Genomic DNA, 72,089 nt, shown 5'->3' on the forward strand with positions numbered 1-72,089 from the left:
CTGATGTGGGAGCGCACCATTTTGAAATCAAGGCCAGTATCATTCAAATGCTACCATCATTTTCTGGCCTTGGCAACGAAGACCCATTTCGTCATCTCGATGAATTCCTTGAGATCTGCTCTATAATGCAGATCAATAACTTTGGAGATGACGTGATGATGTTGGATAAAGCCAAGCACTGACTGAAGGCCCTAGATACAATTCAAATTACTACTTGGGAACATATGCAAAGGGAGTTCCTAAAGAAATATTTCTCAATTGGTAAGACGAATCAGTATAAAAAATCCATCACCAGCTTTTCACAAATCGAGGGAGAAATGTTCCATGAAACTTGGAAGATGATGAAAGATCTTCTCCGCAAGTGTCCCCACCACCAAATGCCTTATTGGCAATTGGTGCAATATTTTTATAACGGTTTTACTGAGAAGAATCGTCAAATGGTTGATGCTGCCAATGGGTGCACTTTTATGCTCAAAAGTGAAGATGAAGCATGAACCCTCTTTGAGACTCTGAGTGAAAACTCTATGCACCATGTTGCCACTTCATGATTTGAGAGGGCCACACTAGCGCAAGATGGCGCAAAGAAAGCAGGTATTTTCGAGATAGGGATGCACCTTGAGTTGAGTAACACGGCTGACCAACTGTCCCAAAAATTGGACTAGCTTTTGTCGGTTCTCTCTCCTGCTATGCAGGTGTGTGCGTTGTGTGCTAGCCCTGTACACCATGTTGTTAAATGTCCAGTCGCGTCACAGTACCCTGAGTTTGTCCAAGAGCAAGCTCAGATGATACAAAATTTTGCTAGGCCCACACCCAATCCATATGCCAACACATATAACCCGGGCTGGCGAAACCATCCCAACTTCTCATGGCGAAACCCACAAACCCAACCCTTCCCAAAACCAACCCAGGCAAGGCGGTTATGCGCCTGGATTTCATAGATCTAGTTACCTCCAGCCCAAACTGCCTATAGTCAGCCCCAGTCCCAGGAGCCTTCGACTAGACAATCCTTTGAGAACAAGATGTTGCAAGCCTTCTCAGATATTAAGGCAAATTTGAGCTCCTATACTCACTCCATTACAAAACTTGAGACACAAATAGGATAACTCGTCGAGGCACTTAGCAGGCGAAGTGAAGGGGCATTACCTAGCCAGCCAGTGGTGAACCCTAGGGGGTAAGGAGCAAACACATGGCCTGCATATGACAAATGCCCAACAAGAGTAGGCTCAAGCGGTGATCACCCTTAGAAGTGGGAAGCAATACCAAGCGAGAGAGGCTGCAGAAGAAAGAAAGAAGATAAGTGAGAAGCAGCTTGCCCCTATTGCCTCACCTCAGGAAAGTGAGAGAGCTCTACTATCTGAGCCTTCGACAACCTACATTCCTAAAGCCCCTTTTCCTGAGGCGCTAGAGAGACCGAGGTCATTAGGCAAGTTGAGAGTGAATATGCAAGAGATGCTTGAGATATTCAAGCATGTTCAGATAAACCTCCCCTTGCTTGATGTTATCCAGTAAGTCTCTGCATACTTAAAGTTCCTCAAGGAGCTTTGTACGCAAAAAAAGAAGTTGAGGTCCCACATTTCAAAGAAGATATATTTGACCGAGCAGGTGAGTATGGTATTGCAGCACCAAACCCCACCAAAGCTCAAGGACCCAGGGACTCTGATCATTTCATGTGTCATAGAAAACATCACTGTTGAGCGTGCATTGCTCGACCTTGAGGCAAGTGTCAACATCTTGCCGAGTTTCTTTTATGATAAATTTGGATTAAAGGAGATGAAGCCAACACCTATGACTTTGCAACTCGCAGATAGATCAATCAAGGTCCTGCGAGGGATTCTTGAAGACATTCTAGTCAAGATGGAGGATTGCTACTTCCCTGTTGACTTTGTTATTTAGAATATGGAGGGAGTAGAGAACATGCGACAGACTCCCATTATTCTTGGACGCCCCTTCCTGGTCACAGCCAATGCATGCATTAACTGTCGCATAGGCATGATGGATGTCTCATTTGGTAACAGAAAGATAAGGTTGAACATTTTTCACACAGCAATGGGGTCTGCCAGTGATGAGGCTTCTTTCGAGGTCGATTTCATTCAGGACCTAATAGAAGCAGAGCATGTTTGGTTGTTGAGTGATCCACCTCAGGAGGATGATGATGAATCACTCAGAGAGGATCGCCTAGGATCAATAGGGAGTCAGACAGGTGATCTGAGTTGGATCTGGCACTTCGAGCCACTTCCTAAATTGGCGAAAAAGCCGGCCCGACCATCCATAGAGAGTTCGCCTGAGCTTGAGTTGAATCCCTTACCGGCCTCACTCAAGTATGCCTTTCTAGGCAAGGATTGGACTCTCTCCGTCATCATTTCTATAGACCTGACTGACACCCAGGAGTGTCAACTTTTACAGGTCCTGCACGAGCATAAAGAGGCGATTGGATGGTCGGTGGCCGATTTGAAGGGGATAGATCCCTCCTTTTGCATGCATTAGATTATCCTGGATGAGGGTGTTAAACCCTCCAGAGAGGCGCAAAGGAGACTAAATCCCCATATGAAGGAGGTGGTGAAGAAGAAAGTAGTCAAATGGTTGAACGCCAGGATCATTTATCCCATCTCCGACAGTCAGTGGGTGAGCCCTACCCAGGTTGTCCCCAAAAAGTCTGGGCTCATCGTGGAAATAAATGAAAAAGGAGAAAGCGTTCCCATGAGGACTACGATGGGATGACAAGTATGTATAGACTATAGGAAGTTTAACAGTGCAACACAGAAGGATCATTTCCTGTTGCCGTTCATCGACCAGATCTTTAAGAGACTCGTAGGCCAACAATATTTCTTTTTCTTGGATGGGTACTCAGGATACAATCAGGTGGCCGTTCATCCCGAAGACCAATCAAGTGTCCGTTCATCCCGAAGACCAAAAGAAGATGACATTCACTTGTCCTTATGGCACCTTTGCTTATAGGAGAATGTCATTCGGGCTCTGCAATGCCCCGACAACATTTCAGCTGTGCATGATGGTGATTTTCTCACATATGATGGATGACGTCCTTGAGATTTTTATGTATAATTTTTTTGTCTATAGCTCTTTCTTTGATGATTGTCTCCAGAAGCTATCTCGTATACTTCAGCGTTGTAGGGAGACAAATCTTGTACTCAGTTGGGAGAAGAGCCATTTCATGGTAAAACAAGGGATTGTTCTTGGGCATATTATGTTTGAGAAAGGGATTGAGGTCGATAAGGCCAAAGTGGAGACCATTGCTAGATTATCTCCACCGACCTCTGTGCGGCAAGTGCGTTTATTCTTAGGGCACGCAGGTTTATATCAACTGTTCATCAAGGATTTTAGTAGGATTTCCCGACCGTTATGCAACCTGCTGTCAAAAGAGCAACCGTTTATTTTTTATGATGCCTGTCTGAAGTCTTTTCTGTCTCTGAAGGAGGTCCTCACCACAACTCCTATTCTTTGATCACCTGAGTGGTTAGTGCCTTTTGAGATCATGTGTGACGCTTCTGATTACGTGGTTGGAGCTATTCTTGGCCAAAAGATAGAACAATGATCTCACACCATTCACTACGCTAGTAGGACCCTTTTTGATGCGTAGATGCATTATACCACCACAGAAAAGAAATTGCTAGCCGTAGTTTTTACTCTTGAGAAGTTTCGTTCTTATTTTTTAGGCTTCAAGGTCATCATTTACTCAAACCATGCTGCATTGCGATATCTGTTAAGTAAAAAGGATGCCAAATTGTGCCTCATCTGGTGGATCCTTCTGCTATAAGAATTCGATCTCGAGATTCAAGACAAGAGTGAATGTGAGAACCTTGTAGCAGATCATCTGTCCAAACTAACAATAGAGACATCCACTGATCAGGGACAAATTACTGATTTATTTTTGGATGAGAAGCTCTTCCATGTCAAGCATTTACCTTGGTTCGCGCATATCATTAACTTTTTGGTGACCGGAGAGTACCCTGTGCATTGGAATCACAATGAGAAAGATCAATTTTTTGTGCAGATGAAGCACTACTTCTGGAAGGAACTAGAGTTGTTTCGTTTATACCCGGATCAGATGATTCAAAGATGTGTATCCGAGGAGGAGCATAATTCCATTATATCCTTTTGTCATTCATTGGCTTGTGGAGGCCATTTTTCTAGCCAAAAGACTGCCGCAAAGGTCCTCCAGTCGGGGTTTTGGTGGCCAACACTTTATAGAGATGCTCATGAGTTTTGTAGAAGGTGTTTGCGATGTCAGCAGACAAGACACATCACCAAATGTGATATGATGCCTCTTCTTCCTATTTTGATTGTTGAGATTTTTGATGTATGGGGCATTGCTTTTATGAGTCCTTTCTCGCTGTCGTTCGGATTTGTGTTTATTTTAGTGGTGGTTGATTATGTCTCCAAATGGGTTGAGGTCATGACCACCCAGACCAATGATCATAAAGAGGTGCTTCGATTTATCAAGCACAACATCTTTAGTCGGTTAGAAGTCCCGAGAGCAATAATTAGTGATGGTGGTACGCACTTTCAAAATGTGCAAGTAGCTTCCCTACTTAGGAAATACTCTGTTCATCATCGGATTGCCACACCATACCACCCACAGACTAGTGGCCAGGTTGAGGTCTCCAATAGGGAGATCAAATAGATTATTGAAAAAACAGTCTGGCCAGACTGCAAGGACTGGTCCCAACGCCTCAATGATGCCCTTTGGGCTTATAGGACTACTTCAAGACTTTGATTGGCATGTCCTCATACCGATTGGTTTTTGGGAAACCATGCCACCTCCCTGTTGAGTTGGAGCAGAGGGCATATTGGGCTATCAAGAAGTTCAATTTTGATATGGCTCAAGCTGGCACTAAGAGAAAACTATAATTGAGTGAGCTTAAGGAGATGCGCAATGAGGCTTACGAGAGTCCCAAGATTTACAAGGCTCAAACCAAGCAGTTCTATGATCAACACATTATGAGGAAGCAATTTTAGTTTGGCCAAAAAGTGTGGCTTTATCATTCGCGCCTCCATCTTTTTCCAGGAAAATTGCATTCTAGATGGGATGGTCCGTTTATTGTTCATAAAGTTTTCCCACATGAAGCAATAGATCTTTTGGACCCTCGAACTAGCAGCATTTTCAAGGTCAATGGGCAGTGACTGAAGCCCTACATTTCTGATATTGTGGTGAGTCAAGACATCGAGGATGTTGACCTTGTGAATGTGTAAGGCACACACAAGTTTGTATGTTGTATCATTAATAGAACCTCGTAGATGTTCATAGATAGTACCTTTCTTATTTTGTTTTGCTTTCTTGTATTTCATGAGCATATTGTTAGATCATGTATGCATTTTTGTGTAATCGTAGGCATGCATTCATATGTCATATTAGGTAACTTCTCTTCCTGTTCCCCTTTTTATCTTCATCTCATGTGCATTCACTTAGTGCCATTCAAGCATAGGGGAGTGCTACTGAGACAATGTCATTTAAGCATGAAGGAGGGTGTAGTTGCACACTCTGATATTTCTGTCTACGTACTTGCACATTATTACACATTATTTACAAAAAGTAGGTTTTTAAAGGAGTTTGAACTTATATGAATGTTGTGCAAAATCTAATGTTTTTAGAGGATTTTTAAGCCCCACAATTTTTTTTTCTAACATGAATCTAGAAAATCATGGTTGTTTATGTGGATTTCAAAGAAATGATGATAGATGCATGTTAGAGTTTATTTTGAATCACAAATATGAATAAGCACAGTGTTATTTTTGAAAAACTAAGCAAACGCACAAAATAAAAAATATGAGCTCAAAAGAGAAAAAGAGCATACGTTTGGTTGTTTGGATGTGTTTTGCAATCCCTAGTAGTTGGGCTCAGACACAAGTTGAAGTGTTTGAGTTGCATATCGAAAAGGAGAGCGAAAGTCTTCGTAATCCTTAATAATTGGGATCAGACACAAGTTGAAGTGTTTGAGTCCCATGTCGAACAAAAGAATGAAGAAAATCACTTTTTGTCCTAGTCGATATCTGTGACCTATATTGTTCGAGCAATAAAACTTGTTACAAGGACCTTATAGAAAGCCTAAGAGATATTGTCATTGCACAGGATAGAAAAGCAGACCATACGTAAGCCATAAAATAAAATAGTGCTCAAAAAGAAAAAAGTTGAAAATCAAGAAAAAGAAAAGAGCATAAAAAGAAAAAGTTCACTGCTTAGAAGCAAGATTGAGAAAACCTATCCAAAAAACATATGCGTGAGGATTAATAGATAATAACATGTGCTTATTTGATTTTTCGAGAATAGAACATAACTAATCATGATATTTAGAAAAGTAAAAGAAATACTTTATTTTGTGGTGGAATATAAAAAATTCTAATTATATTTTGATTATGTAATGACAGGAAATATTTGCGAAAACAAAATCTTTAATTACCTACTACTCGTGAAGTTGAGTACTTTTATGCATACATGGCAGAGATGTTTGTGGGTAGCATCACTGCAAACCCTCACGAGACCTTACTCGTCCATTGGGGTAACCCAGGGGTTGAAAGAGCTTGTCGCATGTGCTAAATGCAACCATGATTCCTACGAAAGTGAGTTAGTTGGAGTAGTTTCTTATTCTTACATTTGGCTTCACTTTACTCAAGGACTAGCAAACGATAAGCATGAGGGTATTTGATCATGCATACATTTTGCGTTTAATTTACATTAATTTATGCATGATCTAGTAGAAAATCACATTGAATCCCCAATTTTATTGTTAGTTTCAAGAAATTGCTCGAAAATGGGAAATATCAAAAAATCATAAATTCCAAGTCATATCTTGCGCTTTAGGGTTTTTAGTAGTTTAGATTTGTAAAATCACACTCATGTTTCTTTTTCTTTTAGAAGTCTAAGTAGTTTAGAATAAAACATTGTAGGAATTGCACTTTAGTGAAAACATTTTTTAGCAAAACCCTCTTTTGAAATTTCTAAGAACTAGTGATGTGTTTGACAAAAAATAAATAAACCTAAAGTTCTCTTTTAAATTCCCGTATTGAGAAGAGAGGGGGTCCTCCCATGCAAGAGATGCCTCCCTCTCTTTTCTCAACCCTTCTCTTCTCTCTCTCTCACCGGTTCCTCTCTTCTTCCCTTTTTTCCTTTCTCTTCTCTTCTCAATCCCTCCATCACGCCAATGGCCATCTATCCCCTCTTCTACAATAGGGCAATGTCAATTTTAGGGAGAGATCATTCTTCTCTAAATCCTTCCACAGTCTGATAAGTCCCTCTCCTTCCCTTTCGTTTCACGATTTAGGTTAGCGAGTAGATCAAAGAAAACAATTTTTTTTATGTTGTGTGTGTTTCATCTGCGTTTTCATTTCATATGTGCATCCATAATGTCTTAATTCTGCAATTCGTTTATTTCTTCATTTCATTTGTTTCTTTTCAATTTCTTTTTGCAATTTGTTTGTTTCAATTTCATTTCATTTCTTCATTTCAATTCATGTGTTTTTTTCTGCAATAATTTGCATTTGCATTTTTGCATCGCATTTCACTGCTGCTGCATCTGAAATGCATTTCCTCCTGTTATCCTGTTCATCGCATATCCTGTTCATTGCATTTTCTATTCACCACAATCATTTGCATCTTTGCATTTTAGGATTCAACATCTGCATGGCCTCCCTGTCACGCACTTTTGCAACATATCACATTTTATTTTTGCTGTAAATGTGAATTTCATTGCAATGCATTTCCTCTATTGCATCTATGAATTCCATCCGTGAATTGCATTGTATCACATTTCATATCTGCGTGCTCTTGCGTTTTAGATTTTAGTTTCATTGCATTTTCTCATTTCTAGTTCATCTGTGTGTTGTTTCATTCCTGTTCCATTTGTATTTGGTTTCATCGTATTCTTCAATCTCTGTTTCATCTGCATTTGCATCCTCAACTTAGCGTATTATTCTGCATTCATAAGCATCTGCATTTTATCTTCTGCGTGTTCTATTTCCTTTGGCATTTACCATTTTTATTTCCTGTGTTTTTATATTTCTTGCATTTGTGTGTGTTCATTTTCAGCATTTACCTTGCCAATCCACCGTGTTTTTCACTTCAGCATATTTCCATTTTAGCATTTCATTAGTTCTTGCGTTTTTATCTCTTGCATTGCATTTTTTGTTTTTTTTCTTGCATCTTACTTTTTTGTTGCATTTTATTTTCCATTAGCTTTCCTACTTCCTTCATTTTATATTCACATTTCGCATTTCATTTCGCATTTTGTTTTGTCATTTACGCACAAATTTCATTTCCGCATTTTCATTTCTATAGTGTAGTGCTATTCGTTGCTGCTGCTGTGTGTTATTTCATGTTTTGCAGGGAAGCGTGGAGACAAGCAAGTGATACTTTCAAGCACGCCTTCATGACAGGACAAGAAGACACAAGCACTGAAGATGTGTTCTTTTCTTTTAGAATAGGAAGTTTTTAATTTCATTTAAATTTGGGGTTTGTAATAAAACCATTTTAATAATTGTTTAAGCCCTCTGCGTAGGGCCGTACTACTTTTGTTAATCGATTAGATAACTACTTTTTTTTTCATACTTTTTGAAAATAAAGCATAGATTAGCTTGTGTGTTTGAATACGAAGTATCCCCGTTCCCTGAGATCGACCTGGACTCCACCACTCGTGCGAGCCGGTTTTTATTTTTGGTGTCTGACTTTGACATTGTTTTTACATAAAAATTATCATTTCTATACTCATTTCATAAAATTGACACCAGGAGTCGACCTTTATGGTGCAAAAGTCGACCCCTGTTACTTTACTGGGTGCTGGACAAACCTAAGGGTCCACTCTTGTTCTTATGAGTTGACTCTTGGCAGTCTTGAGGGTTGACCTTTGTTGTAACAGAGTCGATCATAAAATCATGTGAGTCAACCCTTGCTGAACATAACATGTTTCTATTCAGGAAGAGTCAACCCCTGTAATTGGAGAGTCGACCCTTTTTGAACAAAATGATATTATGTTCCATAAAGATTTGACCCTTGTAATATTTGAGTTGACCCTTATAATGTTTTGAGTTGACCCTTGCTAAACCGAATAAATTTTTTTTCTGGAAGAGTCAACTTCTAAGTTGATAGAGTTAACTCTTTCATACCAGATTTCACGATTTTGGTATTTTGAACCGGGATGGATGTTGTTTAGCTTGGGTAATGCATGTATTAAACTTGGAGCAGGTTAAGTAACATGTGTGTAATGTGATTTAGTGTTGTATGCATCAATTTGAGTTCAGTAGTCCAAGGAAGGACCTGACTTACCTTGAGATGTGATGCTTATACCTGAATGTATGATTCTTATTTTGCTTAAGCATGATGTATATTTTTCGTATGGCAAAGTGAATATTCAGTTTTGTTGTGAATATGATTATGTGAAAAAGAACATATATACATGTATATATATGTACAAACATGTATGTGATTAAGTTAGGTCAATATGCATACATATAGTTATTATAAAATGATGACGATATGTATATGAATATAATGAACTGATGCTGAATTATGTTATATCACTCGTTAATGGGATTAAGTTCACTTATTTAGATGGTTAGAATCATGTAGGTTTATGAAGACTATGTTTTAGTTGTAGAACTTCGTAAAAGATTATTTTAAGACTTTACCCTTTTAATAAATAGATTAGTCCTTGGGAGATGAAATATACCCAAGTGCGAGCTTATTGTAGTTGACAGTAATGCTTAAGAATGACATGATGTTGTTGGGACACGATGGTGGCCCAAGTGTGCAATTTGGTGTTGGCACAAGAAATTAAGAATCTCTTAAGAACTTAATGTAGCTTGTTGGGAAAGAACCTGTGTAACTAAGGGATATTATGAGAATTAAATTAACAATGCATATTAAGTAAAGATGAAACAAGTTACACAGAAATTGAGTCACTTTCTGAAAGATGGGGTAACAATTCATGTGTTTTTTTCTGCAATAATTTGCATTTGCATTTTTGCATCGCATTTCACTGCTGCTGCATCTGAAATGCATTTCCTTCTGTTATCCTGTTCATCGCATATCCTGTTCATTGCATTTTCTATTCACCACAATCATTTGCATCTTTGCATTTTAGGATTCAACATCTGCATCGCCTCCCTGTCATGCACTTTTGTAACATATCGCATTTTATTTTTGCTGTAAATGTGAATTTCATTGCAATGCATTTCCTCTATTGCATCTATGAATTCCATCCGTGAATTGCATTGTATCGCATTTCATATCTGCGTGCTCTTGCGTTTTAGATTTTAGTTTCATTGCATTTTCTCATTTCTAGTTCATCTGTGTGTTGTTTCATTCCTGTTCCATTTGTATTTGGTTTCATCGTATTCTTCAATCTCTGTTTCATCTGCATTTGCATCCTCAGCTTAGCGTATCATTCTGCATTCATAAGCATCTGCATTTTATCTTCTGCGTGTTCTATTTCCTTTGGCATTTACCATTTTTATTTCCTGTGTTTTTATATTTCCCGCATTTGTGTGTGTTCATTTTCAGCATTTACCTTGCCAATCCACCATGTTTTTCACTTCAGCATATTTCCATTTTAGCATTTCATTAGTTCTTGCGTTTTTATCTCTTGCATTGCATTTTTTGTTTTTTTTTCTTGCATCTTACTTTTTTGTTGCATTTTATTTTCCATTAGCTTTCCTACTTCCTTCATTTTATATTCACATTTCGCATTTCATTTCGCATTTTGTTTTGTCATTTACGCACAAATTTCATTTCCGCATTTTCATTTCTATAGTGTAGTGCTATTCGTTGCTGCTGCTGTGTGTTATTTCATGTTTTGCAGGGAAGCGTGGAGACAAGCAAGTGATACTTTCAAGCACGCCTTCATGACAGGACAAGAAGACACAAGCACTGAAGATGTGTTCTTTTCTTTTAGAATAGGAAGTTTTTAATTTCATTTAAATTTGGGGTTTGTAATAAAACCATTTTAATAATTGTTTAAGCCCTCTGCGTAGGGCCGTACTACTTTTGTTAATCGATTAGATAACTACTTTTTTTTCATACTTTTTGAAAATAAAGCATAGATTAGCTTGTGTGTTTGAATACGAAGTATCCCCGTTCCCTGAGATCGACCTGGACTCCACCACTCGTGCGAGCCGGTTTTTATTTTTGGTGTCTGACTTTGACATTGTTTTTACATAAAAATATCATTTCTATACTCATTTCATAAAATTGACACCAGGAGTCGACCTTTATGGTGCAGAAGTCGACCCCTGTTACTTTACTGGGTGCTGGACAAACCTAAGGGTCCACTCTTGTTCTTATGAGTTGACTCTTGGCAGTCTTGAGGGTTGACCTTTGTTGTAACAGAGTCGATCATAAAATCACGTGAGTCAACCCTTGCTGAACATAACAAGTTTCTGTTCAGGAAGAGTCAACCCCTGTAATTGGAGAGTCGACCCTTTTTGAACAAAATGATATTATGTTCCAGAAAGATTTGACCCTTGTAATGTTTGAGTTGACCCTTATAATGTTTTGAGTTGACCCTTGCTAAACCATATAAATTTTTGTTCTGGAAGAGTCGACTTCTTAGTTGATAGAGTTAACTCTTTCATACCAGATTTCACGATTTTGGTATTTTGAACCGGGATGGATGTTGTTTAGCTTGGGTAATGCATGTATTAAACTTGGAGCAGGTTAAGTAACATGTGTGTAATGTGATTTAGTGTTGTATGCATCAATTTGAGTTCAGTAGTCCAAGGAAGGACCTGACTTACCTTGAGATGTGATGCTTATACCTAAATGTATGATTCTTATTTTGCTTAAGCATGATGTATATTTTTCGTATGGCAAAGTGAATATTCAGTTTTGTTGTGAATATGATTATGTGAAAAAGAACATATATACATGTATATATATGTACAAACATGTATGTGATTAAGTTAGGTCAATATGCATACATATAGTTATTATAAAATGATGACGATATGTATATGAATATAATGAACTGATGCTGAATTATGTTATATCACTCGTTAATGTGATTAAGTTCACTTATTTAGATGGTTAGAATCACGTAGGTTTATGAAGACTATGTATTAGTTGTAGAACTTCGTAAAAGATTATTTTAAGACTTTACCCTTTTAATAAATAGATTAGTCCTTGGGAGATGAAATATACCCAAGTGCGAGCTTATTGTAGTTGACAGTAATGCTTAAGAATGACATGATGTTGTTGGGACACGATGGTGGCCCAAGTGTGCAATTTGGTGTTGGCACAAGAAATTAAGAATCTCTTAAGAACTTAATGTAACTTGTTGGGCAAGAACCTGTGTAACCAAGGGATATTATGAGAATTAAATTAACAATGCATATTAAGTAAAGATGAAACAAGTTACACAGAAATTGAGTCACTTTCTGAAAGATGGGGTGACCTTTGAATGGACTCAGCTCGTTAAGCGAGTTAGCACCAACCTTGTGGCTGTTGTATTAGAGGCGGTGACAGCCCTGTTAGGGCCCATCCTCGTCACTGAGGGTGGACCGGTCCTCAAACACAGTGGCTTAGGGAATGATGACTCATTTTTAGTTAAAAGTTTTGGTTACGTACGCTAGCGGTAGTGCACTACAACTTTTCAAGGGAAGAAGCACCTTGATGAAGGGTTCTAGACTCTTGGTCCTAGTAAATCTGGATTTTTCTTGGGGGATAATAATAAAACATGATAAAAATATAAGTGTGTGAAAATACACCCCCAGTAGATCGGTGAGCTTAGAGCGGCCCGGGTAGTAGTGCCCCCATGGAGAAGATTATAAGAAAGCAAAATAGTAAATTTAATGCATCATGTATAGAGCAAAATAAAAAGCTAATTGAAAGATCAGTAAAATATGTTAATGCATTTAGGGCATGCATGATGGTTTCAATCTCTTAGTTAGAGGTTGAGACAAGTCTTTTCCGTAGGAAGTCAGGAATTTGGACTCGTGTTAAGCCACAAACTTAAGTTAAGTACGGTTAGGCTAGTGACCTATCCATGTTCGCTATTGCAGGGCGGGTGGTCTTGTTCCTACTGAGACATGTAGTTAGTCTCACCCCTGCTTCTTTTCCCTTTTTCAAGTACTCATGAAAAAGTGCACATCAAGGATGATGAATGCTAAGGACTCAGTCACCCCCTGGAGCCGACTCTAGACTGTTCTATTTTTGGCACCACATTTGCTATTTTTTATACATTTTTGTATATTGGGTCAATTATGTATGGGGGCTGTTGTTCTTTTTATACTGTTACCCCATGTTGGGTGCATTCTTTTTGCAAACAATATTGGTTGTTCACCATGTTTTGTTCATGTGAATATTATATTTTGAAAAGATAAATTTTGTGTATAACCTTTACTTCATTGAACTTTTGTGGAATATTCAATGAATGAAATTATTTTATATTTTTCATTATGTAAAGAATTCTCTTGTTAAGAATGAGTTTTTTTTTCTCATCTAGTTTGGTTTTAAAGAAAACCCCTTTTTAATAGTATTCCTTCTGCTGTGCTTCAAAATGGCCAAATCTTTTTACATATTAAAAACAATGGCCTATTTTTTAGAGCGTTACACTTATCCTCAATCTGCTACAGACCCATAAGTTTTTCCTAGACTCATATCTCAGCCTGAGCCTAGCCTTTTCATATTTTTCGTGATAGAAAATCTGAAACCGCATCCTAGTGTTAGACTGACCTACCTGATTAAACAATTTGGTAACCCTGGATTGCCTGTAACCTTTCTCATAGTCCTTCATTTGTCCCACACCTCTTTACATATCCCTAGACCTTCCTAGACCCCTTGGACCAAGTCCTACAAGTTCTGCACCTAGACCTTTACCTGAACAACTCACCAAACCCAAACCACACCTATTTGGTTAGCCATTTTACCTAATCCTTTCATTTCCCATTGTTTGCAACAACAAGAAACCTTCGACCACTCCCCCACCATGTTAGCAAGGGTTCTAACCATAGGACACATAACCCAAAAACATAAGTCCAACAGGTTCAATCTGCTTGAGACGCCAGACTCCATTTGACATACTTGTTCACCGCAAGTCTCGATCTTCCAACTGGGACCTCTTTTGATTCCAACTCTGGTTTGATCAACACAAACCCGTAAAATTTAGAGGGTACAATAAATGAATTTGCAATCTCCACCAACGATATTTCCAAAGAATATTGAGATGACGACGACTCTACATTAGCAATTTTCTAGCATGATCAACAACTAAATCTACTGGAGAAGGCTTACATTAAAGAGTGAGGTGAAGATCTTCAAGGGAACAAGATTTAAGGCTATCTTTGTTAAGAATGATTGTTCATATAGGACTCTCAACTAGACTCATCTAGAAGAGGTCAATTCTAATGGAAGTCGACCAAATGAGATGCCATCTCAAGGAACTATTGTTGAACATTATCCTAATAAGTTACAATTGCATAGAACTCTTTAAGTGTTGAAACCGTCTAGAGAAACTCCTAACCCATTTCAATCTTATCAATGTAATCCAAATAAACATTATAGAGTCTGGATATGCTTGTATGTTGTAAGGATAAGTTACATTCTTAAAGGACCACAAACCATGTATCTTCTTATAATAAGGAAGAAAACCTCTCTCCTCTAATCATCTAGAGAGAGAGAAACTCATGGATGTAGGTCATGTTGATCGAACCACATAAAAATCACTGTGTTCATTATGTTCTTTGTATGTGTAGACCTCTTCTATCGTGAGAGTCTATTGTTTTTATGGTATCAGAACCAAGCTGCCTCAATACTCATGCTAGTGTATATAGATTTCTTTGGATGCTAGTCGTGTTCCTCATCACATCCAATCCTTCGTTATCATCATTGTTTGTTGCATCTCTTATGCCAAATTCCTCCATTTAGTAGAATGCTTTTTCATTCTTAGTGATAGACACAATTATCTGTTATGAAAGTCTCAAATTGAAGCTGTTATGTTCTTCTAGGATGTGTTCAAATATGCCGATGGATCATTCCTTGCACCAAGTCAATCTATTCAAGAAGGGAATGATATAAAACCAAATCTTGAGTATTTGATATAGAAGAGAGCATATCAACTTGCTGTAGGTTGGATTCATGCAATTGTTACTAAGCCTATGTTAGGCAAAATTGTTCAAATCTCTACTACTCACGAGGCATGGACTACTTTAGAACAAACATATTCATCTCAATCTAGTGTCTGAATCCTCTAATTAAAGAAGGAGCTCCAAAACATCAAGAAAGAAGATAAGAGGATGGTAGAGTACCTTAATCGCATAAAATTCACTTCAAATTCTTTATATGTAATTTGTGAACTTGTCTCTGATGAGAACCTTGTTCATTATACTTTGAATGAGCTCTTGAGGGACTGAGAGTTTTGTCACCTCAGTTACCACTCAAGATGGTCTCCCCTTATTTATGGATATTTATAAAACGTTGATCAATCAAGAAAAGAGGTTACAAATAACAAGGAGAAACCTCCTATACTGCATTTTTCTCTTTAAGAGGACATGGCAAAGGAGGATCTTTTGGAAGAGGTAGAGGTCGATCCAGAGGGGCTGATCAATCCTTTGGAAATTTTTAAAATTCCAGTAATCGGGGTGGTCAGTTTTGCCCCACACGTCCTAAAAAAAATTAGTCTCAAAATCAAAGAGAGGGACAAGTTATTTGCCAGTTTCGTGGTCACCATAATCACACCGTCTGCACCTGTTATGACATCTCGAAAGCCTTTGCTACTCTGACACTCAACAACATGCAAGATTCTGCCCGGTACCTAGATTTTGCCTTTGTATACTTGTTTCAATAATTTTCCTTTCTTTTGTTATTTCTTCTTTTTCATCTTGTTCTTTTTGTGATTTTGATTTAGTTTTACTTGTTTGGTTTGGCTTGCTAGCATGAAACACAAGATTATATCCTTTACTTTTCAACTAATGAATTGGTAGGTTTGGTGAGCCGAAACACCAAACATTTCCTCATTGTTTTATGCTTGTTTTTTGAAAGATCTACATATCTTGTGTCTGGTACTACCTCGTTGCAAGAACTTCAAATCATTCTCTTGAAGTTCATCTCTTTATGATAAATGATTAGTTGGTCCTGAAATGACCTAATTCAAATAGGGAAATCCTAATTTCTTGAGCATTTTGATACAATCGAATAGATTGCCACAAGATCACCACAGTGATGGAGCCCTTCCTATATGATGGAAGAAAATCTAAGATCAATCTTAGGAGATTCACATCCAAGGATCTTTGGCTTGACCCCTCGATCAGGCTAGAAATACATGGTTTTGAAATTAGGGAATATGGGGGATGTCATCCTCGGATCTAAAATCTCCTTCTTGCATGCCCCTCAGACTATCATGGGCCCCACACCAGATCTGACCTTGAACACAAAAACAAGAACATTCAAACATGCCTTAAGAAATACCAAAATCATAGTATGATAAATGGTAGAAACATGTATATTAGGAACATGGTGATATTTCATGTCATGTCAAACATATACTCTTGGATATTAAAGTTCTAAAGTATGAACAAAACAATTAAAAATTTGAGACTTAGCTTTGTTCGGGCATGAAAGATACAGTTATACCAATTGGCAGACTGTTCTAAAATGTACAAACTTGGTTGATGGCAAACTACTATTTGTTACTGGAATTTAATGAAACCTGTTGCTGAAAATTAACATTCTTTAGTTCACTGTATGTCCCTTTTTGTTGTCATAACAAACACATCATTAGAAAACTTGTGGGGCAACATACACTTAAACTATTTTCCATGGCTATTATCTTTTGCACTAAAATGGGGTCAACTTTTGCTCTCCAAGTGTGAAACATTTTAGAATTTAGAAATATATATATATATATATATATATATATATATATATATATATAGAGAGAGAGAGAGAGAGAGAGAGAGAGAGAGAGAGTTTGTGTTAATTTGTCACATATTTTCTAAAAAAAACTAATTTATTGTCACATGATGTGGGTAAACAAAGTTTATTTTAATTTGTAACATCCTTCATATACATTATCATTTTATGAATATTCTAGTAGAAATATGCTTTTTTTTGTTTAAGTACTAAAACTTAGATGTATATATCATTTTATCATGCGATTAATGTGTGATTTTAATATACAACCACACACACACACACACACACACACACACATATATATATATATATATATATATATATATATATATATATATATATATATATAGAGAGAGAGAGAGAGAGAGAGAGAGAGAGAGAGAGAGAGAGAGAGAGAGAGTAATGGGTTGGTGCTAAATGAAACATGCTAAATGAGTTTTTATTTGTAAATATCATTGATCAAAGATGGTCTTGTTGAATATAATGAGGTCGCCATCTGTAAATATAGATCAATCATGGATACACAATCACAACAAAAGTTTTGAACCGTATAAATCTAGAACTGATCGATTCATTGAAGCATCACATGCTCATGTCAATTCTGCTGGTAGAATGTGATGCCCATATCAGCACTACAAGAATAAAAAATTTCAACTTCTACTACTGATTAAATTTTTGAATGTGGTTCTACCATGAAATATATTCAGTCCCATGTGAGTGTGGTCCAAACCTACATAAATGTAGTGTATGTAAATTGTGATAAGAGCAAGGATACGACAAAGGTTCATGATCAGGTCAAAGAAATGCTAAACAATGCTATTATGAGGACAACATTGGATCCAACTCCAAACCATGATGCCGAATGCAAGCCCCTTCAAGAATTAATGGGTGATGTTTAGAGAAATTTATATCAAGGTTGTACAAAGTTAACAAAACTAGCTTTCATTCTTAAGCTGTTACATATCAAATCAATGAACAATTGAGGTAACAAATTGTTCAACATGCTGATTCATTTGTTGAATAAGGCATTGCTTGAGTGAAAAAGATTGCCAAACTCTTACTACGAGATAAATAAATTTGTGAATGACACCGACTTTGATTACGTGAAGATAGATGCATGCGTGAATAACTGTATACTTTTATGAGAGGAGCATAAAAAGAAAGAAACTTACTCAAAGTGCAATGCTTGAAGATGAAAACCACATAAAGGCAAATGAATAAAAGTTTCTCAAAAGGTATCACAATATTTTTTCGTAAAGCTGAGGTTGCAATACTTATTCATGAATGCAGAAACAATATCAAATATGAGGTGGCACAAGACCTGATGTGCAAGCAATGAGAGCATACTAATTCATCAATCAGATTCTGTAGTGTGAAAGGAGTATGATAGAGAACATATATCATTCATGACAAAACTTTAAAATATTCATCTCAGCTTGGCAAACGATGATTTCAATCCATTTAAAAATATGAGTCTGTCATACAACATGTGACCCGTAGTATTATTCTCATATATTATGCCTCCATGGATGTGTATGAAAGATCCTTTCATACAACTTTTTCTACTTATCTTTAGACCAAAAATACTAAAAAATGAAATAGATGTTTACATGCAACTGTGAATCAAAGATTTACAAGAGTTATGGGATGAAGGCACTAACATGTTGAGAAGAGATGCTTTAACGAAGATAAAGGAAAATAGTCCAGTAATTTTATGCGCTTTGGAAAAGATATTATACTTTCAGATTTAGAACCTACGAGTGCTCATCGATATGTACTAGACAACTGCATTGAATGTGAGCCGTAACCAAGATAACATATTCATATAATCCACAACTTGTATAACAATATTCAGGAAGTTACAATACGACATGACCAGGAGTTCTCAAGTTGGTTTCTACAGAATCAAAAGGATGCTTCTCCAAAATTATGAATTATCGTAAGAGAACTTGAGCGCGAATAACAATCTTATCAAACTTGTGATGTAAATGTAATCAGGTTTCATACACAATCTCACAATAAAGACCATATTTCTCAGAATAGTGGGGTAATGAATTTAAGTATTGTTCTAAAAGATACTTAATGGTGTTCTAAAAGATATTAGCAGTGTTCTAGGAGACAGGAGAACCTGATATTAACGGTGTTCTAAAAGATATTAACGGTGTTCTAAAAGATACTTAACAGTGAAGGCGATCTAGGAGAACCTGATATAGACTATTACGATGTTCTAAAAGATATTAACGAATTTAAGTATATAGAAGAAAATTTGATGTATACATTTAGATGTAATTGGTTTGATAATATGTATATACATAAGGAGAAATACTTTAATGTGCCAAAATGTCTCACACAACATACCAGGAGGACCCCTTTATTGTAGCCTCTCAAGCTATGCAAGTATTTTATATTAGAGATCCCCAAAAATATGAAATGCATATAGCGCATATGATAATACCAAAAAATATGTATGAGACTTTACCATTTTTATCTAAACAAAATGAAGAATAGGACAACGATGCGTATCAGGAGGATGATTGCAGAGGGGTTGATTCATTACCCCCTACACCATCAACGAAGATCCCATGTCGTTACACCGAGATGATTTAGAGGATAATTGATAAATATTCTGATGGATAATTTCATGAAAGATGAAGGTTGTAACTGGATTCAAATATTATCAACATAACCAGACTGATGTTCGTGTATCAAAAGCAAATCAAGCAACGAAAGATTTTAGTAACTATCAAGCCTGGTATAACGAAAGGCTTCACACCTTCAGAGCTATCATACGAGAGTAAGTTTCTTATTTTCTAAGTTTATTTTATTCATATAGTATAGTGCAAAATATGTTGATCTAATAGATTCTTAATTTGTTGTTTGCCTAAGTTTATTTATTTTTAGAAAGTATAGTGCTAAATATTACTGGTGTATGTTTATATTTGAATTGATGTTTGAATGTACGTATGTTTGAGGAGGTTGAAGATGATGAATATTTGAGGAGGCTGCAGAAGTGTATGTTTGATAAGAGATGTTTTGTTAATGTTATCTTTATGCTTTTTCAGATTCTCATGAAAGTACAGGAAAAGGCTAAAACATTATCGAGCCTTCAATCTTAATATGATTAAAATAATTATAAGTTATCAGACTGATTTCTAATACTGCTATCATCATCATTAACATTGGTATAATTATTATTTTTTTTTATATTTTTTTTAATTGTCATCTTGAAGTGTATTTGTTATAGGTTTGGAGAGGATTTAGGGGAGGGGGTTGAAGATAATGTATATTTATTTTTTGAAGTGTGTTTGTTGTAGGTTTGAAGAGGATGTAGGGAAGAGGATTTAAGATGATGCATGTTTGTTTTTTGAAGTGTGTTTGTTACAGGTTTGGAGATGATGTAGGGGAGGGGGTTGGAGAAGATGTATGTTTATTTTTTGAGGTGTATTTGTTGTAGGTTTGGAGATGATATAGGGGAGGGGGTTGGAGATGATGTATGTTTATTTTTTGAAGTATATGCTTATTGAATGTATGTTTGAAGTTGAATGTTTGAGAGGGTTGAAGAGGATGAATGTTTGAGCAGGTTGGAGAAGTGCATGCTTATATTTGAATGTATGCTATGTTTGATGATGTTTGAAGTGTATATTTGAATTGTATTTGCCATTTTGTTTAATGTAATATATTTTTTTTGTAAAACTAATATAAAAAATTTATTTTTGCTGGTTTAAGGCCTATAACGATGACATTGCTATGTCGTTGTTAGAACCTATAACGACAACTTAATTATCATCGTAATAGCCTATACCAATGACTTACTTCTCACCTCTATAAACTATAATGACGACAAAAAAATGTCATCGTTATAGGCTATAACGATGACATAAATATCATCGTTATAAGGTGGGTCACCTTTATTAGCGTACATAGTTCCAGTGAAATTCTTCGCCGGTGTTGAGTAACACATTAACGATGACCTATAAATGCCGCTGTTATTACTCAACTAAGGCAAAAAATGTGCATTTGTTTTTCGTCGCCGTTAGAGATTTATAGCAGCGATAAATAGGGCAATAGCTGCAAGAAAAGTCGCTGCACCCTCATCCTTGTAGTGTATGTGTGTACAGTTGTGTCCCCTTGTCCTAATTGTTGAAAATCCTCGTATCTTACTAAGTGTAGCTGCATTGTGTCCCATTCCCACATCCATATCTGTGTGGCATGGTATAAAAGTGACAACTATATATCAGGATATTACCATGACAATATCACGATAATATCAATATATATTTAGCTCAAAGATTGAGAATGTCATGGTATTTTACCTTTTAAATCATTATTGCAAAAAAAGATATTTATAAAGCTGATATTTTCACAATACCACCAATATCTGTGACTATGGTCTACACTAAATAACGCAGAGATTTCACGTTGCATATTTTTACAGGACTGATTGCTAAGGAAAGAATCCTTGTAAACAACAGTTGCTATTCTATCATACATATGATGGTGTGTACATGGACAATGGTTATAACTGGTAGGTAGGTCACGAGCACGTACAAACTAAACCACCCCAATATAGAGCCTCATCCACGTTTTACTAGGATGCTAACCAGGCTATTGCATATCGCTTCAGTTATTGTTTCTAGGATGCTAAAAATATACGAAGAGCATTATTCATCACTTTGTATACTTTGACACACATGAAATGTTCACTATCTACAATAACCACAATCGTGCCTTGAAAATAATCTGATTGTCTTATTCATCAATTCACAACACATGAAATGTTTAAAGGAATTTAGAAACCTAAAGATCAACGGCCCACTTGGCACCCCAAAAAGAAAAAAATAAAAGTTTTTTAGTAAAAAAGAAAAGATCCAAAGCATGTTTATTAGTGAACAAACCATGTTTTAACACATCACCCATGGTATGTTTACTAAAGAATACCAGCAACTATGACTTGCTACTACTACATTGCCCTATTTAACATTACCATCAGCACAAAGATATAGTGGAGTATGTTTCAACCAAGTCAGGTGGTGCTCAACTCATCCGAGCTAAGTCCGAAGCTACAAAATGAGCAAGCCTGCCTGCCTGTATAATACACGTTCCACTCATGCGGACAACTTGGGTGACCACAGTTGCCAGTGAATTACTAACTGAGGCAGTGTGCCAACACCTCCAGAAAACACAAAAGATTTAACAAAATTATCTCTTAACCCCCTCAAATTCTGGTCCACAAAAATGATGGAAACCGCAATTCTGGTCTTCAAAACGAAAACCTAACCATAACTCTCTCTCTAGAGAGAGAGAGAGAGTGGGTAAAGCGTTTTCCATTTGTATTTATATTTTTAAAATAAAAGCCCAAAAATAAAATCAAAGAAGAAAGTTACAAAAATAAAACTCGAAGAAAGAAACCAAAAAGACAAACAAATAGAGTAATTTCAAAATGATGTCAAGAATGGGATTCGAACCCATGCCCTTTCGGACCAGTACCTGAAACTGGCGCCTTAGACCAACTCGGCCATCTTGACGTTATTGGATCATTTGCACAGTATTATTGTTCATAACGTCATTTCACCGGGCCTTGCACAACCCCCACCAAGCCATGAAGATCTATTGAATTGTCCCAGCCGACGTTCTTAGAAGGCATGAACAGCAAAGCCTTTCAAGTGCAAGTGTGGTAGACTGAACAACTGGGGAAACAGATGCACTCTTTTGCTGTCAAGGGTTGATCTGTTCTTCATGTCTTTGTGAGTAGTTCAATTTTTCACAATGTACACCAAATTAGGGAAGTTTGGACGAAACACTCCAGTTGCTTGATGGGATGGTTGAGCGCAGGGGCGTAGCTAGGATTCATGTGAGGGGGGGGGGGGGCAAACAGGGGTGTAGGAAAAAAAATTATTTCTGCGATAGTCGGGTGTTCGGGGGCAGCGCCCCCGAATTTTTTTTGTTGAGATAAAATAAAAAATGGCTACAATTATTAATAAAAATCTATTTCATATGGACAAATCAAACTATTTGCTGCTGCCAGGGCTGGGCTAGGACTGGACTGAGCTACAAAAATGGATAAAAATATATTTCATATGGAATCAGGGCTGAGCTAGGACTGGGCTTTTAAAAAACAAAACAAAAAAAATTAACTGTTTCGGGAGGCAGGACTGGGCTACAGCCCAGTCCTGCCCCCCCTAGCTACGCCCTTGGTTGAGCGGTGGCTGGTTTGGCAGACTATGGTATGACCCAGAGAAGGCATTTGAATTGTTTGGAAAAGATGCAGCTTGAAGAGCTGAACCTCAAGAAAGAAATGGAGAGCAGAGAAAGAACACAAGAATCATATAAACATAGTTCGGTCAGTGTGACCTACGACCACGGATCAAAAAACTCCTTTCTACTTTGATTTATAACAGAGTTCATTCATGCGTTTTATACAAAGAGTGCTGAGCAAGATCAGAAAGAAATTTTGTACAAGGCATATACACATTTCTCCTTAATTGACATTTTTTCTTGACTGAGAAGATCAATCCCACATGCATTTGCCTCCTTGGAAGTGTGATTGATTTCCAAACAGGGATGCACAATGCGACTCGTTTAAGCTAGGTTTGAGCTCGTCCATGAACACAAATGAACCAAGCTTGAACACAAGTCTAGGCTCGGTGTGCATAAATGAGCCGAGCTTGATCAAGGTGCTGAACTTAATTAAGCTCGATTAGGCTTATATATATATATATATATATATATATATATCGAGCACATCTTTCAAGTGTGGTAGACTGAACAACTGGTTCCCACTAAATCGATCATGCTAAACACATCTAATGGTTCAAAACCATCATAAAACACTTAAAACCTATAGAGCAGAACGAGAAATTGGGCCTAACATGTTCAGTTCTCATATATATAAAATATATATTTCCAACTTATAGCATAAGAATTACAGTTGGCGTACTCGGTAGGGCGTTAGCTTCTTCTGCAAAAGGTGATGAGTTCGAATTCCACACCTCATATTTTTTTTTGCAGGCAGTGGTGGGACGTTTGGGAAGTTCAGGGTTTGAATCCCACCTTCTCATTTTATGTATCTTTTTAGAATGTTGTTCTCGGCTCGAGCTCAAAACTAAACCAAGTTTGAACAATGTCGTTGAAGCTTAGCTTCGAGCTCAATCTGAGCTTGAACATGGCTATTTTAAAATGAGCCGAGTTCGAATAACCCCAGGCTCAGCTCGAATTTGGCTCCTATGCATCCCATTTGCCAGATGTCCCACCTTGGCAAGATTGCCACTAAGGATTCTTTTGAATTCATCATTTCCTTGTAAAGCAGTCTTGAACTAGTTGTCTTCATCCTCACATTGATTTTTTTTCTTTATTTGATTCATTTGCAAGGTGAAAACTTGCCATAACTAGCTTGTCTCTATCTTCCTTTCCACTGTTAGTCCTAGCCATGATAGAGTTCTTACCATCATGGTGATAATAAGAGTTAGACTTGCCTTGTGTCAACTCTCTTGGCATAGGTAGGTCATCCTTTCCATTGCAAAAGTTAGCCTTCACTTGAGGCAAATTCCTTTAAGATTCATATGTGTGAGCACCTTCCTTTGCTTGAGCCTCACACCTCATCTTGCCTTTTGAGAAAGCGTGTGAGCGTCTTCACACTTCATCTTGCCTTATTGAGAAACTTCACACTTCAGCTTGCCTTGTTGAGAAAACATGTGAGCATCTTCACACTTCTTGCCTTGTTGGAAAAATGTGTGGGCAGGATCACACTTCAGCTTGCCTTGTTGAGAAAACATGTGAGCATCTTCACACTTCTTGCCTTGTTGGAAAAATGTGTGGGCAGGATCACACTTCAGCTTGCCTTATTGAGCATCTTGGTAAAACGTGTGGGCAGGATCACACTTCATCTTGCCTTGTTGAGCATCTTCACACTTCTTGTGTTGTTGAGCGGGATCATATTTGATCCTATCTTTGATCTTATCCTGGGCTGGATTTTCTTGGTGATTTATACCCAAATCTGAACTGATCTTATTACTATCCCACAAACGATACTGAGTACATAGGCCAAGTTTGTCTTAGAATCCAATGATCTGTGCTTTGGTAAGAGGTTTGATGAAAGTGTTTGCAAGTTGATGTTTGGATGAGACATATTTGGTGATTATAGTTCCTTGAGCCACATTTTTACGAACATAGTGGTAATCAATACAAATGTGCTTAGTTGTGAAAGATATGAACAACACTAACATTATTACAATAAAGAAAATGAGTGAAGCAGAGCATCCTGAAGATCTAAGTTTTGAAGGCGAATTGGATCCAAATCCAATTCTCAAGATTCAATCCAGGGTAGATCCAATCGTGCAGGACTATCAGGGTCTAATTGGATCTCTGCCAACTCAGACCCATTTTGATTATCGTGCTACAATATCTGAGATATTTTGCATCTTTATTAGATATTGTATTTTTATTATTCGATTTCATTTTGGCATGTGAGGAATCACATTAAATATGTTTTTATTTGTATTTTTTTTAGGAGTCGGATTCTACGGACCCAGATAGTTCTGGTGCCCTGCAGGATCTTTTTGTGGTACTAGAGGGTGTATGAGGAACGTGGGTAGTTTTTATTTTTCACATTTGCATATTCTAATGTGTTTTTAGTGCAGGATCCAATTCGCTGCACGATCTGGATCTGGATCTCGATCCATCTCAGTGGAGCCCTAGTTGGTGCCACTTTAGAGTGAACCAATTTGGGCCTAGTTCAAATTCAGTTTTGACTATTCCAAGTCAAAAATAGCCATTGAACATTTTTAATGCTCATGACAAAAAATAGGCTAGTCAAATTCAATTTTTGAGGCAATGGGAAGACCACACCTCCTTTATGGTGGCTCTTCCCCAAGTTCCAATGCTTTTTTGAAGGGGAGGTCGACCAAGGTGGGGAGGAGGCTTCTTCATTTTTGAAATTTGTTGTGTGGCTGGTTCTAGAGAGAGGAAAAAATGTATTTTGGTGTGGCTGGTTCTAGAGAGAAGACGTTTTTGGTGAAAGAAGAACTGAACTTTAATTTTGGCGTGGAAGGTGATCTTGTGAAGATCACCATTGGCGTGTTGGCACTTGGGTTCGTGGTTGTTGTTTGTTCGATCTACTGTTCGTGAATTCTCATTGGTGTCGGTTGCTTCCCAACGACACCCATTACCATCTTCATCCAGATATTATTCACTGGTTCATGTGTTTTCATTTTTTGTTTTTTTTGATCATATGTGATTTGTGTTTCTCGTTGAAGATTGATTGAAAGTAGCAATAGGTTATGTGTTGTTTTTCTAGTGAATGAATATAAGTCTTTTATGTTACAAAGTGATTCTATTGTTCATAAATATCCAGTTTTATTGATTAATACATAACTCGGATTTTTTTGTCAAAACTCGGATTCTCGAATCCCAAGTTGTCTGGAATGACTCTGAAGAATAGTCTGTATCGACCCTGATACTGGTCGGATTCTTGCGTTCTTTAGCTTCCCAAAAAGCTAAAACATTTTCCTACAACTTTGTAGTTGAGGTCATTTCGTGAATTGACCGTGTGAGTTCCTGAAAAGTGCTGTCAAAGTCTCAGACTGACAAGAATCCACTCTCACCAGTTTGGTTCAGAATACTCTTAGTGGTGGTGTTCGGAATGTTTTCATTATCTAGAGATTCCCTGCATGAAAAATAATTTTGTTTGATTATGTAGAAAGATAGAATCTAGATCTACAATTTTTATGTTTTGAGTTTTAATTGAATCTTCGTTTAAGTACCTCAAAAATATCAATCTTTGCTGCTGTCGAATAGTGAAAAATTTAGTTCTTTTATCAATAACTCATACCATTTTTCAGAATTCAAAAAATTGTAGGGCCTTATAAAAAACTCAAAAAATTCGGAATTTTAGTTTGTTGGAAAGGCCTAGATCTGACCTTCGACTTTTCAGTTAAAAGTTTTCGCAAAATACACTGTTTTCATGGTCAAAAACCCCATCGAACAAACTGTCCCTAGAATCCAGAAGTCTGTCATAATCTTATTCGTGAGTTCCAGATTCGAGTCTGTAGAATGGACACCGCTGATCCGAATCCAGTGATTTTGGGTTTGTTGGAAATATGTGAGTCACGCATAACTTTTTTTTAGGCCACATCTGTCAAAACAGTGTGCATAGGTCCTAAGAAAACCTATTTTTTTGAGTTCTATTCGGTCTTATTTTTTGTGAAAAGCTTCTGCATGTGTCAAGATCCATTTGGATCGTGGATTGATGCATACTGAGTCCATATCATGTTATTGCATCATTTTGGTATCAGAGCAAGGGTTGCAAGATTTTTCAATCCGACACGATTCCTGGTGCTGTGGGGAGTCCAAATTTTTTTAGGTACCATTCACGATGGCGGGTCGAATGGGTGGGCGAGGTCAAAATAATTTTAATAGAGGCAACGATGAACATGATCATCAATATGAGATGCATGATTTGTAAAGACAACTCATCGAGGCTAATCACCTAGTTGAAGATTTAACTCATCAAATGGCAAAAAATGCTAGAGTTAATGAACGATGAGCTGAGCGGAGTCCACACAGTTCTCGAGGAACTCATGAGGCTCATTCATATGATTCTGATGATGACTTCGAGTCACACCAACAAAGTCCAGAGAATAGAGATAACCTACAGCCTAGAAGATCCCATTGGGATTCGAGCTTGCGATTTGATATCCTAGAATTCAAGGGGATTGGAACTCCTGAAGAATTCTTAGATTGGATTAGAGAAGTTTGTGAAATACTTGAATTTAAGGAAGTCCCAGAGGATCATCGTGCGAGATTAATATCCCTCAAATTGAAGGGTTGAGTTGCAGCCTGGTAGCATCAACTCAAGCAAACACGTAGACATTTGGGTCATGCCCCGATTGAACGTTGGGAGCACATGGAACATAAACTCCGTGCTCAATTTCTTCTGTTAAACTATCATCGTGAACTATATCAAAAATATCAAAGTCTGAAACAAGAAACTCGTTCGATGGATCAATACACCAAATTTTTTCATGATCTCATTGCTCAGAATGACATCCATGAAAGTGAAGAACAGTTAGTATCGAAATATATTGGAGGTCTGAACTTTCAATTACAGGATATGCTTAACTTCGTTGAGTGTTGGACTATGTCTGAGGCTCATTAGAAAGCATGACAATGGGAAAGATCTACTCAACAAAAGACCTTGATGAAATTTATTCAGACTACTAGACCCCCAGTGCGGGCCCCAGTAGTCCCAAGTGAAAAGGTTGCCCCACCCTACCATCGCCCTAATGCGTCAAACCCACCTAGGGTTACAAGCCAGAATGGCCCAGTAGGAAACCAGGCTAGGACCTCGAGTTCGAGCACCCTCATCAAGTGCTATACTTGTGGGAAACCCGATCATAAGTCCACAAAGTGTCGTGAGAAGGCCCTCTTCATCGAAGATCACAAATTGAGGATGATACAAGATTGGATCCAGAATCCAATCCTATTTATGATGAAGAACAAGAAGATTTTTGAGAAAAATCCTGAAGAAGAGTATGTGAAAGAAGTGTTACGGCCTGATAGAGGCGAAGCACTCATTACTAGGCAGATTTGTTTAGCCCCGCGGCAAGAAACAAATGACCGATGGCTAAGAACTCACATCTTTGAGTCTGCTTGTACTATCAATGGAAAAATATGCAGATTCATCATAGACTCCAGTTGTTGTGAGAACGTGATTTCGATCGAGGCCATGACCAAGTTAGGTTTGAGTTGTAAGACTCATCCTCGACCATATCAGATGTCTTGGCTCTAAAAGAGCATCAATGTTTGTGTCAACCGACAATGCTTGGTCAAGTTTTATATTGAAAATACCTACTTCGATCAAGTCTGGTGCGATGTGCTCCCTATGGATGCGAACCATCTTACTCTCAAAAGACCTTGGCAATATGACTGAAATATCATACGTCATGGTAAGTCCAATGTCTATTCCTTCACTTTTGAGGGTAGAAAGATCAAGTTGCTTCTTTCAAAAGATTTGCTTCCTTTGTCTTCTACTTCATCATCCGTGGTCCAATCCACCATTCCTGTTATGGTTCCTCCATCTTCTTCTGTCATTCCCATGTCTCCTCATGAGTCCCTTAAGATCGTTGTATCTCAAATCAAGGGACCCAATGTGTTCATCGTCAGACATAAACCCCAAGACTTATTGAAATCTCATTCTATCGCAAAGGATTCCCTAGCGGATCCTTCTCCAAAAGTCGGTAGTGATCCTATCATTGAAGTTAATGACAAAACCGTGAAGGAGTCCTCACCTGTATTTGAGAATGTTCCTATCAGTGTAGTCATTCCTGATCCATTTTTTGAACAGATGAATGAAGAACTTATCCTTGTTAGAGAGTCCGAAGAATTGTCTGACCTTTCTTCACTTTCTGACATAGAAGATCATGAAGAGTTGTCTCACATCATTTCTGACAACCCTTTATTCATGGAAAATCCTGAAGGTTATCCAAGCTGGTCTGAGGACAACTTCATCTTTGATAAACCGCTCTTGGGAGAAGTTGGTGAAAGCATCAAAGATGAAGAGACGCTTGCATGTGAAGATGTTGTTGATGACTTCCCACATGTCAATTATACCGCTATTCTCGAGGCTAATGTCAAAATTGAAAAGCTCAATCCACGCCTTAGTGAGTCTGTGGACATCCTTGTTAATGAACCCAACATTTTTTAAAACTCTCATAGTGAACCCATGGATGTTATGGTTTACCCCCGTGTTGCGTCTGACATGATTATAGACATTGTTCTGACAAGTCTCATTAGTATATCCATTATCGAGTCAACTGTCAAAAAGATGGATTTTAGTGATGAGAATCAACAAGATGTATGTGTCAATGAGCACTTAGATGTTGAAACTCCTTCTACGGAGTTGAATTTACAGTCTCATTTTAGTCATGATGCAATATGTCTAGTTGACATTAAAGACCCAAATCTTATTTATGACCATCAGAGTTTAGTAGATAATGTTGATTTTGTCTCTTTGACAAATCTCGATAATAAATTTGGTCTATTATTAGATTGTGTTGCTTGTGACTTATCTTGTGATTATCAAAATCTTAGTGCAAAAATTGATATTTTGAATTGCATGATAAATAGTCAATTGTTATCCATTGTTGACCCAAATATTGTTATTATCTGCAGCATGTTGATGCAAGGTAAGATTATTAAATATAATATCTTAGATGCTTTTGAGATTCAATTCTATTGTTCTGCTTTGAATTTATCTGAATTGCATTTTATAGAGCATATTGCATTACATTGCACAAATATTCTTGTCATTCTTATATAGAATTTCCTGCCTTATTTAGTTCTCTTTTATTTGCCTTGAATAGATTCTGCGCTTATTACATTTTGAATGTGTGTAGGGATTATAGAATGACATTTGAGCAAAAACAGACTCCGAGGATGAAGCCTTTTGACCCAGGAGGGAATGATACAGAGCATTCTGAAGATCCAAGTTTTGAAGACGAATTGGATCTAAATCCAATTCCCAAGATTTAATCCAGGATGCGATCTAGGGTAGCAAATCCAATCGTGTAGGACTATCAGGGTCTAATTGGATCTCTGCCAACCCAGACCCATTTTGATTATCATGCTACAATATCTGAGATATTTTGCATCTTTCTCAGAGATTGTATTTTTATTATTCGATTCCATTTTGGCATGTGAGGAATCATACTAAATATATTTTTATTTATAATTTTTTTATTTTTATTTTTTTAAGAGTTGGATTCTACAAATTCGGATAGTTCTGGTGTCCTGTAGGATCTTTTTGTGGTACTAGAGGGTGTATGAGGAACGTGGGTAGTTTTTATTTTTCACATTTACATTTTCTAATGTGTTTTGGTGCATGATCTAATTCAATACACGATCTAGATCTGGATCTTGATCCATCTCAGTGGAGCCCTAGTTGGCGCCACTTTGGGGTGAACCAATTTGGGCCTGGTTTAAATTTAGTTTTGACTATTCCAAGTCAAAAATAGTTGTTGGACCTTTTTAATGCTCATGGCCAAAAACAGGCTAGTCAAATTCAATTTTTGAGGCAAGGCTTGTGTTATCGTCGCGAAATTTTTTCCCCATCTTCCCTTCCTTGCAGAAGAGAAAAGGAGAGAAACGCTTTCGCGATTCAAACTTGACCGGATTTTGTAAATTGTTTTGAAATACTCGCCTCCATTTTTGAAAATTGCGGGAAAATCCATGGGATGGGGCTTGACCTGTCGGTACGAGGTTCGACCGTTCCTGCCGCCTTTAACAGGGGTAATCGAACCAAGGACCAAAATTGTGCTTGACTTAGTTAAATCATCAAGATCATGTTCTATCCTAAATGCACAGAGAATTTAGGCATGTGCTATGAGATTTGGAAAATGCAACTTGGGAAAACATGATGTATGCTTGGAAAATATTTGAAGTTGAAAAGATTTCTCACGAAAAGAGTAAATTTCTCAAGAAACTCAGATGAAAAGATTTGAAATCTTGAGAAAGTTTATAAAGACTTGGGAAAATCATGAATGATTGGAAGTCCTGAGAAAATGTGAGTAATTCTTAGGAAAAGTGTGAACATTTGAAGGGAAATGCTTGTCAGGAAAACTCCAGCTCTGAAAATTTTATTTGGAAAGAGAATTGAAAATTCATAGGAAAACTTTTGGAGTTGAAAAGCATTTCTTGGGAAAAGGTGAAAATCGATTTCTCAGAAAACTCAAATGAAAGGGGTTTTGAAATCACAAGAAAGTTCATAAAGGTGTGGAAAAATCAGAAATAGTTGAAAATCTTGGGAAAATAGAAGTGATTCTTGAGAAAAAGGTGAACCTTTGAAAAGGGAAACACTTCTTAGGAAAACTTGGACTTTGAGAGTTTTCTTAGGAAAATGATGGAAATTCATAGGAAAGCTCATTTGAGAAGAAAATTCAAAACTTGAGAAATTGAAATCCTGGGAATTTTACCCTTGAAATACTTGGAAATCGATTTTGATCTTGGAAAAAGATTGGAAAACTCTTTTGAAGCTCTTAAGAAAATAGCATTTTCCAGGGAAAACTATGGGGAAATTGACTTGGGAAAACCGATTTTGAAAGATTCTTAGAGTTTCTTGAGAAATCGATTTCTTGAGAATGAAATTTTCTTAAGAAAATCATAAGAAAACCAATGATTTCATGATGCAAATGATATGAATGAAAGAATGCACTTTGAAAGGTTTTCTAGGGAAATTTGTTAGAAAAATGTGTATTAAGTCAAAGTAAATCCTTCACATATTCTGACTGTGGCCATGAATATGTTCCGAGTTTAATTGATTTAATGCACAAGATTTTGAAAACATTGGAAATATGATGTGCATTTTTAAGATAGCCTAAGAGTGTAGGCTCAATGTGACTAGTAGAAAGATGATGGATCTGGGTCTCGTCCATATTCCGACTAGGGCCGTAAATATGGATTCCACCGAGTTCATCAACTCCCTAAGAGTTGGTGCACGTGCCATTCGTGAACATCCATAGTGCTTTTGAAATAAAATGCATGAATCATATAATCAGGATATTGCATAAATTCAAACTATATGACATGCATCCTAGTCTAAGCAGGAAATTAACTCTCTTATTCCAAAATTATTACATCACTAAATAAAGGAAATAAAAGAAATTTGCAGACTTCAGCTCCTTCTTTTGATTGTTCCTGCCAAACTTGAAATTGGGTTAGCTCAAATATGTGGGTTTTTCCAAGATTTTCCAATAATATTATGAAATTATTGGATTTAATTGGATATAAACCCTGTTCTCGTGCTTCATTGATATTTGAAATGATGTAAATGCAGGAAATTCAGTAGAAAATAGTTTGAAATTCGGAATTGGGGTCAAAATGACCAAAATACCCCTAATTATAAAGTTATACCTTTAAAATCAGGGTTTTTTGAAGGAAAAGTTGGTAAAATTGAGATTTTGAAATTCAAATTGAATCAAATGATGATGAAATGCAGTATGACATGCTCCTAAACACATTAGGACTGTAAAATCAGAATTTGACATTTTGAAATTTAGCCAAAATAACGAATTTCGCTTGTTTTTCACTTGGATCCGGGTCTTGCGGGACCCTGTTTTGGTATTGTGGATAATCCGAACCTCAAATGGATTCCAAATTGCACCAAATTCGGTATAAAGCATCTACTTACTCTGATAAACAGCCTAGAATGCTAAAAATCATGAAATGATATGATTTAAATGCCAAAATTCAAAGAAAGTCCTAAAATGGTGGATTTTGCCTATGGATCCGAACCAAATGCAATGCCTAATATGATAATGCAAGATTTACACCATGGAAACTTCTGATATTTTGCAGACTGCTAAAAGACCCGAAATGAAACATTTTTGGTTTTTACAGCCTTGGGATTTGAGCCATGGTGAGTTCAATAACAGGGATTTAGTTCTGACAGAGGTAAAAATCACACTAATCTGATGTAAAATGCTACAAAAATATCAAACAGCCATGGAAATTTATGAAATTAATCAGAGCTATTCACAACACCTACATGAACAACTTTCATGTTTATGACTTTGGCATTTGATCAACTGAAACACAGATAAAAATATAACTATTTCTGCCTAAACTAACAGAACAGACAAATGTAGCAAAACAGGGGGCTGACAATAAAAATCCGAAGCAGGGGTCAACACTATTCTAAAAATTACAGGCTTTTAGATGCAAACAGAGAACACCACGGACATAACTTTCACTTTTTACAGTTTCGGATTTGGAGCAACACACAAAGATAAACCATAGCCCTAAGTCGATCCAAGATCTCAGAGGCCCAAATTAGGCTCTGACACGTGTCCCGAACTCTCGGATTTGTGTCAGAAATAAAAAAAATCAGAAAAATCTGAAAAAATCATATTAAAACTAGACATTCTCCCGAGTTCAAAACATCTTTCGGATCGAAAATCGGATCTCCCATGAGGGATATCTCGATTTTACAAGTTGGCAAATGATTTTCAAAACGCATCTCAGGTAAAAAAACCCGACTTGCCATTTTGAATGTTTACCATAGTAAACAAATTCAAATGCCTCCGAATTTTTGGCAAAATTTTAGGGACAACTAAGGGCGCATTCCGTGATTTTTTTGGGATTTGTAATAAAAAATAAATGCATGAAATGACGTGTGGACTGACTGACAAAAACAGAGACCTACTGAAAATAAGCAGAATTGAAATAAAGGCTAAATTAATCCTAATTAATTCATGAAATATGCTAAATGAATGAAATAAAATGCTAGTTAAACCTAGCTAACTATATGAATGTTAAAAATCATCAAGGAAGCATAACAAAACATTTTTATATATGTCGTTTTATGAGAATAGCTCAATCCATCCCTCGGATGAGCTCTTTCTTCAAACGACCCCCGATTCGAATTATGGAATCCAATCAATGGGAAAAGAAGTGCACCTTGCTTCGTTACGCAGCGTAGGAGCTCTTGAAAGGGGCAGCTATCACGAGCTTCCTTCGTCCTTCGCTCTGAGCTTCGGATGGTCCACCAAAATCGAGCTCTGTTGGAATCGGATTGGCCACGGCACGAACTTTACTCCACCTTCTTCAATGCGCCAAAGGGGGAACGATTTCCAAGGTTCAAAATCAGATGTTAGGAAGGCTAGGTCGGATTTTCCGAGTTCACCAGAGCTAAAAAAAATGATCCCCCTTTAGGCTGGGCGTGAACCCTTGTTTTTATAACTTTTCTGAAAAAATTTGAAATTCAAACAGGCTGGATCTGAGCCCTCCATGTGGCGCCATCTCAGGGGGTGCCATCTGGGGGTTTGAAATTCGAATTTGGCTTTTGCAGAGAACCCTCAGGTGGCGCCACCTCAAAAGGTGTTTTAATAGAAAAAAATGGAAATTTTGTGGGTGAGACACCTCACCAGGGGGAATTTGGAATTTTTCAAAAGTTTGCTTGATTCTCTCTGCAGGGAACTCCCAGAAGGCGCCACCTCAGAGGGTGCTCTCTTGGAGTTTGAATTTCAAATTCACTTTTTGTAGGGAGTCCTCAGGTGGCGCCACCTCATGGTGGGCTACCTTTATTAAAAATAAAATAAAAAATAAAAATAGAGCCAAGTGGAGTCCTGGAATGGTGCCACCTCAAAAGGTGTTTGACACATGTCAGAAGGACAGAGCAGTGGGCTCAGAAGGCGCCACCTCAGAGGAATTTGAATTTTGCTTTTTCTGGTGAAAGGAGATCTGGACATGTGGCAGTCCAGGATGGTTCCAAGTGTCAGCCTGCTGGAGAGGTTCTTCAGATGGCGCCACCTCAGAGGAGAATTCGAATTTCAAATGGAGGTTGGCCCTGGAGGAATGGAGGATGGACATGTGGCGCCACCTTAGGGTGGCTCCTACAATGCCATGTGGCAAGAGGGAGGAAAAAGAGGGAAAGGACATGTGGCGCCTCCTCAGGCCATCTGGAAAAATCAGAGCTCAGGATTTGCGCCACCTAGGCTTTGTTTGAATTTTGAATGTTTGCTTTTTCTGAAGAAAGCCAGGAGTGACATGTGTCTCCTACTTTTCTGAAAGAAGTAGGGAGAAGACATGTGTCCTCTACTTTTTCTGAAAGAAGCAGAGAATGACACGTGGCAGAGGGGAGAGTAGGTGGGCAAAGCCATGTGGCGCCATCTCAGACAGGATGAAAAAGGTAGGAGTTCTTGATTTTCACCACCTATGGGGATTTTTGAATATTTGAATTCTAGCTTTTCTGAAGAAAGCAGAAAATGACACATGGCACTTGCTTTTTCTGAGGAAATGAGAGCTTGCCATGTGTCCTCTGCAGGAGACACTCCAGATGGCGCCACCTCAGAGGAGACAAGCCTACCTTTTTTGTAGGAATTTAGGAGTGACACATGTCTCCTACTTTTCTGAGAAAAGTAGGGAGAGACATGTGTCAGGCTGCTTTTCTAGAAGGAGGGAGAGGTTGACACGTGTCCTCTGCAGGAGACACACTTCAAGTGGCGCCACCTCAGAGGAGACAAGCTCCACTTTTTCTAGACAGGACAACCTATGACACTTGGCATCTCCTGGTACTCTTGGAATGACACATGGCGCAGGATGGATAGGGTGACACATGGCAGATAAATGGGATGACATGTGGCGGCTTCTTAAGGTAGCCCCACACTGGCACTTGGCATGGAAATGGGAGGAGAGAGAAATGACAAGTGGCACCAATCCAGGGGACAATGCTCCTATATTTTTGGGTTTTTCAAAATTCAACTTTTCAAAAGAAAAGCCTGTGTGACACCACCTCAATGTGGGTCCCACATTGCTTCTTTATTGACATAAGGACAAGACAGTAAAACCTCTTTTTGGAATTTTCATAAAAATTTAGACTAATGGGCAAAACAGGAATTTTGGAAAGAGTTGGCCCTTGTAGGGCGATTTTGTAAAAGAAAGATATTTGAAATTGTCAAAAAGGGAAAAATCTGAGGTGAAGTGACTGAAATTCATATTGAAAACTATCCAGATGGTTTTTTTTTGAGGAAATATTTTGAAATTCAGAGTCCTGGGGGTAAAATGGGAAAAATTAATAATTTTGAAGACCCAGGGTTTTGAAATCAATTTTGAAAAGAGTTGAAATTCTAATCTGGATTGAAAATTTTGAAATCAGGAGTTCTGGACCTCGAAATGACATGCTGTGCAGTGCAGTGATTTGAAATGCTCATGCAATGATATGCAATGTCATGTCTTATAAAATGTAATCTTGAATCAAGACTTGGAGATGTCTGTCTCCTGTCAGGAGTAAAATTTTTGAATATCTGAGTTAAAATTAGAGAAATTTTGAGAGTTTCAGATAAAATTTAGACTTTTGCAAGGTCCGGGCTCAGAAAATGACCATTTTGCCCTCCAGCGATTTCAAAGGCTGGATGTTGATGCTTGGTGGAAATGTAGGGGAGGTGAGTGAAAATTTGGGGTGTTTACAGATGCCCCTCTTTGCTACTAAGCCGGCTCATGGCCGAGCTTAGTGGCAAAGAAAAACACACCAAATTTGGGCTATATAAAAAAATGCCCCAGTTAGAAGGATCTGACTGGGTGTGGAGTAATTAGCCCGAAGAAGATGGCAGATATGAAACGAAGAATGGAGAGAAAAGACTCACTCTGTGAGAGCGAAATTCAGGTTTTATGCCCTTAACCTGGATGGGACAGAAATACCTCGTATGGAACGAAGCTTGGGTTTGGCCCTTAACCTGATTGGGGATGGAATATCTCATAACATGAGACTCAGGTTTGTACCCTTAACCTGATCGGGCGGAAAATGAAATACCTCTTTTAATGAGGCTCAGGTTTGTACCCTTATCCTGATCGGGCGAAAAATGAAAATACCTCATTGGTTGAGGCTCAGGTTTGTACCCTTATCCTGATCGGGCGGAAGATGAAATACCTCTTTGATTGAGGCTCAGGTTTATACCCTTATCCTGATCGGGCGGAAAATGGAATAGAATCCTCGAAGGAAGAGATCATGATGGAACCTTCGGATTTTGCACAGTAAATCCGACAGGAGTTTTTTTGCAAAAGGAAGGAAAATGGGGTCCCTAAAGCTTGAAAAGGGGTTGGTTTTGGGCGTCTCATTGCTGAGACTAAAATCAGCTTTTGAAATTGCCTTTTGCGAGAAAATGATTGGTGGTTCGACCTCGAACCGAAATGAGACTGTCTATGGTGGGACAGTGGAGACACAGGGAAGTGTGCAATCTGAGAGTTCATGCTCTCAAAGAAGGGAAGGAATCAAGTCCTTAGGAGGGATTTAAAATTGGTGTCTAGATGTATCAAAGATGGATATCGAGCTCTCACTTCACGTTAGGATAGCTAGAAAATATTATCAAAATATTGAGAATTTTGTTGTTGATTCCAAGTTTTTGAAAATGTTGCACATGGCTGCAAAGATATTCTTTCTTTTCTACCCAAAGCATTACCTCCAAACAAGGTTCACTTCGTAGAATTGAAATTGGAAACCCAAATTGTTTGCAATTGACCTTCTTCAAGGAAGCTATCAATTTCCTTGATATGAACAAGAAAGAGAATTTGATATTATGAAAGCAATTGATGAAAGAATATTGATAATAGAATTTCACAAGATTAAAGAGGATTCTTGATAGATCTGGCAGTTTGATATCCTGAGGGCTTCTCGCATGATACTCTTTCTGCACTCTTTTGGCTCTCTGAGTTTTTTCTACATTCTCCTTTATTTTGGAGATATTCTTACTTTTTCTCTCTTTCTTTTTCCTCTCTTTCTCTCTTTTGGGAAGGGTACGTCACAAACTCCTTCATCTTGGAGATGTTTCGATCCTTCTTGGGCGATGGGTTTGGAGATCTTTTGGTGACAACTGAAATTAAATATCTTTTAGGGATTGTCGAGAGGTTCATCGCATCTGCCTTCATCTCGACAGTGCTTTGGACTTTCCCTGGAAGGATCCGTCACAAACTCCGTCATCTTGGAGATGTTTCGAATCTTCTTTGGCCCCGGGGGTCTACTCGCCTAATTTGCCTTCATCTTGACGACAAGTGAGAGATCCCTTTTGCGGATATTTAATTGCAGCTTAGGTGATTTTGAGGAAACGGGACTTGGGTAAATTCTCTCTTTTCTAGCACTCAGGATATTCCCACTGCCTTGTCTTTACAAGAATAATCCTTAAAGATGTGCCATAACTGCGATCAATATCAATCATCTACGACTTTTCAATAACATTGAATCTTCTTTTCTGGCCATATCGATGACTTATCCTTCATCCTTTTGGTTGGCCAATAGAAAGAATTTGAAGTTTGAATCCCTTTTCGCAAAAGCTTCGCTCTTTTGGAAGTAATGCTGAGGGTAAACTGATTAGTGCAATAAAGATTCTGAAATCAACTATTGATTGACAAATTGACAAAATTTTCTTGAAATCCTTGATGAAAGAGAGCACATGAGGTCCAGCTTAACGCATCCGTGACGAAAATTCTCCTCTCTTTTTCTCAAAGGAGGTGACTATCAGTTCACTGAGAACAATATCAGTTCAATTAAGAACGACCATCGGTTCGCTGGAAACAATATCAGTTCAATTAAGAACGCCCATCGGTTTGCTGGGAACAATATCAGTTCAATTAAGAACAACCATCGGTGGGAATAATATCAGTTCAATTAAGAATGACTATCAGTTCGCTTGGAACACTATCAATTCAATGAAGAACGACTATCAGTTTGCTTGGAATACTATCAGTTCAATGAAGAACGACTATCAGTTCGTTTGGAACGACTATCAGTTCGCTTGGAACACTATCAGTTCAGTGAAGAACGACTATCAGTTCGATAAAGAACGACTATCAGTTCACATAGGAACACTATCAGTTCAATGAAGAACAAGGACCATTATAGAGAGTTGAATTGCTTCTATGAATGGTTTCAGGATTATCCCCTTATCCTGAACGGGGAATGAAAATTGGATGACCTGGCGATCGAAATTGAGAATTTTGGTGATTTTAAAATTGGGAATTGGGTGACCCGGAGGTCGAAATTGAAGAATTAGATGACCCGAGGGTCGAAATTGAAGAATTATGGAAAATGATTCAGGTTTATCCCTTAACCTGAAGGGGAAATGGAATTGGGTGCATAGTCAATGCAAATGCAATGCACATGCACATGAAATGCAAATGAAGTGCAAATGAATGCAAATGAGTGCATATATATGCAAAATGAGAGAATGGTTTATCCTGCCTGCATACAGGATGTTTTGAGGTAAAGATAAATTTTTCAAAAAAAATGCCCCAGTGTAACTAGGGAGAAAATTTTGAATAAAAGACGGATAATTGATGAATAAGGCGACAAGCTTCTTGACTGATAGATGTCCTCAAGATATTCTTCACAAGAGAGACATTATGAAAAGGAAGAGGAAGTAAATAAGACGACACCAAGCTATTGAAAAAAATTTGATGACTTTATTGATGCTTTAAAATCAAGGAAAGAGAATGGGATTACATTATTCTTTTGAAAAAGCAAGATGGGAAATGGGAAATTGTTGGCATTGTCATCTTCTTGAATGATTGTAGAAAAAATCTTTGTCAGGATGACTAGTCTTCCTTTTCATCTTCAACGAGGAGCTTCTTGTCAATGCAGTCTTGAACAATGTTCTTAAGGACGAAGCAGTTTTCTGTATCATGCCCTACTGCTCGATGAAACTTGCAAAATTGTTCTTTGAATCTGCCCATAATTGCTGGAGGATCAGCAGCTTTAGGCAACCGGACAAGGTCTTTCTCAAGCATATACTCGAGGATACTCTCGAGTGTCTGATCCAAAGGGGTGAATTCTCGATCAGTTCTCCAGTCCTTGCACTTTGATTTTTTCTGATCTTTCTTTTGATGCTGAGGGATGGATTGGAGAGGTTTATCACTGTTGATGTCCTTCCCCTTTTGTTTCTTGATTCCCTCAAAACTGTTGCCATGATCATTCTTGTTGCCTTTGCTATTATTGAAAGATTTAGCCGCAAAAGTGAAGTGAGCCTTCTTCTTTTGTTCACCTTGAGGGTTGTTCTTGGAAAATGTGAAGCCTTCATAGACTCCATTCTCCACACTCAACTCGAGCCATTCTGCTCGTTCAATGAGTTCAACGAAAGATTTGGATGGTGAGGTAGAAATTAATCCTCTCAGAGGTTGCGAAAAATTATTGAGGATCAATGATAAAGCATGTCTTTCTGATATAGGATCCCTTATTTTGTTGCAGGTCTCTCTCCATCTGCGAATGAAGTCCCTTGCCTTTTCATTTTCATTCTGCCTTAGATTGCAGAGATGGCTCAATGTTGGGAGCGCTTCAGTATTGAACAAGAATCGTTCAACGAACAAATTCACAACTTTGTCGAACTCTTTCAGTTCTATAGGATTGACATGTTCCGCGTACCATTTGGCCGCGACTCCTTCCAGGCTGCGGGGAAAGCATAAGAACAATGCTCTGTTGTCTCTCTTGAACCTAGAGCATTCAGCGAAGAACATGGCGAGATGGGCTTTTGGGTCGCCAGAACCATCGAACTTGATGAATTTTCGGGGAAGATTCTCCAGATCATCATCCCCTTCTAAACCGTCGTAGAAGTCCTCGCTGGTGAAGACTTTCTTGCCCTTGTCGCGGGCTTGCAGATCCTTGACCACTCTGGCCATTTCCCTGAATTGTGCTTGCAGGGGCTCTTCTGCAACCTGACTTTTTGATTTGTGACTCCTCCTTTGGCCACGTTTCTGAAATGCTGGAGGCACCTCATATTCTTCATCGGTATCATCTTCGTCTGAAATATCTTGAACATTCTCCTCAGAGGACTTGGTTGACCTCTTGGCCACACGATCTCTAATTCTCTGACTGAATGGATTTTTGTCTGAGCTGGTGCCAGCCTGCTCACTCATCATCCTCTTCATCATTTTCTGAAACATCGCATACATCTGAGGGTCGATACCGTCATCTTCTGGCTGCTCTTGGTCTTTGTCTGACCTTGGCGAATTCATCTCTCCTTCTGATGTTGATGAGTAGCTGATACGCTGAATTGGTGCGGTCTTCTTCCTTGACCTTGTCTGAACCATCAAATGTTGTGAAGGCTTTCTTGTATTCTCTCTCTTTCTCTTTCTCTGCAGGACTCTGCAGGACTCTGCAGGACTCTGCAGGGCAAAGATAGGATCAAATTTTGAGGAATTTTGTTTTTGGATTTTTGGAAGGAAATATTGAAGAAAATATGGTAGACCATTGGAAGATTATCCCATTACTAGGGAGTGAGTCGTCATAAGGATTATGACAATTGTGTTGTCATTCTTTATAAGAGAAATAAACAACAGAAAATGTGCCTTGTTACCTAGGCGAGGTCGTCAACGATGAGTAAAACACCATTTTTGAAGGAAAGAGATATCTTTTGGAAAAACAATCCGCAAACAGATTTAGAATAAGGAGAAGGCAAGTGGGTAAACAGTTTCCGCCACAATAATCAAGGTATGCACGAGGAAAATGCGGTGAAGAATTTTGCAAGTAAACAACAGAATCGAAAATCCAATGAGAGAAAACATATGATTTTGGAAAATCGCAGGCAGGATAAAAATGCAGCTGGAAATTCGAGATCCAGTAGAACGGGAGAATGAAAAATCACCTGGAGTTTTGAAAGAAATTGAATATTTGGGAAAAACCATCCAGGGTTTTAGAAAATAAAGGAAAATATGAGAATATGGATATTTGGAAAGATATTTTTGAAAAAAATATGAGAGAAATAAAAGTAGCATACAAACTCACATCCTGCATAACATTTATGCACATTCAGCACTCCCTAAAAAGCTGACTCTAGATGCATCATTTTGAAAACAGCTGTAGGACCTTAATCCTAACTCTAAGTTCAGATCATCTTTGTCCAATCCAGTTATGCCGATATACCCAAATCGAAATCCGAGGTATGTGGCATAGAGTTTCAACTCCGGTTCTAAGGTAAGGTTTTCCAACATCCTTGAGCGCCTCCCGATATACTTCGGACTGTGGCCCGCGGTACGTGGTAGGGGGGTGTTAACCCAAATAATTGGCCCAGTTGTGAGGCTTTGTCCCGAACTAGGGTTCTGGAAGAGAGCCCAGCAACGTGAAGACCGGGTAAAGATAGGTAAGGGAGTTTTGAAAAAAATGATCACATGCAAGAAATAGAAGGCTCTAAGTCCTAGAGAGATAGATTTTGAAAACTTTGAAGAAGCACACATTGTTAGCATTCAGATCCTAAATTGAGGAGAGTTGTATTTAGACCTAAGTCTATGTGAGCATGAAAATATCTCCTCAATATGGTCCTACCAAACCATGCCTAAGCTATATGCAATCAATGTCAGCTAGGTCAGAATCTAGGCTCCTAGGCTCACATGATATTGAAAGTAAAAGAGCTGACATTTTGTGAACATAATTTTGATAATTAAACTAAGTCAAGCATAATTTAGGTCAGACAAGGACAAGTCCCATCACGGTCGCCAAACCTGTTATCGTCGCGAAATTTTTTCCCCGTCTTCCCTTCCTTGCAGAAGAGAAAAGGAGAGAAACGCTTTCGCGATTCAAACTTGACCGGATTTTGTAAATTGTTTTGAAATACTCGCCTCCGTTTTTGAAAATTGCGGGAAAATCCATGGGATGGGGCTCGACCTGTCGGTACGAGGTTCGACCGTTCCTGCCGCCTTTAACAGGGGTAATCGAACCAAAGACCAAAATTGTGCTTGACTTAGTTAAATCATCAAAATCATGTTCTATCCTAAATGCACAGAGAATTTAGGCATGTGCTATGAGATTTGGAAAATGCAACTTGGGAAAACATGATGTATGCTTGGAAAATATTTGAAGTTGAAAAGATTTCTCACGAAAAGAGTAAATTTCTCAGGAAACTCAGATGAAAAGATTTGAAATCTTGAGAAAGTTTATAAAGACTTGGGAAAATCATGAATGATTGGAAGTCCTGAGAAAATGTGAGTAATTCTTAGGAAAAGTGTGAACATTTGAAGGGAAATGCTTGTCAGGAAAACTCCAGCTCTGAAAATTTTATTTGGAAAGAGGATTGAAAATTCATAGGAAAACTTTTGGAGTTGAAAAGCATTTCTTGGGAAAAGGTGAAAATCGATTTCTCAGAAAACTCAAATGAAAGGGGTTTTGAAATCACAAGAAAGTTCATAAAGGTGTGGAAAAATCAGAAATAGTTGAAAATCTTGGGAAAATAGAAGTGATTCTTGAGAAAAAGGTGAACCTTTGAAAAGGGAAACACTTCTTAGGAAAACTTGGACTTTGAGAGTTTTCTTAGGAAAATGATGGAAATTCATAGGAAAGTTCATTTGAGAAGGAAATTCAAAACTTGAGAAATTGAAATCCTGGGAATTTTACCCTTGAAATACTTGGAAATCGATTTTGATCTTGGAAAAAGATTGGAAAACTCTTTTGAAGCTCTTAAGAAAATAACATTTTCCAGGGAAAACTATGGGGAAATTGACTTGGGAAAACCGATTTTGAAAGATTCTTAGAGTTTCTTGAGAAATCGATTTCTTGAGAATAAAATTTTCTTAAGAAAATCATAAGAAAACCAATGATTTCATGATGCAAATGATATGAATGAAAGAATGCACTTTGAAAGGTTTTCTAGGGAAATTTGTTAGAAAAATGTGTATTAAGTCAAAGTAAATCCTTCACATATTCTGACTGTGGCCATGAATATGTTCCGAGTTTAATTGATTTAATGCACAAGATTTTGAAAACATTGGAAATATGATGTGCATTTTTAAGATAGCCTAAGAGTGTAGGCTCAATGTGACTAGTAGAAAGATGATGGATCTGGGTCTCGTCCATATTCCGACTAGGGCCGTAAATATGGATTCCACCGAGTTCATCAACTCCCTAAGAGTTGGTGCACGTGCCATTCGTGAACATCCATAGTGCTTTTGAAATAAAATGCATGAATCATATAATCAGGATATTGCATAAATTCAAACTATATGACATGCATCCTAGTCTAAGCAGGAAATTAACTCTCTTATTCCAAAATTATTACATCACTAAATAAAAGAAATAAAAGAAATTTGCAGACTTCAGCTCCTTCTTTTGATTGTTCCTGCCAAACTTGAAATTGGGTTAGCTCAAATATGTGGGTTTTTCCAAGATTTTCCAATAATATTATGAAATTATTGGATTTAATTGGATATAAACCCTATTCTCGTGCTTCCTTGATATTTGAAATGATGTAAATGCAGGAAATTCAGTAGAAAATAGTTTGAAATTCGGAATTGGGGTCAAAATGACCAAAATACCCCTAATTATAAAGTTATACCTTTAAAATCAGGGTTTTTTGAAGGAAAACTTGGTAAAATTGAGATTTTGAAATTCAAATTGAATCAAATGATGATGAAATGCAGTATGACATGCTCCTAAACACATTAGGACTGTAAAATCAGAATTTGACATTTTGAAATTTAGCCAAAATAACGAATTTCGCTTGTTTTTCACTTGGATCCGGGTCCTGCGGGACCCTGTTTTGGTATTGTGGATAATCCGAACCTCAAATGGATTCCAAATTGCACCAAATTCGGTATGAAGCATCTACTTACTCTGATAAACAGCCTAGAATGCTAAAAATCATGAAATGATATGATTTAAATACCAAAATTCAAAGAAAGTCCTAAAATGGTGGATTTTGCCTATGGATCCGAACCAAATGCAATGCCTAATATGATCATGCAAGATTTACACCATGGAAACTTCTGATATTTTGCAGACTGCTAAAAGACCCGAAATGGAACATTTTTGGTTTTTACAGCCTTGGGATTTGAGCCATGGTGAGTTCAATAACAGGGATTTAGTTCTGACAGAGGTAAAAATCACACTAATCTGATGTAAAATGCTAAAAAAATATCAAACATCCATGGAAATTTATGAAATTAATCAGAGCTATTCACAACACCTACATGAACAACTTTCATGTTTATGACTTTGGCATTTGATCAACTGAAACACAGATAAAAATATAACTATTGCTGCCTAAACTAACAGAACAGACAAATGTAGCAAAACAGGGGGCTGACAATAAAAATCCGAAGTAGGGGTCAACACTGTTCTAAAAATTACAGTATTTTAGATGCAAACAGAGGACACCACGGAAATAACTTTCACTTTTTACAGTTTTGGATTTGGAGCAACACACAAAGAGAAACCATAGCCCTAAGTCGATCCAAGATCTCAGAGGCCCAAATTAGGCTCTGACACGTGTCCCAAACTCTCGGATTTTTGTCAGAAATAAAAAAAATCAAATTTTTTTTAAAAAATCATATTAAAAACTAAAAATTCTCCCGAGTTCAAAACATTTTTCGGATCGAAAATCGGATCTCCCATGAGGGATATCTCGATTTTACAAGTTGGCAAATGATTTTTAAAACGCATCTCGGGTAAAAAAACCCGACTTGCCATTTTGAATGTTTACCGCAGTAAACAAATTCAAATGCCTCCGAATTTTTGGAAAAATTTTAGGGACACCTAAGGGCGCATTCCGTGATTTTTTTGGGATTTGTAATAAAAAATAAATGCATGAAATGACGTGTGGACTGACTCACAAAAACAGAGACCTACTGAAAATAAGCAGAATTGAAATAAAGGCTAAATTAATCCTAATTAATTCATGAAATATGCTAAATGAATGAAATAAAATGCTAATTAAACCTAGCTAACTATATGAATGTTAAAAATCATCAAGGAAGCATAACAAAACATTTTTATATATGTCGTTTTATGAGAATAGCTCAATCCATCTCTCCGATGAGCTCTTTCTTCAAACGACCCCCGATTCGAATTATGGAATCCAATCAATGGGAAAAGAAGTGCACCTTGCTTCGTTACGCAGCGTAGGAGCTCTTGAAATGGGCAGCTATCACGAGCTTCCTTCGTCCTTCGCTCTGAGCTTCGGATGGTCCACCAAAATCGAGCTCTGTTGGAATCGGATTGGCCACGGCACGAACTTTACTCCACCTTCTTCAATGCGCCAAAGGGGGAACGATTTCCAAGGTTCAAAATCAGATGTTAGGAAGGCTAGGTCGGATTTTCCGAGTTCACCAGAGCTAAAAAAAATGATCCCCCTTTAGGCTGGGCGTGAACCCTTGTTTTTATAACTTTTCTGAAAAAATTTGAAATTCAAACAGGCTGGATCTGAGCCCTCCATGTGGCGCCATCTCAGGGGGTGCCATCTGGGGGTTTGAAATTCGAATTTGGCTTTTGCAGGGAACCCTCAGGTGGCGCCACCTCAAAAGGTGTTTTAATAGAAAAAAATGGAAATTTTGTGGGTGAGACACCTCAGCAGGGGGAATTTGGAATTTTTCAAAAGTTTGCTTGATTCTCTCTGCAGGGAACTCCCAGAAGGCGCCACCTCAGAGGGTGCTCTCTTGGAGTTTGAATTTCAAATTCACTTTTTGTAGGGAGTCCTCAGGTGGCGCCACCTCATGGTGGGCTACCATTATTAAAAATAAAATAAAAAATAAAAATGGAGCCAAGTGGAGTCCTGGAATGGTGCCACCTCAAAAGGTGTTTGACACATGTCAGGAGGACAGAGCAGTGGGCTCAGAAGGCGCCACCTCAGAGGAATTTGAATTTTGCTTTTTCTGGTGAAAGGAGATCTGGACATGTGGCAGTCCAGGATGGTTCTAAGTGTCAGCCTGCTGGAGAGGTTCTTCAGATGGCGCCACCTCAGAGGAGAATTCGAATTTCAAATGGAGGTTGGCCCTGAAGGAATGGAGGATGGACATGTGGCGCCACCTCAGGGTGGCTCCTACAATGCCATGTGGCAAGAGGGAGGAAAAAGAGGGAAAGGACATGTGGCCCCTCCTCAGGCCATCTGGAAAAATCAGAGCTCAGAATTTGCGCCACCTAGGCTTTGTTTGAATTTTGAATGTTTGCTTTTTCTGAAGAAAGCCAGGAGTGACATGTGTCTCCTACTTTTCTGAAAGAAGTAGGGAGAAGACATGTGTCCTCTACTTTTTCTGAAAGAAGCAGAGAATGACACGTGGCAGAGGGGAGAGAAGGTGGGCCAAGCCATGTGGCGCCATCTCAGACAGGATGAAAAAGGTAGGAGTTCTTGATTTTCGCCACCTATGGGGATTTTTGAATATTTGAATTCTAGCTTTTCTGAAGAAAGCAGAAAATGACACATGGCACTTGCTTTTTCTGAGGAAATGAGAGCTTGCCATGTGTCCTCTGCAGGAGACACTCCAGATGGCGCCACCTCAGAGGAGACAAGCCTACCTTTTCTGTAGGAATTTAGGAGTGACACATGTCTCCTACTTTTCTAAGAAAAGTAGGGAGAGACATGTGTCAGGCTGCTTTTCTAGAAGGAGGGAGAGGTTGACACGTGTCCTCTGCAGGAGACACACTTCAAGTGGCGCCACCTCAGAGGAGACAAGCTCCACTTTTTCTAGACAGGACAACCTATGACACTTGGCATCTCCTGGTACTCTTGGAATGACACATGGCGCAGGATGGATAGGGTGACACATGGCAGATAAATGGGATGACATGTGGCGGCTTCTTAAGGTAGCCCCACACTGGCACTTGGCATGGAAATGGGAGGAGAGAGAAATGACAAGTGGCACCAATCCAGGGGACAATGCTCCTATATTTTTGGGTTTTTCAAAATTCAACTTTTCAAAAGAAAAGCCTGTGTGACACCACCTCAATGTGGGTCCCACATTGCTTCTTTATTGACATAAGGATAAGACAGTAAAACCTCTTTTTGGAATTTTCATAAAAATTTAGACTAATGGGCAAAACAGGAATTTTGGAAAGAGTTGGCCTTTGTAGGGCGATTTTGTAAAAGAAAGATATTTGAAATTGTCAAAAAGGGAAAAATCTGAGGTGAAGTGACTGAAATCCATATTGAAAACTATCCAGATGGTTTTTTTTTGAGGAAATATTTTGAAATTCAGAGTCCTGGGGGTAAAATGGGAAAAAATAATAATTTTGAAGACCCAGGGTTTTGAAATCAATTTTGAAAAGAGTTGAAATTCTAATCTGGATTGAAAATTTTGAAATCAGGAGTTCTGGACCTCGAAATGACATGCTGTGCAGTGCAGTGATTTGAAATGCTCATGCAATGATATGCAATGTCATGTCTTATAAAATGTAATCTTGAATCAAGACTTGGAGATGTCTGTCTCATGTCAGGAGTAAAATTTTTGAATATCTGAGTTAAAATTAGAGAAATTTTGAGAGTTTCAGATAAAATTTAGACTTTTGCAAGGTCCGGGCTCAGAAAATGACCATTTTTGCCCTCCAGCGATTTCAGAGGCTGGATGTTGATGCTTGGTGGAAATGTAGGGGAGGTGAGTGAAAATTTGGGGTGTTTACAGCTTGGGAAGGCCACACCTCCTTTATGGTGGCTCTTCCCCAAGCTCCAAGGCTTTTATGAAAAAGAGGTCGACCAAGGTGGGGAGGAGGCTTCTTCATTTTTGAAATTTGTTGTGTGGCTGGTTCTAGAGAGAGAAAAAAATGTATTTTGGTGTGGCTGGTTCTAGAGAAAAGACATTTTTGGTGAAAGAAGAACCAAACTTCATTTTTGGCGTGGAAGGTGCTCTTGTGAAGATCACCATTGGTGTGTTGGCACTTGGGTTCATGGTTAATGTTTGTTCGATCTACTGTTCATGAATCTCCATTAGTGTCGGTTGCTTTCCAACGACACCCATTACCATCTTCATTCGAATATTATTCTTTGGTTTATGTGTTTTCATTTTTTGTTATTTTTTATCAGATGCGATTTATGTTTCTCGTTGAAGATTGATTGAAAGTTGCAATAGGTTATGTGTTATTTTTCTAGTGAATGAATAGAAGTATTTTATATTACAAAGTAATTCTATTGTTCACAAATATCTAGTTTTATTGGTTAATACATAACTCAAATTTTTCTGCCAAATCTCAGATTCCTGAATCCTGAGTTGTCTGGAATGACTCTAAAGAATCGCCTGTATCGGCCTTGATACTGGTTGGATTCTTAAGTTCTTTAGCTTCCCAGAAAGCTAAAACATTTTTCTATAACTTTGTAGTTAAGGCCAGTTCGTGCATCAGCCGTTTGAGTCCCTGAAAATTGTTATCAAAGTCTCGAACTGACAGGAATCCACTGTCACCAGTTTGGTTCAGAATACTCTTAGTGGTGTTCGATATTTTTTTATTATTTAGAGATTTTCCGCATAAAAATTCATTTTGTTTAATTCTGTGAAAAGCTAGAGCCTAGATCTATAGTTTTTATGTTTTGAGTTTTTATTGAATCTTCGTTTAAGTACCTAAAAAATATCAATCTTTGTTGCTATTGAATAGTGAAAAATTTAGTTCTTTTATCAATAACTCACACCATTTTCCAGAATTCAAAAAAGTCATAGAGCCTTGTAAAAAACTCAGAAAATTATGAATTTTAGTTAGTTACAAAGGTATGGATCTGACCTTCGACTTCTCAGTTAGGAGTTTTTGCAAACGCCACTATTTAAAGGGTCAAAAACCCCATTGATTAGACTATCCACAGAATCCGGAAGTCTATCATAATCTTGTTGGTCAGTCCCAGATTCGAGTCCGTAGAACGAACACCGCTGATCTGAATCCAGTGATTTTGAGTTTGTTGGAAAGCTGCGCGAGTCACGCACAACTTTCATTTGGGCCGCATCTGTCAAAACAGTGTGCATGGGTCCCAAAAAAACCTATTTCCCCAAGTCCTATTCGGTCTCATTTTTCATGAAAAGCTTTCGTGCATGTCAAGATCCATTTGGATCTTGGATTGTGGATCGGTGCATACTGAGTCCACATCGTGTTATTGCATCAATGAGAGTTAGATAAATGAATTCTAATATCTTGAAGAACAAAAGTTATCCTTGTGATTTCATCAACAGTACATGGAGACCATGGATCTATATTCAATTTCATCACTGAATTGGGCCACTGTACTTTGTCTCTTAGCGCTCCACGAGATGAGATTACTGTTGAGAAAGATACAGAAGCCAATGATTGATCATCTGCCATTTGGGCATCAGACCTATTCTGCATTAGAGAAGGTGTACAGATCCAAGGTGCTTCGCTTTAATATACGTATCCCAAAATCCAGTATCCATTTGATAGCTTAAAAATGGGCAACCATGGGGTCATGCATGAACTAACTACCATAGTTGACACTAAAGGATATTTTAGGTTTGTTAATAGTTAAATATTGTAGGGATCCTACTAATCTTCTATACATGGTAGGATCATGAAATTTTTCAGTAAAACTAGGGTGATGTTTTTGGGCCATAAGATTGGTGATGGCTTTATAACTTTGCATCTGAGCCCACTCCAAAAGAACCTTGACATATTTTTTTTGACACAAAAAACATACCTACTCATTATAATCAACTTTAATGCCTAAGAAGAAATAAAGTTGTCCCAAGTCTTTGATGAAAAATTCCTCTCTAATTTTTTTAATAAAATCTTCTAAACACTCGATATTACACCCAGTTAGTATCTTGTCATCAACGTATATGAGCAAAATAAGAGTTCTGCAGCTACTATGTTTAACAAATATGGAAGGATCAACTAAACTATAATGAAAACCCAAGTTGGCAAAAAAAACACTTAGCTTGTGAAACTAAGTCCTTGAAGCTTGTTTGAGCCCATAGAGAACCTTGTTTAATTTGCAAACATAATCATGATAATTGATATCTTCATATCCTAGGGCTTGTTTTATAAAAACTTCCTCTTTTAAAATCTCATGAAGAAAAACATTTTTAACTTCAAGTTAACGAATGTCCTAAATCTTTATGGTAGCAATGGTGAGAACAATACAAATACTTTCGGGCCTTACAACAAGAGAGAAAGTTTCATAAAAATTGACACCCTTGATTTAAGTAAAACCTTGGGCAACAAGTTAGGCTTTGAGGCAGTCAAGAGCCTCATTAGGTTTAAGCTTGACTTTGTAACCCCATTTTGAGCCTAAAACATTTTCACTGTCTCTTTTTGGAATAAGATTCCAAGTATTATTGACAAGAATAACTTCTATCTCTTCATCTATGGCAGCCTTCCATTCAGGATGAAAAAGAGCAACTTTGATGCTATGTGGTTCCTTAAGAATAGTGGTAACAAGGTCATGCAAGCTAAGACACTTGGGATTGAATTTAAAATCCCATGCACAGACTTGGTGATAGCTCGATTAGGATGATAATTATTCTCTACCTCAGCTTGAATAGTCAGTGTCTCTAGATCAGAGTTGCAATATCCAAGCTAAATGTCGACACTGCTGCTAGGTTCATATTGAGAAAATGATATCCCTTGTTTTTCATTTTGAACAGTGGTGAAAACATCAAGATGTTACCAACCTTATGTATTCTGCAGGTATTAAGACTTAGGTGGGCTAGGTTAGGTTCAGGGTTAAGTCAAAAAGTCAATTCGAGTAATCAGGTAGGCTGGTTCTGATAGGGTTCGGTAAAACATTTGGTACACTAAAAAAAAGTGATAGAAATATCCCAACAATTAGGGGATGATTCTAGACACCTTAATAAATGTACGCGTCAGATTTCAGGGTTGCAGGATTTATATTTTGAGAATTAAAATTTGGGCAAGTTGCAAGTCGAGATTGAGTTTTTTGCACGCTGGATTGGGTTTGGGTAAAATTGACCTGGTTTGTTAAATCAATATTTCCATACAAAGATATGATAAAAGTTTGATTTTTAAAGGGTCTGATATAGTTATCCTAATGGAGTTTGGGTCTAATTTTCAGACCCAAATGACTAATGGTTTAGGTTGGGCAACTTCTGCAGCTCTTACAAGAATTAAGCTAGTTAGAAAATAAATTCTGGACATGTTTGGTCTTAGGAGGGTTAAGGCTAAAGTGAGGCTTAGGATATGGGTTCCAATGACTTATACATTTTAAGATAGACATTCTAAGGTTGGAGAAAGGTTTGGTTCATTCGAGATTGGCCAAAGTTCCATGTACAAGGTTGAGTTGGGTTAAGTTCTCTACGATGTTGTTGCAGTCCACACAAACTCAAAATAGAAGTGGTCCTACTTTGTAATTAGGTAATTACAGAATCAAACAAGGTCTAAACCACCTTTAATTGCTAAAGAGAAGAGCCCTTAGAGAAGGGTGAATGAGTCAATGGAGAGGGACTCATAGGGGTAAGGAAAGAGAGAGAAAGAGACATCCACAAGAGAGAGAGGGATGTTAACTAAAAAGAGAGAAGAGAATGGGATGATTTTAAGAGAAAAGTCTATTTACTTCACCATATCAAATACGTCAAAATGAGCAACTTTTATATACTAAAGGAGCTCTCACAAAAGCATTACACATAACAAGGCATAATTAAAACAATAACACTTAGGTATTACCTCCCCCAATTCACTTAAATAGGACCCAACTTCACAAGAGTCACTTGGGCTTCCAAGGTCCATTAAGGAGGAAACTCCAAAGGGCTACATGAGTTTCATGGGGAGACTTAATGGCGTCAGAGGGGGTGGGGGGGCTAGAGGGTGGGGTCCACATGTCCTCCATGAATCCTTCTAGAAGGGTCATCCTTTGTGGGTCTTACTTGCATCCATGTCTTCAATAAAGAGGGCATCCATGGGTGGATCCCATATTGTTGATGTGGCTGCTGGTTTAGATGACTTGCATGGTTAATGTGGTGACACTTGGCATGGGTCCCATATGCCTGAGGTGGCTTGCATCATATGGAGCTTGAGTAATGAATCAAGATCGACCACACTTGGACCGATTTGCATGATTTGAACTTTTGGAGTTGAATCACGCTCACCTGAGACTTTGGTCCACATCACAACCCTTATTATCAACATCATAGTCATTGCTGATATGGATAGAATGTTGTACTAGCTGTTGTCTCTCATTCCCAACATCATATCCATTTCTTCCATAAATAGAGTGTTGATCCTCACTTTCAATGTGTTGATCCTCATCCTTAGCAGCAATCAACTGTTCATTGTTGTTTTGCATAATATCAATGTTTTCATAAAAAAAATTGTGGATTGGTTCCACAAATATCATTTTCAGCATGCAAGGATCTGCTATTATACCATTTAGATTCAATATTAATGTCATTCTTGGCATTGACGTCATTGTCTTGGCCAAGATATGAGCTAAACTCTCCCTAAACCTTGTCATTTTTTAACAAAAAACCAGGATTTTAAAATGGTACATCAGAGTCATCTAAGACCACATGTCGAGAAATATAAATCCTCCTCGGTGGAGAGATATAGTCATTTATATCCCTTATAATGGACACTATAACCCAAGAAGATGCAAGGTAAGGTCATATGATCAAATTTATTTTTGCAATAGTCACACAAATAGGGGAAATGATGACTTCCAAAACACAAAAAAAAAGAATAGTTAGAATGTATACGATGAAATTTAAAATAAGGTGATTCATTTTGCAAAGATAAAGATGGTAATCGATTTATTAAAAACACAACGGTGAAAAAATCTTCAACCCAAAATTATTTTGGAAAGTTAGCATGAAAAAGCATGGTAATCCCCAACTCGGTAACATTCCTATGATTTCGTTTCAAAACTCCATTTTGTTTAGGAGTCTTAGGACAAGAGAGTTGATGTTTGATTACAAAATCATCTAAATATTTAATAAAAATATTGTTAGTATATTCACCACCAACATCGGATTGAAAAACTTTAATTTTTTGTCAAACTATCTTTCAACAAGATTATGAAAATGTTTGAAGCAGTAAAAAAATTAGATTTCTTTTTCATGGGGTAAAACCAAGAAAAACAAGAGTAATTATCAATAGAGACAACGTAATATCAGTAGTTCTCTCTGGAGAAGATATCCGAGGGTCCCCATAAGTCATAATGTATTTTAGCAAAGGGCTCAAGGCTTCTATTTTCAATTTTTTTGAAGGGCAATTTTGATGATTTTTCAAGGAAGAAAAGAACCTTTTATTATTATCCTTAATAAAATTAATAAAGTTTTTTTTTTGTAAGAGATGAATAATGCCAATAGGGTCCCCAAGACACTCATGCGATTTTTCCTTTGTGGTCTTCTTTATTTGATTTAAAAAATAAGCAGAATGCTATATATGAAAAATGATTCATATCCTTGCCCAAGCCCTTAAAGAAGCCAAAAGACCTTAGTCTTCAACACGATTTCTAAAGGCAATGAGATAATCACATAAGCCTTTCAATTTACTTATATACTTAGACAAAGAGTCATTATCTTTTTTTAAAGAAGTGATCTATTGCATCAAGTGAATCTTGTGCGAATGCATCCACAAGAGCAATCTAGATGTCTCTCAAAATTTTCAACCCATGACCATGCCAAGAACTCACTCTAAAAGAGTTCTTGTGATCCACCCTTCGAGGAGACGATCATATATGTGCCAAACAAGGGAGGCAGGATTTAGAATATCTGAAGCTTCGTCATTACCCTGGTCAACTTGTTTGATGGTAGGCTCTAGCTCAGGAAAGTCCTAATTGATAAATCCATGAAGATCCTAGCTTTCAACAAGCACAAAGATTTATGTCTCCCATAACAAGAAGTTGCTGTGATTCTGTTTAAGTAACACAAAGTTTGACACGTTCATGGTGTCCTGATATGAAAATAAAGAGGATCCTGTAGCGGAAGAGGATGAGGCCATGGCAAAAAAACTCATAGAAAGAGGCAAAAGTGAGTGACTAAACCTAACCCAAGCGAAGCTCTAATACTACAAAGAAAGAAAATGAGAGTAGAGAAAGAACACAATAAACATATAACGTCAATGTGACCTATGTCCATGGATAAAACCCCCCTCTCTACCTTGATTTGTTCAAGAGTTCACTCATGCGTTTAATACAAAGAGTGCTTAGCAAGATCATAAAGAAATTTTGTACAAGGCACATACATTCCTCCTTAATTGACATTTTTCTTGATTGAGAGGATCAATCCGACACACATTTGCCTCCTTGAATGTGTGCTTGATTTTCAAATGTTCCACCTTGGCATGATTGCAACTAAGGATTCCTTTGAATTCATCATTTTCTTGTAAAATAGTCTTGAATTGATTGTCTTCATCCTCACATTGCTTTTTTTCTTTATTTGATTCATTTGCAAGGTGGAGACTTGCCATAACTAGATTGTCTTTATATGCCTTTCCATTCCCAGCCATGATAGAGTCCTTACCATTATGGTGATAATAAGAGTTGGACTTGCCTTGTATCAACTCTATTGACATAGGTAGGTCATTCTTTCCATTGCAAAAGATAGCCTTGACTTGAGGCAAATCCCTTCCAGATTCATACGTGTGAGCACCTTCCTTTGTTTGAGCCTCACACCTCATCTTGCCTTGTTGAGAAAACATGTGAGCATCTCCACACTTCATCTTTCCTTGTTGAACACCTTCACACTTCGGCTTGCCTTGTTGAGAAAATGTGTGAGCTTCTTCACACTCTTGCTTTGTTGGAAAAATGTGTAGGCATGATCAAACTTCAGTTTATCTTGTTGAGCATCTTGGGGGGAAAACGTGTGAGTAGGATCACACTTCATCTTGCCATGTTGAGCACCTTCACACTTCTTGCCTTGTTGAGCATGATTACATTTGATCCTATTTTTTATCTTATCCTGGGATGGATTGACTGGATTTTCTTGGCAATTTATACTCAAATATGAACTGATCTTATTAGAACCCTGATTTCTTTTCACCCTATCAACTCTTTTCACTGCTTGCTTGTTTGTCGAGCATTGAGAAAAGGGCTCCTCTCTCCCTATATATTAGTAATGATATGGTGCTCCTGGAATACCTACTCTCACCAAATAGAAGCTTTAGATTTTCAAACTTTTTTAGTTCATAAGTCCCTGTACATATGATGTACAAATATTATTTAGTAGAAAACAAGTTTTAGATCATGTGATTATAGCATATATGGAGGTTTTTTAAGACCTTTAAAAATCAATGGCTTACAATGTATCAAAATTTCATGACTTAAAAAATCTTATTTTTATGTCCAAAAAACATGATCTGAAGCATGATTCCTACCAAATAAACCATGTTGAATACATCTATAAGTCTAATTGAGAAAATACAACCTACAATTATGAATTCTAGTATATGGGAGTAGGTGCTCTTGAAGCACCATAGCATTACTATATATATAAAATCTGAAAAAACTACACTCGTGTCACAACGTAATGGATTTCTTCCTATGTTAGAAGAATACTCTAGAGACTAGGACCCCACCTCTTAATATATACTCAAAGCATGAAAAGATTTCTTCCTATATCAAAAGGATACTCCAATTTACTTCCATAAGGTCCTCATATATACTACTAATTAATTAAAACTTAAACAAGAAATCTCATGTGACATAAATTTTCTTTCTGTAGAGTGTTCTACCCAGGGAGTGTTCAGTGAGATGTCTTAGATGGATCACATCTCTTCTTTTAAGTTTTTCACATGATATGGTAAAGACGCCTCGATGCATCTTCATCAGATGCTAAATTATAGTGTAGGAATGAATGATTTTCTTATTGCATTAGCTTTTCTTGAGGTGCTTTCCACATTTGGAGCTGAGCAAAATATTTTCATTGCTCAAATTGCGAGAACATGTCAAGATTTTAACCTTTCAATAAGCAGTTCTTTAGTTATAGTATGTGGAAAAGTAAGGGATTTTGAAGCAAAATGTTTTATCTTCTGCATACAACAAATTTAATGTATTGGACTGGCGGTGAAGGCATTGAGACTCTCAAATATTTGACCAAATAACTGAGGAATCGATCAAGCTAGACACTGTGACTTTGTTGGACTTTTCTGTCTGCATTAAAATCTTTATTCCCATGAATAAAGATTATGGTATCAAACCAGACATTCCATGATGATGCATGGTTGATGTGCTTAAGCCGATTGGGAGAAGTAAAAGAGGCAGCTAGGTTCATCAATGCCATGCATGATTGATGATGCTCTTGTTTGAGGAGCATTGCTTGGTGTATGTAGACTTTGTGGAAAATCAGAAGAAAAGAAATTCTGGAGCTGGGAGCCCTATAATTATACAAGACCATGTCTTACTGTCAAACCTATGTGTGGAGGAATTAAAGGTTACTATCGCTAGGCAATGTTGCAAAAAATATAAATTTTGGTTAAAGACATAAGCAAGAATATTAATGATAAAGATGGAATGTTGACATTCCATATTATCGTTGACAAGGCTAGCACGTTACATTTGATGGTAACATGGTAAGTTGGTAACATTTGGTTATTTTTTCCTGATTTTTTGCCAACGGAAATTTGGCAAGATTGGGATCATATCTGCGGGATAAGGATTGTTGGATCGACCTTAGAAGGCCCTCCTCTCAGCCAGCAAGATGTGTAACAACCACCTTTTTTGTTATCTCTTATTTTTTACTTTTTCTATTAGTTATATCCCACAAGTCATGGAATTTACATTTTTATTTAAACATATAAATTATGATCCAGTAGACATTTCAAAAATAGAATTAAGGAAGCATGTGATCCAGATTAGCGGATATGACAACACCACGACTACAATGGGGAACATGATATTGGTTGTGGCAATATGTCACATTGTTCAAAAGGCATTGTTTCATGTGGTGGATGTGTCACTCTCCTACAACTTGTTAGGGAGGCCTTGGATGTATGACCTTAAGGTTGTCCCTTCCACGTTCCACTAGTATATCAAAATACTGTGGCAAGATCAAATTGTGGTGGTGTATGCAAATGACCCTACCATTAGAACAATACAACCCATGTTGTCCAGACCTGAAGAGAAAATAAACATGCCAACTGTTTGGTCATAGGAAGAAACACCCCCTCATTAAGCTCAGTCATGATTGTAGCATCATCCAGTTCAGACCAAGTGTCAGTTATAGACCTCTCCAAAATACCCAAAGTCTTCAGGTTCAAAAGAAGAATAAATGACTCTTATCTCAAGGGTCAACCCCAATACTGACATATTTTAAAGTATATTAATGGGTGAAGAATTGCATTGTATATGGGGTACCAATCTTTTGACGGTCTAGGAAAAAGCCAATAAAGGATAAAAGTACCTCTCACAACAACACCCAAGGTGGCAACTTAGGGTCTTGGTTATAAAAGGCCAAGAGGAAAGGGAGCTAAAGAAGAAATCACATGGTCTTGAAGAATCATTTCAAAAAGAGGACCACCACCATCAGTTTAGTACAAGGTTCAATTACTTCAGATGGCACATAATTAACAAATTTTTTGGCATGAACTCAACCTTCAATCTCAAAAGTTAAAGAACAATACGAGCCCTTCCATTTCTTCTCCTAAGGAGAATCACCACAAGGCAATAAGCCAAAGTAGACCCACAACATTATTGAGAAAAAAGGCGTCCAACATGAGTCATCATTTCATACTCTTAGGTAAGCCTTCGAAAACCAGATTTATATAAAATTGTCTTTTGAAAAACCAAAAAAATAAAAAAGTGAAAAATCTAAAAAAATCAAAAAGTAAAAAAATCTTAAAAAATAAAAAAGTGAAAAATCTCAAAAAAATAAATAAAAAAAAGTTTTAAAAATCTAAAAAAACGAAGAAAATCCAAAAAAATTTCCCTCTTAGGGTCCAAGCATATCTCTTCATTGTAGAAGCATACTATTCCTATCAACAAGGTTAAATAAGCTTGTGTTAAACCCCTTATTTTTGTTTTCTCTAACATATCCAATGATGCATTTTTTATGAAAATCATGTGGAAATAATTCAAAGGAGTTTAAAACTAAGTGTAGAACCAAGAGAGAGGATATTACAGAGTTACCTGAGTTCTCTTTGAAAAGTAGGAAAACCTTTCCCCATTAGATAAGAGGGGACATCTAGTAGACGAGCATATAAACTGTTTATCCCAAATAGGGTTGACCTCGTTCAACGAGACCCGAACGATCTTGACAACCTAGTTGTTCCTAACATTGGCCTGACCTTGTTTGGTGAGACCCTAACAATCTTGACAAGCCAGTTGACCCTTGAATTGGCTTGACTTCATTCGGTGAGACCCAAACGATTTCAGAAACCCAATTCATCTTGTCTCAAATAATTATGAGAGAGGGATATAGCATCATTACATAAAACATGTGATTGAGTGATCATTTATGGTCGAAGATCTTGTCCTCGAATGGATTCACCACAGTGATAGCCATCCTTTAGGGAAATGATGCCCAAACTGGCAGGGTCTGTATGTAGTAAAAAAGGTTATTCTTGAGTACTCATATTAGCTCATTAACGCCGATGTGATCAAGCAATTGGATCCAGTTAATTCATCACATTTAAAAATATATTATCCATGATCCAATTCTTTTCAAAATGGTCTTTCTCTCAAGTGTGTCTCTGCACACGAGAGCCTATCACATAGAACATCTAATTCTTAAGAGAAGAAAAGGAAATGATTTAGGAAGAACAATATGCTTTAATCAAATAGTTCTAGCCCATGAGTCTATAAAAATGAATTATAAAGACACAAGATTATTCTCAATGCATAAGTGTAGATCTATTAAAAACTCATATAGGTAACCAACTCTTCAGAAAAAAGAGTCAGATATTGAATACCTTCGGTGCTAATTTGCCTCATAGGTCAGCATCCAAGGAAGCCTTTCTTTTTATCTTGATAGGGGAAACAAAGAAAAAACATACAAAAAAAGAACCAAGAAAAAGGTCTACAAAAAAAATGCATAAAAATAGGCAATGAATTTAGGCTAACACCTACTCTGAGTTTATGGCATGATGACAAACTTTGGTCATATGATTGCCTTAAGAGTAGAGGTTAGACAAGAAAAAAAAGCTAATACTCGCCTCTGTATCTATGGTGTGGTGGCCGACTCCAGCCATATAACTACCTTAGGGGTAGAGGTTAGAATAAAAAAGTATGTTCTAGGAGAAAACCAATACTTACCTTTGGACCTATGGCAAGGTAGAAGACTCTAGGTATATGGCTTATAAAGGAAGATATTAAATAGATAGTGGCATCTCTCATGGACTGAATACCCATGATTGCCATGTCTTAGGTCAAAGGATAGCAAAAGTGAAAAATAAACTCTGTTTGAGCCAAAAACAAAAATTTCAAGGAACTTACTTAGGAGCAGAAAATGTATTTAAATACATTCTCATCAAGCTCTAGTCCTTTAGAGTTTAAGCCTTAGTGAAGACTATTAGACCTAATAGAATTGCTTTGAGACTTGATCTTATGTCCCTATAACTAGTCGTTTGAAGTCAAGGAAGAATTAGAAAAGAAAATTTTCAATCAAGCTGAGTATCCCTATCTTATCTAACTTGAGAAGAGAAAATTCTGTGGTGTAGGAATCTTAAGCACAAGACTTAGCTTGTTAGAAATGGTCTAAATTTTTAAAGAAAAAAGAAATAAGCAAAAGTCTTTGACCCTAAATGATCAATCATTCATTGTTGTCACAAGCCAATCACCAATGACTACTAATTTTTCTACAAAAAACATAAGTCCCATTGCATATCATGAAAGCACATTTCCACATTATGCATCATAGGCATGCAAGAGTCTAGTCATATGGATCCTAGGAGTGAGGTGCGCAGAGAACTCTATCCTTTGGAATTCTGAACCATCTGGTCTAAGTGACCCCCTCTGATAGCCAAATAGCAAGCTGATGAGGAGCACACAATCTCTAATTATTCCCTAAGCATTGGAGGTGCCCCCTACCAGGGCAGCTCTACCTTGTCTGTGAACCACTAGTTTGTCAACATGTCTATTATTTGCAATTGTGCATGGGTAGAGTTGTAGTACTCTTTTGTATTTGTCTCCACAAGCTCTTTGCAAAAAAGAAAAAGAAAAAAGAAAAAGAAAAAGAAAAAAAGAAAATCACAAAAGCACAAAAAATAAAAAAAAATGTGCTTAAAAGGCATGAAGGGGAGCTAGATACCTCATTTGCTACCCTTGCCTGAAGCCTAATATTTTTTCTCTCCCATACAAATAAAGTGGCCAATGATAGCCAAGAGCAATCACAGGTTCATACCAAGTAAGCAATACAAAGGGATAACGTCTCATGAGATGGTACAACCTGTACAACAACCCTGAGAGTTGCCAACTCTTTATCCTGAAAAGCCAAAATCAATATCCAGTGGCTTTCAAAAATTGGTTTGACCTCATTTGGCGAGACCAAGAAGAATCTCGACAATCCAGTTCACCTTCCAAAATTGACCGAACCTTATTCAGTGAGACTCAAACAATCTCTATAACTCAGTGGTTTTCAAAAATTAGCTTGACCTCATTCGGCGAGACCAAACATGGTCTTGATAACTCAGTTATCCTTAAAAACTGGTTTGACATCGTTCGACGAGACCCAAACAGTTTCGGCAACCTAGTTGTTGCTAAAATTGGCTGATCCCATATTGAGGGGGGTGACTATTTCTTTGTCATAAATCGAATCACATTCGATTAATAACAAAGAGGGACATCTGTGGACACCTTAATTTTGATCGGGTTATTTTAAAGTTCTATTAACTTAAACTTTATTTTTTGCCTCAAAAAAACATCCAGACTTTTGTCCAAAATAAGAGAATCTTAACTCTCCAACAAGTTAAAAATCAAGTCAATATGATATCAGAGTAGAAAGTTATAACCATAACAAGGTAACTTGTTTTAGTAAAAATCTTATTTTTTAGGTAGAGACCATTTTGAATGCATTTTTTACCATCAACACAATCAAATTTAGTTGTTTACTTAAAAGATAAATTAAAGTTGAGGATGTTATCTTTTTAATGTATCAAACAATGTCTCAATCTAACATCCAAATATGAAGTTATGGTCAAAACAAGTTATCCTGTCATAATGGATATGAAGTATGACCTAATTTTAACATGGAGATCCAAAATTCCTGTATCAAATCCATATGAAATCTCTAGAAGACCCCATCCACGTGCGTCATTTAAAGAGAAACCACCCAAAATCCTATCCATGTCTCCCTAGAACAAAAAATAGAATATTTCTAAGTCCTAATCTCCCATTATCCTATCACATCCAACCCAAACTTCTATCCCAAATAGAACTCTTTTTGAATGAACTCTATCTCTTTTTTGGGATAAGTACAAATCCATTTGGGTTGGATTCGAATTAAGAAAAAACTTGACTCATATCCCATCCAAGATTCCTATAAATATGAGCTAACCTCTAGAGTCTAAAAGATCTAGAAATCTTCTGCCTGAGTATTGGCCCTAGGGAGAACGCTTACCTTAGGCCTGTCTTCAGTATAACCCTCTCTCGGCTTGATCCCTACACTGTCATAACTATGAGGAGTTGTTGCTGAAGCCATTGCAACAACCATCGTGCTTACATGCTAGACCAAAGAGGAGATCAAAAGATAAATAGACCTCATAGTTCGAAAAAGTAAGTTTTCTTGATCAATTTGATAGTTTATTCTTCTATTTTATTGTTCCTTACATTTTTTTATTCTCTACATAAGTGCTTATACACAATTGATTTCAATTGCATATCTCGTTTCATGAGTAGTCAAAATCTCAAATCCGAGATTTCTCGATAGTGAACTTCAAACCATGGAGATTGAAAACTTTCTTTTGCTTTGCCTTCTCTTGGAAAAAGATGAGAGTTACACATCTTTTGTAAGTCCCATTTCTTTTACCACAAATTTTTTGTTAACAAATGGTTAAAAGAATTTTACGATATATTCATGGGACCATAGATCATGGTACTTACTACTTTCCAAGTCATCTCTATCTGATGCAGATTGGGCCAGATGCCCCTTACTAGAAGATGTACCATTGGGTTTTGCATCTTTATGGGAGCTAACTGCATTTCATGGAATGCAAAAAAAGAAACAACAAACGGTAGTCCGATCTAATTTAGAGGCTGAATATCGGGCAATGGCTTTTGATAGCTTCAAAGCTTACATGACTTTCCTTTATACTCCTTGCACATTGGAATCTACATTGCTCAACCTCCTCCTACCTTGTTCTATGACAACATCTCTGCACTCAATGTTTTCATCAAAACCTGTTTTTCAATCTCGCATGAAACATGTATAAATTGATTACCTCTTTGTTTGAGAAAAAGTGGCATTGGAAACTCTTATCACACACTGTGAAGTCTTCTCAGCCAGGTTGCAAATGTATTCACTAAGGCAGTACCAAATGCCGCGTTTCAAGATTTTAGAAGCAACCTACGACTTTGGGCGCAACCATCGTCTAGTTTGAGGGGGACTAAAAATACTAGCAGATCTGGAGCTGATGATATTATTGATCCAAAGTTTACTTGGTCAAACAAAGCAAAGATCGATTTAGAAGATCTTGGAGATGATGGCGCCAAACTCAAATGAAAAGATAAGGATGACCAGCGTGGGAATTCTCTTAGAAGTTAGATATGATGTGGTCACTAAGATTAAGCTTTATTCTAAAGAAGGGAGACCCGCTGATTGTGGAAAAGATACCCTTAACCAATTGCAATTCCTCTTTTTAAAAATAAGTGGAAACTCACTCTCTTGCTCGTTAGAGTGAGAACCCAACTCGTGGATGCAGGTGTTAGCACCGAACCACGTAAATCCATGCATGCTTTTATCATTTAACCTTTGCCTCTGGTTTGTTGTGAATTACTGTGTACTGCTTGTATTTGGTGCATTTTCTTCTCAATGTTGGAAGCTTGTATCAATAAAACAAGCACTAAAAGATCATACAAAGCTGAAAAAAACATAAGGCAGAACACAGTGTTGCAACCCAAGTTTGTTCGTAACCCTAGCGTATAAAGATGTATATTAATTAGTTGATACATGCATGATGTTCTCACAACATTTTCTCCCATTTTTTTGTTGCAGATTGAAAATAAATTGCTAGATGTCGCTTCGTATCAAATACACAACTTGTTTGTGGAATAGTCACTCAGACATGTGGTTGGAGAAGCCCATGATAAATTGGCTTTCCGTGCTTCAAACGTGCTCGACTGCAGACTGAATGGGAAGCCAGCTGCTCTTGTCATTGCCAATTGGCTGTTGGCCAAGCAGTTGTTGTAAGGCTTCCTCATGCATGTTTCGTCCTCTCCATTCTGCTGTTGTAAATTTTCAGTAGAACTGGCACCATGCTGCTGCTGCTGTTGCTGTCCGAAGTCGATACTTGTGGCCACCTTGTTCATGCCATCACCAACCATGCCTGAGGAAAGGTTTATGAGCATGTCAAGTGGGGAGAAGATACAGTTGACGGGTTCCTCTGTGTGAATTGGAATAGACAATGTAGTTGGTTTGCAAGCAGATTGCATCATTGGTTTGTTATAGGCTGGTAAATCTATAGATAAATAGTCCACAGCTGGCGATGTTTGCAAGTAATCATTGTTACAGCAGAATTGAATTCCTGACCCAGTTTCAGTAGCGCAAGAGATGTTCTCTGAAGTAAACTGACAGGAGCTTACAGTCTGAAATAACGCATCGCAGTGGACGTCGGTGTCAACCACTGCAGATGCCCAAGAATGAGATAGTGCTCTCTGAGCTATGGAATTGTTTTTCTTAAAGATCCTACAGATTGCCCATAAGTCCTGAAAGCCCAAGAATAAAAAAACCCTAAGTTATTATGTCAACATTATCTATGGGTATGGTTTTTAAAGGAATAAATAGATGAACTAGCCTACTTAGTTCATGGCTTACATTTGGAGGGACGCTTTTATCCAGTGACTTCTTAGCTGTGGAGCTTGAATCAGTGAGAGAAGGTAGCCTGAACTCATGCATCATCCAATCCGTTTTGATTCCTTTGGCAGCCCTGCCTCTGTAGAAGACGAGTGACTTCTTGAGTCCGATGCACTTGGTTCCTTCAGAGGAGTAGATAGGCCTGTCTGTTCCTGTGGCTTTCCAGAAACCTGCTCCAGTGACTCTGTTAGGCCGCGTGCTGTTTCGGTATTTTCTGTCCCTTGGGCAGTAGAAATACCATTCATTCTCGCCGACAGTCGCCAACTCTTTTTGCACAGATGACAGAAAATTAGAGAGAGTAGCCTGTTAGATTTCAGGGACAACCAAGAGGAGAAACAAGAAGTCTTTGCCTAGTTCTAGCTCTGAATATACTTTTCTTTTCTTTTTGCTCATAACATAGGTGAAAGCATCATAGAACCACTAATTTGTCCATTTCTGGAAGGTTAACTAAGCTTGTTTTTTAAATATGAATTCCCTTTTTGGAGGAGGCCCTTCTTTCACAAGAAATATGTGCATTAAAGCATCAAATGAGAAAAAAAATGAAGCAATCTATTAGTAGAATCTTACACACAGGAGGCTAGTATATTTAATAGCTTCATGTTTGAGCTTCGATTGATTCATAACTTCTTCTATGGAAGCAATGAATAACCATATCGAAGTAAAACATGTTCCCAGCAAGAAGAGAAGTGTAAGGCCCGGTTGAGAGAAACTTCAAGACTTACTTGGAAGATCCCAGGGATCATACTTGTAGATATCCAGCTGCTTGATGAGGTCGACAGAAAGAAGCCTCTGCTGTATCTTCCTTTTGAGATAGAACCCGACGAGCTCTTCGTCTGTTGGATGAAACCTAAATCCAGGCAGCATGAATTCATCAACCTTGTCTGCTTCATTCTTCTCCTCCATATCTTTCTTTCCAAAAAGTTTTTTCTTGGCACCAAGAAATGTTTTTACAGCTGCTTTCAACACTTGACTGCAGTTTGCCTTGTCTCAAGTTTTACAGTCTATACTAATACCAGACGCAAGCCGTAATAAAGAGAACCCTTGTTGTAATCGTTGTTCAAATTTAAATTAGACCAACCAAGGAAACTACTCTATGTTCGTGAGAGAGTGAAAGAAGCAGCTACGTGGAGTCTGCTGAGCAAATCTAGAACAGAAGCTCCTTGAAAGAGAGAGAGAGAGAGAGAGAGCTCAAAGTACTAAAGAGGGTTCTTCACAAACTTCGCTGCTCAATGACTGACTGTGCTTCCTTTTAAGGAGGCTGGTGCCGAAGCTTAGGCCGATCTTTCGGGTAATTGAAGCAAGTTTTCATGCAACAGACACGCACACACACATAAACTATAAACAACGACCTAGAAACCCCAAGTCAGACAGTGTTCTTGAGAACAGAAGGTTCATAATTCCAGTGAGGGGGGAATCTCAAGAGACTACAAATTCAGCAGCCCTTTTTGGGGATGTTCAATCATTTTGTTTTTACATTGATCATGCTCTGGATTTCCTCATTATCCTCTTTCAAACCAAGAAAAAGGAAAGTTTCGATATAAACTCACCCCCCTCCTCCACTCTTTATAGGAAAATGTGTTCTTTCTTTTTCTAATATAGTCATCAACTTCTAACGCAAAAAAGCTCAAATCTCCATTGGAATAAAGCTTGCTCACATTTTGTTACATTCCTTGTATTTTGTATTCTCCTGATCCAAAAGCACCCATATCAGAACTTGGGTGTTAAAAGAAATGCGCTTTTGATCCTTAATCTCATTCCCTTAGGGTAATATTATATACCGTGCGGTGTCAGGGATACTTCGTCCTTGGGATCTTTCTTAGGTAGATCCTCAAATATAAAATAAAATGCTTAAAAGATAACTGAAAATACAGGAAAATCAAGAGCTCGTGGCATTTTAATTTGAGCCACCCTGCAAATAATATTTGCTATTAGCCCCTTCATAAGCCCATAAACTCGGTCCCGTGTCACATGAGCTCTTCAAGAAGGTTCCCTAGTCCTGTCGACTCGTGTCTACATGGGTACTGGTATTGGAACTTCATTGCGTACCGGTTAGACCAGTTTTGGATCCACCCGAATCCATTAGCAGTTTTCATCCATTTTAAGCTGCACAAAATATTGTTTTATTCATTCTTATATTCATACCCTCAAAAAATCATTTCATCCATAGGAGGTGATTCCATTTCTTAAAGTGCTTATCAATCTTATGGTCATTTTTCTTGCTATGGTTTTATCTATTAACTCCTGCCCTATTCATTTTCATTTCAACTAAAATAAAATGGTTAGCCAAATAAAAATTTCCTAATTTCATAAATCAACACAAGGCAGCACAGTTTTTATGTTCCATTCCAAAGCTATAACATACAAAATCATAAGGAAACTTACTTATAGCCAAATAGGCGTTTCCTAGATTCATTTGAAAGTAAATAAAGATTAAAATGATCTAAATGAAGAGAAGGTAATAAAATTTGCACTCAACAAAATACATGGTTACTTCGTATTTTCCATTCATTAATTAGGACATAAGGAATGCGTGTAAAGTAAGGAAGGGTGTAAACAAGCTTAAAGAAAACCTAATGTGGACCAAGTCAACCACTCATGGTAACTACTTGTAATTTGTAAATATTGAGTTTACCAACTATGTCTGCTATGTTGAGAACACAAGAACGAATCCTTCATAAATGATACTTTGCTCACAGTCAAAATCTCTACTTGGGACACCAAACCAACGTAATTCCCCAAATTGAGCCCTCGTTAGGACCAACTCTTGTCTCTTCTCCTTGACCTTGGGTTTGCCACTCCAAGCGTGCAACATTGTTTATTGAAAAGAAAGAAAAAGAGTCAAACACTTCAAACCCAAGTTTCCTTCCCTTGTGTTTCATTTACTATGCATGTACGAACTCCCAAAACGATACATTCCATGTTCCCGACGTGGGAACGCGCATTGGTCAAGCAGGATGTCAACGTACGGGTCAGATTTAGTTTGGATCTAAGAACCACTGAATCCTATTGCAAAATTAAGGTAACACACGAACCCGAATAGCTAATCTGTCGGGTATGTCTGAACCTAACAGATAATCCAACTTATATATATATATATATATATATATATATATATTTATATATTTAAGTTGGATTATCTGTTAATTAGGTTCAGATTTGGTTCGGGCTCCGGCACAAAACTTCACATTGAATTCATAATTATTAATGTGATTTACGTATGGAGATTTTATCCCGAATTCAATTATCTTTAGTTGCACTTGGTACGTAAACCAAAATTAACCATATCCGATTATAATTGGATGCAGATATGGTTTTGATTTTAAGCTACTGAATCTGAAAAAATGTTCGAATTTGCATGATGAATATCCAAATATCCGTTTACATGTAAAAAATGGGATCTGGTACAAAAACATTCTATTAGTTGAATATGGTATTGACCACATTCAATCCGAATCCGAACAGTTTCCATCCTGTCTAATCCAACTAACTACTAGATTCGACATCCTTAATTAAGTGTCATGGAAGGATATTGCACATTTCACATAAATGATCAGGCAAAAGATACCAAGTTGACAGTGTTGGATTTTTTTTTTTTGCCTTTCCAAGACGACATGAGTGAATATATATATAGTTTGAATTTGAACCTGACTATATATGGGCTTGGTGGCATTGGTAAAACAAGTTATATTACTCATGCCCGGTTTGTTTTCTTCAAAACCTTTTTCTTTTTTGCTACAATACATGAAATTAAGGTCACTTCAACGAGCAAATTGACCCTGACCATGAACGGAAGCTAGCCTAAACACACATAATAAAAATGATTCTTTATCTATCCAGTAGGTTAGTGTTCCACTGGAGGAGCTAAGCGCGAAAAATATACATTCTTAATGCGAGGAGCTGAGCCTGAGGTCTCCACAGGTCAATTTGGACTTTCAAGGAGGTGGTACATAACAGGATCTTTGGAGTTCCCAATACTAGAAGCAGAAACTCTGAAGAACTTGTAACATCAGGATCTATTGCAACATCCAAACAGGTATTTCAAATGAATAAGAAAAGGTTCCCTTCTCGACCTTTGTAAAGGATTCACATGCGTTGTCGTAGCGTAACCCCTTCCAATAAATTTCATTCAAGTGTCAAAGTTACTCGGAAACAGCACTCTAATTAGTTCTCAAATAACACAAAAACAAACACTTGTACAAGTTATTTTTCTGGGTCTCTTCAATTCCAAAGAAATCAAACGCTTTGAAATCACTCAAACATCCCTTGAACCATGGTCAAGTGTTTGTGTCGTATAACAACTGTTTGATCTGTATTTTATCTATTTCATTTGATGACTGGTTCTAGAAAACCATTTAATGAACTGCTTTGCTGTTTCTTCTTTGTTAAGCTACTTTTCATTGATCTTCGAATAATTGCACACGAGGGCTCCCAACTAGCTAGCTGGCAATCTCTAAGACAATATTTTAACCACAAATGAACTCCAGTGGACGTCCTCCAGGTTTAGTGCAAGGTTTTGGTGCAGGAGCAGGTGCAATATGATTGCACAAATATTTGTGCATTAAGCACCCGATCACCCTCCATCTTGGAGACAGGGCCTGTCAGTTGTGAGGCCCAAGGTCTGATAGAGGGCAATCAAGAGCTTAATGCACGAATATTTGTACAATCATATTGCACCCGATCTGGACTCAGAGACATGTGCACCAATAGGGAAAGATGTCAAATCATGATGGTGATTGATCTTTGGGTGATACAAATGTCAACCGGATTGCCACCGTCTTGTAATTGTGTCTCATTTTTGTCAAAGAGCTAAAGTAAAGCTGTCAACGGTTTGGATCTGAGGTCAGATATCCACTTGACCCAAACCCATATTTTTGGGTTTGTTTGGCATAAAAAACTTAAAAACCTAATAATTAAGAAATTAACGAGTCTCGGATTCAAGATTGAGATCTCTGGATCTGGATCCGGATATAAGAAATACAAAGCAGCATTGGGTCTGGTACCCAACCCGGTCCATTCAAGTTCAGATTTCGTAAACTTGGCAGACTTTTATCAGGTCGGAAATTCAACCTGAATCTGAATACATATACACAGAAGGGCGTAAGGCCGAACACACACATCGCATTCGATTGTGTTTTTTAAAGGATTTTAGCGGAAAAGCCTGGGAAGAAATAAGACTTTTAGTGGTGGTCGCGACCGCCACTAAAAGTCTTATTTTCTTTAAAACCGTGTGTGCCACTGATCGTGCACGCATCCAATGTTTGTTAGTTGGATGTTACGTCATATATATATATATATATATATATATATATATATATATATATATATATATATATATATATATATATATATATATATATCAAAGAAACATTTGGTAATGATGCCATTACATACGAGCTCCTCTAGATCTCTTATGTGAAACTTGTTTTGATCTAATCTGACTTCATGGACAGATCCAGCATGTTCAAAATAGTGGGAACTTACTTTTGGATCATGTTTTTTTTTACTAAAAAACATGATTTTATAACTCAGAAAAGTATCACGCATTTGGTCAGTTTTTTAAGCCTTATAAAATCCTGCCTGCATGCCTTTATTTTTTTTGCAAGAACTGATTCCAACTAAGTGAAACAATAGTGCCATTACCAAATGTTACCTCACATTACCAAATATTACCCCACAATGCATACATATAGAGAGTAGAGGGTAGCTGCTTACTTTACTTCGTGTGTCTACCGCTGCCTACCACAAGCGAATGGGGATTTTCAGGTTGTTTCTAACAAATTTAGCCTCATGGATACTATTGGCATGGTTAATTTTCTAAAAAATGACACTTGGGTCATGTTTTTTTTATTAAAAAATTATAATTTTTAAGAATCATATGATGCAAGAGTCAATTCAAATAAAATCAAGCAAGCAAAACACATTTGTATAGTTAGATTCATGAAAAACATGGAAATGGACCCTTCAAAAGCCCTGTCAATGTAGGAACCTACTCTCTCTATATATATTTGTTGATAAGAAATTTTACCGAGGTTTAAAGATATTTTGAAAAGATTTTTAGAAAAATATTTTAAAACTTGTCTCCATTTTTAAAGAAGTGATGGAATCGGTCTACTCCGTAAGAGATTGGTTATTTCCTTTCCAAAGGGCAATGGATGACTCAATCAAGGTTGAGATTTTTACTTGAAAAAAATCATTTCTCAAAATTTCTTGAACTTTAAAAAAGAGTACCTGTGAGGTATGCTTGGATGATAGACCCACCCAAGTGAAACTTAATCCAAGAAAGTATTAAAATGGGTGCAGACAATATATTTTTTCTAAAAAAATTATAAAAAATAAGGAAAGAAAGTATAAGAGGGTTTCTTGGTAAGTGTCTTGAGCTTGTTGATGTTGAAATCTCAATGGAAAAAGGGGCTTTCCCACATAGGAGCAAGGTTCTTGGAATGAAAAATCCAAAAAAAGAGGTTTCTTAGGAAAAGATACTTAAGAAAACCAACATCTTGAGAAAAAGAACCCCAAGAAAGCAATGAAATACATCATTGAATGGACAATAAAAAAAGGTTATGATTGGCATGAGAAGTTGCATAATGCATTATGCACATATTGATTGAACTATGATCCTTTCACCAAGTAATGCAACTCCATTCGAGTTGGTGTATGAGTCATTCTCAAACTACCTTCCCTTAGGATCGTTGTAGCCCTAGAACTTTCACTTGAATCCCAAGAGTATCAGTTTGTCGAACTTGACTTGCTTGACGAAAGGAAGATCGGAAGCTCATTACAACAAAGCATGGGCTATAAGAGAAGGATTAAACAACATTTTGCCAAATGTGTGATCAAGAGATCATTCAAAGTTCATGATATGATCCTTAGAGAGATTTAACATTTTCGTCCTCACCCTTTAGGAAAATGGAGACCCAACTGGGAAGAACCCTTTATTATAACATGCCTTGCCCAATAACTCTTATCGACTCATCAATGCGGATGAGGTTGAGCTTCGTAACCCTAGTAATGCTTCTCATCTAAAAAAGTTTTATCCCTAGAATAGGAGCATGAGGGATTTTTCAAAATATTTCAAAAATAATCTCAAGTTCTTGATAAAGATGTGTCATTCTATCATTTCTGA

General features: G+C 37.5%; 1 protein-coding gene and 1 non-coding gene across 2 annotated transcripts; both read right to left on the reverse strand.

Moving 5' to 3' along the window:
• Positions 1 to 22,296: 22,296 nt before the first annotated feature.
• Positions 22,297 to 22,377, reverse strand: TRNAL-CAG (transfer RNA leucine (anticodon CAG)). The gene has a single exon. It is a non-coding gene; the product is annotated as a tRNA-Leu (tRNA).
• Positions 22,378 to 64,140: 41,763 nt separating this feature from the next.
• Positions 64,141 to 65,869, reverse strand: LOC149811948 (NAC domain-containing protein JA2L-like). The gene is made up of 3 exons (XM_089992951.1): positions 65,689 to 65,869; positions 64,928 to 65,232; positions 64,141 to 64,818 (listed from the first exon to the last, which is right to left on the reverse strand). The coding sequence occupies exons 1-3, from the start codon at positions 65,867 to 65,869 to the stop codon at positions 64,141 to 64,143; spliced, it is 1,164 nt and encodes a 387-aa protein (XP_089849077.1).
• Positions 65,870 to 72,089: the final 6,220 nt, after the last annotated feature.

This window comes from Nuphar pumila, chromosome 17 (assembly GCF_984573655.1).
Source record: "Nuphar pumila chromosome 17, dmNupPumi1.hap1.1, whole genome shotgun sequence".
NCBI lineage: Eukaryota > Viridiplantae > Streptophyta > Magnoliopsida > Nymphaeales > Nymphaeaceae > Nuphar > Nuphar pumila.

Coding starts and splice junctions, on each gene's coding strand:
- LOC149811948 (XM_089992951.1), bottom strand. CDS start 65,869: ATGGAGGAGAAGAATGAAGCAGACAAGGTTGATGAATTCATGCTGCCT. Junction 65,233..65,688: donor TGATCCCTGGGATCTTCCAA/GTAAGTCTTGAA, acceptor CTGTGCAAAAAG/AGTTGGCGACTGTCGGCGAG. Junction 64,819..64,927: donor ATAAAAGCGTCCCTCCAAAT/GTAAGCCATGAA, acceptor TTGGGCTTTCAG/GACTTATGGGCAATCTGTAG.